The following is a 64215-nucleotide window of genomic DNA, read 5'->3' as shown; positions in this document are numbered from 1 at the left end:
CACTTTTTAAAGAAATTGAAAATAATAAGAATGAACTTTGGCCTGCTGTTGACAGTTTTAATAAACAATTAGATAAGCGAAGAAACACAAGTGCACTGTCAACAGCACTTTTCAATTTTGGAAAAAAACATGGTATAGTCTTTTTAGTTGTTCGAGGAGTTATTATTTCTGTTCAGCCATCAGCCCGTCGAACATCTGTTGGGAGCAGGCAGTGCTTGCAATGTATATACATGTATATATTTACAAGATATGTAAATAAAGGCAGTATGTGGTTTTCAATATACAACGACACAGGTAACGTTCTCAGTATTTAGAAAACATGGACTTTAGAACAGGGAGGTCTTATTTAATTTTGGGGAAAAAATAGAAATTTACAGACAACAACAACAACAAAAAAACAACAACAAACAAAGAACAAAAAACAACAACCCAAAAAAACAAAACAAAATAAAAGAAAACAATATTCATAGATCCCAGACTACAGAAGAAAGTTAACAAGCGAGCACGCGCGGGATGGGGGGAAGGAGGGTTATGACACCCATAGACTTTAATGTAGGTTGTCGACCTTTTGTTGTTGTGATGTACAGGCTCCACGTGTCGGTGACGTCCCCTGCACAGTGCGTTGCTCGGGGTTTGAACCCACCACGATCAGCAGGAAGCTGCGTCAAAGGGTCCAGCGTGAAGTGAGATGGTGAGGGGAGGAGGAGGATTACCTGTCGAAGATGAAAAGCTCCCGAGTGTTTCCAGGGACACAACCATGGTGTTAATAATCGCTGAATTCTTTTGATCTGATAAAGGCTGCACCTTTAGCTAAACACAAACACTTCTCTCTCCAAAAGTGAACCATTTATAAACAAAAATATTGCACGTTAAAATCAGTTCTCTTTTCTAACTGAAAATTCAAAACATAAACTTAGGCAGGCTTACATATTACCAATAAATGTTTGTCGTGCTCTGCCTTGGGACTGACATTCCCATCACACACTGACCTCCATTGTGGACAGTTACAGACAATCTCTCTCTCCGCAGGTAGAGAACGCTTGAGAGAGTTGCATCCCTTGCATCAGCTAGCTCTGTTTACATTGTCTAGTCCTAGTCAGTTTATTCAAATGGTTTCTGATCAGCTGGTAGCAGCTAATTACACGGAAATGCAATGTTTCTTCTCAAAACGATTTGTTTCCAGGTACTCAATGTAGTTTCTACAAGTTGCTACCACAGGTGTAGCAGGTGAGGCCAAACCTTGGGAGCGTGGACCAAGGTATACTGGTTTGTCGGATCCAGTGAGAACGTGTGATACCCAAAGATGAGGGTCTGGGTAAACCGAGCACATTTCACAAGTGGCAGGATCTCTACTTCTGCTTTGGTCAGCTGAACCTAAGTAAACAAAAAATAACAGAAAAGTGATAGTTGCAGACAAGTAGTGCATCAGAGAAAACTTATGAATCCTGCTATAGACACACACACACACACACAGAGTGAACTATTCAGAACGGTCCAGAAATCAAGGTCTCATATAATCCATGTGGAGACACTTCAGATTTCTGGAATATAATTTTTAGTTGTTTCCGCACCGTGACTGGCTGAGATGATGTGGCTACTAGTCCATCGCTTGCATTAGAACTTGTCAACTGAAGGGCGCTTTACAGACCAAACCAAATGACAATGTTTTAAATGTATTAAACTGATCTGTCTTGAGCTGCAACACTACAGTAAAGTAGGGTTAATATGGACACCAAAAACATCATGGGGCAATATTGGTTAAGTGTGGGGTTTCCTTGGAATCTTGTCGGCAATGCATGATCAGCCCAAGATTGGCCTATTTTTATATAGACTAGTCCAATATTGGGATAAGATGGGCGATACATTGTGATGCCAAGATTCAACCAAGACTTAGCCAAGTTTGAGCTAAGGATGGCCCATCTAGCATTTCTCAGCTTGGTCCTACATTGTAGCCAAGGAAGAGCCAATATTGGTACCAAGGCAGACCAATGAAGCACCAAGCTTGGGCCAATCTTGGTGTGTTTGCTGGGCTGCTCCGCTGTCAGAGCTATGACTAAAATAATTAGTAAGTATTGTTGTATTGGCATTACTGAGTAAATTATATTGACTAGTTTTATGTTGATTAATTGTTACACATAATGATTTGAAGAACTGATTGAAATCAACAAGGGACACTGCTTGGTCAGATCCTGCTAAAATGGATAAATGAGACTTGGATGAACAAAACTCTCCTAAAAAAAGATAAAGTTCTCGACAAATAAGCATTGTAATTAACTTTTGGTTACAGTTGTAAGCCAGGGGTTTAACTAATTAACTAAGACATCATAACTGCTGCGTGTTGTGACTAGTTGACGGTTACAGGACAGTGCTATTGACTCAAAGTCGATCTGCATGGTCGTCACACAAACCCTCGTGCATCCGGGTGCTCGCTGTAGACCCCAGTGTCACACAATTAAAAACGTAAGCTGTGTAGCTATTGGTCAGAGCCGAACAGGACTCCGCCCCCTCATCGCGACGGTTCAACATGATCAAAATCTCCTCCCTCCCTGGACCAATCAGAAAACATCCGGGCGACAGTCTGACGTCATTAACCTGCAGAGCACGTGGTGGTCAAGGCCAGGCGACATTGTCCAAGCAAAACATAAAAGTAGATGTGACAAGGCTACCCCGTCCGCACCGAAGGGAGGGTGGGTGGTAGAACATGGAGACGGGGAAACAAGGAGGTGCCAACAGTATGTGTCGACAGAGGGCGCTTTACGTCAACGGAAAGTGAAAAGTATTCGATGCTATCTACTTGTCTGTCTACCCGTCCATCATGCATACATTGCACTCAAACCTACTGACGGGTCTACCTACTCATCTACCATGCATACATATTCACGTGTACATGTGCGCACAGCGCATTCACACACACACACACAGACAGACATTCAACACAAAGCAAATGGAAGTGTTGTGTGACAAAACTAGTGCATGAGACGATTATTGAGAGATGAATGTTGAATGCAGCAGTGGAGGAAAAAGAAAGGTGAGATTATCTCTCCATCAACAGAAGCAGGACACTGTGGACACACAAAGAAAAGGTCGTTTCATGCAAGACTAGCGGCTGCCTTCAGCTTTGAATTTTGACTACATACATACAATGTAGATGCTAATTGCTTCTTAGGGGCCAATACATGATTGAAGGTCTTCATTACCGACCACCTAACTTTTTAAGTAACACTTGTTAATGAAATTATAGCAAGTGTATTTTCTTCTAATGTCTAACAATGTTGTCCAGCACAACATATCTGTAATCATGGACGTAATTTTTAAAGAATGTGGGAAGTGATTCATGTACAAAATAAAAAGTCATGGACTAAACATGTAGAAGAACTATTTAACATAATAATAGTAATACAAGATTTGTAAAGTGCATACTCACACTCCAAAGGAGCATGCTACAAGCGCCTAAGAACATGAACGAAACAAGGACAGTACATGAGGGACAAGAAAACAAACGAATGATATAGGAACTATGAAAGAAGAAATAACATTACTATATCTCTCGTCAATAAAAGTTATAAGCTTTTGAAGTAAACAGTCTCTAACCAAAACAAGAAACAGAGAAAACGAGGAAAGAAAAACTGAAAGCTTAGTAACTACTAAACCACTAATTACTTTTTAAAAAGCTCTCACTGAAATGTTTAAATATGTATAAAGAAAACTTCATTCAAATTTTAGGTCTGTATCACATGTCAATATAAAGTTATAGGGATTTTAAGTAAACAAACTGTAACAAAAACAAGGAACGGAAAAAGCGAGAACAAAAAGTTCAAGCTCAGTAAATTTGTTTTATTTAACACTTTCATGTAATTTACCTGTTGAATAAAAAATATAACCGTTTTACAGTGTGTTACTACATATAACTTTAACATTACTAATAAAATAAATTATTTTGTTCACTTTTAGAAAAGTCAACATGGTTGTGTTGTGTACCCAAATGTTGACTAAGCTTCAGAGAAGATGTTGTGTACTTCATACTTGCTCACCTTGCTCGTGTTTGAGCTGAGTCTTTATACACTTGTGGTGGTGGTGGTGGTGATGATGATGATGATGATGATGATGATGATGATGATGATGATGATGATGATTTGGTCCTTGAGTGCATAGATGTCTCGTGTGTGTCTGTACGTTCAGGGTGTAAAGGTGCGCGGATGTGTGCGTGTGTGTGATCGCTTGCACGTGTACGAGGAGAGTGTAGAGGAGCCGCATGTCACGTGACTTGACCTGTAATAATACATACAGAGATGAGTGTTGACAACATCAAACACAAATATCAATCTCGAGTGAGTCATCACACAGGAGGCAGAGACCTTGATGTCTCGCAGGTACTCGTGGACCTCTTGCTATGTCAGCGAGGCTCTAGTCACATGAACCAACCACACACAGGGCCGCCGAGAGCCAGCCCGGGCCCCGGGACAGACGACCTCTCCGGGCCCCTTGTACTTGTAATCGTAAATTATTTTCCCAGTATATAATGTATGTTTACAATTCTACAGACTTGAAACTCAACTTCTGCCTGTGTAATGCTTGGGTGTTCTGTCCTTAGACCTTTCTTTAAAAGAAAAAGAAAAGGAGAAGAAGAAAAAAAATCCACTGACCAAGGCTGGGCCCCCTTGACAGCCGCGGGCCCGGGTACACCAGACCCCCTGTCCCCCCCTCTCGTCAGGCCTGACCACACAGCCAGACGTGTGTCACGTGACTTATGCACTAACCCTTTCAAAACGATTCGTAATGTGGCTACAGTCAAAGGCTAAAAAAAAAATAAATAAATAAAAAATAAAATAAATAAAAATGCTGGCAATTAATCAAACTGAAATGGTTTTCCTTTTAGGGAATGACAGGTAAGGCACAGAACTATCTCCCTAAAAGGTCTGACATCTATCTTGGACTCCCCCCCACCCACCCTGTGGGTTCAGGCCGATGGGCCAATGGAGAACAGGTTTTTTGAGGCTTATATGGGACAAAACTATTGGTTCTTCTAGATTTAAATTGAAAAAGGCCATAAATGCCAATTAGGATTAGAAGTACCTTTTTCTTTACTTTATGTATGCACAAGTTAAAGATGTAATCTCATTGTGTGTACACTTAAATACACTTGCACTGATATTTTTTGGGTTTATTTTTAGGGGTCTAAATCACATATTCTGAGTTGACACCAGCAGCATCTTCAGCAGTTGCTACTGACAGTAAGGTTTTATATGAACTTCCATTGATTATATTTAGAGAATTAGAGTGCTTTTTTATCATGGGTGTGCATTAAGAGACCTACATTTATCAGCACTAAGAGACTTCGTTTTGCTTTTAGGCACCACCATCAGATGGTCTATTCCTGCATCACCATATGATAGCGACTGTAAGATTCTACTTAAACTAATTATTACATTCAGAGAATTAGAAATGCTTATTTGTTTTATTTTTGGATGTGAGATATATATATATATTTGTAACTACCTTGTACTTACAGTTATTTTAAATATCAGCATTAAGATAATCTAAATTATTATTTTTTTTTTTTTAAGTACAAATGCTTCCAAGTTATTTTAAGAAAACTTTCAAAAAGATACAAGAACTCCAGAACGGCGTAGAGATCCTGCAGCGGAAGGTGGACCAGCAAAGCAATGTGGCTGCCAGCCATACCACTTCTGCCCCTCCAGATACCTTCCTCTTTCCACTGCAGGAAGTTGATCAACTTAAACGATACTTTGGCAGAGGAGGGTACCAGACAAAGAATGGTAAGATGTAGGAAAGATTTTGTCAGTAAGGGCAATCCCAAGAGACACGAAAGAATAACCAGGAGTAAAAAGTAACCTGTTAGTGTTTACTCCTTACATATTTGTTAAACTTTGCCTTACCATATCAGCTCACCCATTGTATGTACCATCTTCAGAAGACTCACAGATGTGATTTTTATATATGTATAAGGAGACTTGTTGATCGAAACATTTTTTTGTATCTGAGCTATTTTGGTGGCCGCACACCAAAAGAGGCACTGTACAGTCTGCTAAAGCATCTGCTTGCTCCAAAACTATTTTCTCCTAAGCAAACAGTGTTAAGACTAATGTAATTGCAAAGATAATTCCTTAGTGTATATTGTACGCTTTTTTTAAAGCTAAGACCTATTTCTTTTCAAATCACATAACATTGCTTTTTTTAAAAAATTTTTGGTCCAGAGCCCATACTGAAACGATACAACGATGTCACAATGGCCACTTTGGACAAGTATGCAGGGGAATGGCTGGCCATATCAGGTGACTGATGAAGGCCGCAAGTGGAGGGAGGAAAAAAAGCAACAAAGTGTGTCGAACACTTCATCTTGATGTCATTTTGGATGGGTGCTTGTATATATTATGTGTATTGTATGAGTTTTATACTTAGGTGTTTTATGGCCTTTTGGAGGGGCATTTGTAAATAATATTGATACCGTGATATGTATTTTATGTTCATTCATTTATAGATCATCTGAGACTCATCATCAACACGGTCCATGCAGACGACGACTTTATTTTCCAGACCACGAGCAGCCCGACCATTCGTCACCCACACCACGTCACAGCGGACTGTGGCCACGTCCTCGACGATATCCTCCTTCATCACCCGCACTGGGAGACACGATCCTTCAGCGCCCTCCCCGTACCAGAGTTGTCACTGACGTGCCCCCCACACACCATCAACACGTCTCGCAGGCAGGTGGGGGGAGGGGTGGTTATTGCGCCGCCGACGGTTAGGGGGATGGTTGTTCTTGTATGGTTGTTGTTGTCGTGACATTGTTGGCATTAAAAGCGAAATCTCAAAAAATTGAGCGTACACACTGACAGACACAAGGATTAAAAGCAATGACGACTCATCGTTGTAATTAAAAGTTACATACACACGTGACTAACACACTATCACAAGACTTTCTAACGTGTTTATTTATCACACAGGTAGATAGTCGCACACACACGTAGCCCCCGTATACAAGTGACGTCATGACACCCGCTCATCACGACCGTTACACTACGTCACGCTCCGACAGGTTTCCAGGATAACAAGAAAACCTCGTGTCACATGGAGCGAACACAAGATTACAATTGCTTCGCTCGATGGTGCTGTTCATTTTCTTTCTTTCACGGGAAATAAACTTCGGACGTAGAAAGTCAGGGGCAGTAACTCCCCAGTTTCTTAAATTGTGAAATTGCCTCCCCTGAATGAACTTAGAGGTGACAGCGTTTTTCCCGCTGTCCTCTGTCATACATATCAAGACATGAAAAGGTCCATGTAGAGAAAGTATCAATATGTTTGGCTTCTTTTCATTGTACGGAATAGGAGAATAAAAATCAAGAAAAAAATCATAAACACACAAATATCCTCCATAAACAAACATACACACACACACACAAGTACTTCATGCATCGGAGCGTCGCATGTTTGGATCATGTGTATGTATTTGTGCCTGCGCGTGTGTGTGTGTTACACAGAGTTTTAATAAAATTGTTCTAGGTTTTCAGTGTGTTTGTGCGTGTGTGTGTTATTTTAGTCATTCAGTGTATCATCACTCAGTGGTTTGGAGAAGAGGATGCAATACATACAGTATCTGAGTGAATTCTTGTCACGCTGCCAGTGCACGTGGTGGTGGAGTGTCGGTGCTAATGTCTGTTGACACCTGGCTAGCTGCCTGACCTCAAAGACTTGTTGACACAGACAAATCATGCATCTGTGTGGTATGTGAGTGAATTCTTGTCACGCTGCCAATGCACTTTGACCTCACGTGGTGGTGTGATGTCGTCGTTGTTGTCTGTTGACACCTGGCTCGCTGCCTGACAAGTCATGCATCTGTGTGGTATGTGAGTGAATTCTTGTCTCGCTGCCAATGCACGTGGTGGTGGGATATCGGTCCTGTTGTCTGTTGACACCTGTCTCGCTGCCTGACCCCGAAGACTTGTTGACAGACAAGTCATGCACCTGTACACGTAACAGCAAATTCATTTAAAAAATGACAAATGAAATATGTATGGAAGGTTTGGTGTGAACGATCGAATGAATATTAATTTAACGTAGAAAAGAAGTAGGTTGTCCTGCATGTTCATTATTCTTAACATGGCTCCTACTGTGATAACAAGATAAATATAAATAAAGATTGTAAATAAGATGTGTACACAAGCAATGTCTGTAAATACCTAATAACTGTCATACTAAGATGCCGTACAGTTTGTGTTTACACCTGAGATTACCTGGCTACACAACGACACCATAATCATTGTGTAAACTAGAGAAGCAAGGATGAGCTTTCATGAGATGTTCTCTGTCCTCACCCACAGCAGCTGCCAGAGCTCTGTGTCTAAGACACTTGCACCATTGTCATCCTGAAATTGTTCCCTGTCTTTCTGTGTTTGTGTGTGTGAGTGAGAGAGAGAAACTGAGGGAGGAAATGTGTTTTTATACATTTGTGTGCGTGGTTCTATATATGTGTGTGTCTGTGTGTCCGTACCTTGCGTGTTGCGAGGGGTGTAAGATGTTCATTCAAGATCATGTTTGTGTGTCTGTGTCAAGGCTTCATGACGTGTGTTTTTGTTTGTTTCTATGTTTATTTGTTTGTTTGTTTGTTTGTTTGTTTGTTTAGTGGTCAGTACGTCGAAAACAGGGAATTCACTCCGGTATTTTCTGTAGGTAGGTTGCCCAGACCATTGCGTTCTCCGGTGATGATGTTTTCACTATCGTCCACTTCTGTTGACACCTGACCCGCTGCCTGACCTCACTGACCTGTTGACACGTGAGCATCATGGACTTGGAGCCTCCTGTACTTCATGTATGTGTGGGAGGGAGGAGCTTGTATCTTCATGTTGTGAGCATCGCTGCCTTCATTCCTGTACTTCATGTATGTGTGGGGGAGGAGCTTGCAACCTCCTGATGTGAGCATCGCTGCTGTTGTTGGTTCTTCACTCTCTCCTGCTATATATCTCCCTCTCCACACGTGCAGACTACCAGCAGTTGTCAACCTCTCCTCGTCTCAGACGCTGCTTTCCTCGGGATATACTTCCACTAACAGCTTTCTCACAAAGATCATCTGCGGGTGAGTTACTTTAATCATGGTGTGTTTGAATCTGACGCTTAATTATTTTACTCACATTGTTTTGATGTAAATGTCAGTTATTGTAGTAACTGTCTCTCGATCTCAAGGTGAATTTACTTAGTTCCCAGGTTTTATGTGAAGAGGATTTATTTTAGAGACTCTATCGTCGACCTAAAGACATTTTTGTTATTTTATGTTTGACCTATGGGTGAGATATTTAAATCACTGAGTGTTTTAAGTAAAGGAAGTTACTTCTGTCACAAAGCTTCTCTCAATATTAAGTTTGGTTAGTACATGTACACGGCATATCCCCGTCAAAGGTCGCCTGTTACCTGAGCAAATGGACATAGTTCCAAGAGGCCGCCAGGAAGTCATCCACACCTGAAGCCTCACGCTGCTCCCACATCTACCCTCACACCTTTCATTCCCCTCTCCACATTCTCCATATCCTTATTCCCCTACAGAGCTAACTCACATTAATAGGAAGACCTCTCTTCAATACTCAAAACAGCAACTTCACAAATCTCGTGTTTGTGTGTTATAATTGCACGTTTAGCTGATGATCTGACCCCACCTGGCTGTAGGGTCATGGTCATTTGAGATCAGCCACTGTGCATCATCCATTTAGTTTGTCCTCCTCTATCTACACAAACAGCTAGGGTCAGTTCCATTATAATCTATAATAAATATTAATAAATAAACATGATTGAAGAGCTCTCCGCTCCTTTCTTGCTCGTGTATGACGGGCTTTATGGACTCTACCTGTTGGACTGAGCTGCAGAAAGATAAAATGTATTTCATTTCGGTACTTGTTTTTATTCAACATTAGTATTGTTATTTATTATTTTTTAGTTCACACGTTATTCATTTGCTTTCTTGTCAGTATGCGCTTTACAAATATTTATTATTAATAAGAAGTCATCTCACTGTGCGTGCACGAGATGGTGTGCATGGACAGTGGCTGACTGAAGTAGACAGACTGTTTTGTGGAACTGATAACCACAAGAAAATATGGGAGATGATGAACTGTAAGCCAAAGGTGATATTGCAAGACAGTGAATTAAAACATTTGATTGTAGACAGCTACTTTCGTGAGAATGATGAGCATCCCTGGTGTCCTTCCCTACATTGGTTGAGTAAAAAAAATTCTAACTATTCATTTACTAGTTGTGATAATAGTTTGGAGTATTTTTGTTATTTCCAAACCCACTTGAAGCTCGTCTGTGTTGAAAGAAGGCAGGCGACTTGTCGTAAGGGCGGTTGGTGAGGATGTAGGAATCCACCAGCAGCAGGAGGCAGCAACAGTGTTGTCGTTGTTGCTGGGATACAGTGTAATTTTACATTGCAAAGAAACAAAACCAATAGAGATGGAGAGAAAACATAAGAGAATATACAAAATCAAAGAGGCACAAGAAGGCATCTTCGTCTCTTTACTATTCTTCACAAGATGATCTCCCCTCTAGTCGTTACAACGGTCACGAGCAGACAGTGCGTTGTCTGACGTGCACACGCACGGCATCACGGGACGATGACAGCAGCGAGCTGACGTCTGATGAGATCATCTCAGACGCCATCTTAGCCCGCTCCTGACGGTTTCTTAATGAAATTAGCCTTATAACTATGTCTTGATATCTTTGTGATTTTTTTTTTCGGCATCTGCTTGTCCTTAAAAAAATACCTGACACCATTTTTTCCCCAAAAATACTAATTCTAGTTTGTCAACACCTGGTCTAATAACAAATTTCACTGCACTAATTACAGGGTCCATTATTTTCTTGAATGCTTTCTGTATAATTTTATCACATACTTATCATTAATCTTACCCTTCCTTTTCTCTCTGTGGCCTGTCAGCCATGTTTGTGTTCATGGCCCCTCCCCACCCTGTCCGCCGTTTGGGCGCATAGTCTTCACGCGCTGTAGTCACGTGGGTATTGTTGGCGCTGGCCATTGGTTCCCGCCCCCTGGGGACAATGTAGTGAACCTCACATCGTAGCGTCCCTTGGGGCATCTACCCGAGACGCTGAGAGGAGCGGGTGGTTGTGAAAGGTGAGAGGTCGCCTGGGCAAGGTGCCGTGTGTACACAACAGCCAGGAGTGACCACCAGGCTAAGGGTGGACTTGTAAGGCGGGTACTGTTAGTGGACACAGCAGCCAGGAGTGACCACCAGGCTAGGGTGGACTGGGAGGCGGGTACTGTGAGTGGACACAACAGCCAGGAGTGACCACTAGGGTATGTTGAGACAGAAGTGGGCTCCCGGTTCTGTTAGTGTGAGCGGATGACCGCCGGACACTATCACAAGCCACGTGGGTCAGTGCGTGATTCTTGGCGGCTTTACAATGTTTTCTTGTACAAAGGCCTTGATTTCTGTCTCTGACACATTCCTGAATATCTTGGTACATGCTTTTTATTATCCTCTATAATTTATCTGCATACGTGGTTGTGATAATTTGGGTAGTAATAATGCTTGTTGCACATTATTGTAGGCTTTCTGACGGTCTATGATTGCTACTTAATTGCTTCATATTCTGGGATAATTGGTTGTTTACTGCCGCATATAATGTGAAAATATGATATACCGACAAAATCCTGCTTGGGTTTAATTATTCCTGTCAATGCGTCCTTCCTCTAAGAAACAGACCTTAACTTAACAACAGTTTCATGTACAAAATACTGACGGGTAAACAGTATCATAGACTCTCTTTACTATTTTCCTCCAAGATCATTAGAACTTGTCCAAAACGTACTATTTCCATTTGTCACCTGCAATCTACAGTGCCTTTCAGACGAGGAAGATAACTAAATAAAAGCGACAACAATTTAAATTTTAAAATCAATATAATTTGAAGAAAAAGAAAACACAAAGCAAATCCAAATTTCTCAATCCACAGTCCGAACACTTCCACTGTCACAAAACATCTAATGTCCCTTCCGACTATGCAGTTCCCCACAAAGTCTCCATTTCAAAATGACACAAAGTTTCCACTTCAAAGTAATGCAGTTTCCACTTGAATAGAACACAAAGATTCCACTGGCACTGACGCCTTTCCTGAAGTTAGTGTTAACTCAGCGCGGGTCGGCGAACCCCAAGTTTGATTGACTCTGGAACAGCCTCCCTCTCCATCTTGGTCAATTAAACTTCATGAACTCCTACCTAACCACATTCAAGAAAATTAGATGAGGCCTCTAGAGATACCTCCTAACTCTAGGAAATCTTGTAAACATATGTTTTTTCTTAACCACCACTTTTGTACATATTCAGCTTTCACATACCTTACCTTATTCCCATAGTACTTATAATTACTTCAGTTAGTTCTTTCCCTGTAAAGGGCGGGGGCTAAATGGAAAATGCATTTTCTTACTTATTTTACCTCTCATTAATAAGGAATTACCATTGTCATTGTCATTTAATTGGATGCTTTCTGCCCACTTGGTTAATATTTTATTTAGAGAGCATGTAAAGGCTTTACCTAAATATATTAGTAAGAGAGATACCTCGGTAGTTACCTGACTGGTTGTTGTCACCTTTGTTGTATAGTGGGATAGTAATAGATTGAGTTCATTCCTTGGGTAACAGAATTTAACAGTTTAGCAAGGGAGTAATAACCGGGGATGCAGCGTCTAATATATTATTGACAATACCATCTGGGCCTGCTGATTAACATTTTTTTAGTAACCAATTGCCTCTTTGATTTTTTCTGTTATCTGATTGTCCACAGGTTGGACATACAGGTGCATTGCACTACTGGTACTTTCACAAGGGTTATCTTGACCATCCACATCCATCACCCCTTTATTTAGTATTGTTTGGAAGTGCTTTACCTACCCTCTTCACTGATTTGGTCCACTACAGGCTGTCTTCTGTATCTCCTCATCACCTCCCAGAACTCCTTTGGTTTGTTGACTGCATTTTCTAGAGACTTGATTTTTAATTGATTGTAGTTTTGTTTCTTTACTGTTAGCAGAGTTCTATCAGCTTTTTTTTCTCTGCTATAAGCTGTTCTATCTTCCTGTATTTTCTTCTTTCTACACTTTCTTAGACACTACTAGTCACTTTTTGTCTTTACATGCTTTATGAAATAATGTATCAAAGGAAGAAGCATACCTACTGTTTTGTAACAAGTTACATTACTCACCGTTTCTCTTATTTATTATCTTCCTATCTCTTGAATAGGCTGTCTTTCCTATATACCTTTGTTGATTGCTATTTGTTGTCACCTTTGACACTGTGTCTTTGGTACTTTATGTGTTCATGCATGCCAGACACACTAACCTAGTTTTAATCTTAAGCTTTGAGTGATGGATTCCTTTTGTGTATGTTTCTACAAATGATATTTGCCAAATATTTTATTGTGAATTTTTTATTTTAAGTAGTAAATATTTTGCTGATTTAAATTAATATAATAAAGAAACATTATGCAAGAAAGACTCACGAAACTTGTCGTTGTTGCATGTGCAGGTGGATACAATGCTGCTATTCCTCTCATTTCTCCTGTGGATGTCTCCATGTGTCCTTGCGAAGGAGACAGGAAGGTAAACCGTGTTGACTCTTCTTGTCTTTTGGCTTACAATACATGCAAAAAGTTCAACAATCAGATTTTTATGTAGTCAGCAACAAACTGAAATATGTGATCGTTTGTCAGTCGTCTAAATAATGTGTAAATAATGACAAATATTAAATAAGAATTTTTGTCTGTTGTCTCACACTGCTGGCTTCACTTCCAGGAGCTCCGGTCTTTCTGTTTGTTTGTTTGTATGTATGTATGTTAACATTGAATGTCTTACTTGATGTATCATGTGATGTCTGATGTGCTATGTAATGGTAACACTGGTAGACAAACAATTTCATGAAAAGGATTAATTAAGATGTGTTGTAGTGCATGATATTGAGGGCATACATTCGCCAGCCAAATGTCTAATGAGCATCAGTACCTAAGGTGTAACAAAGTATTTCAAACTGCAGTAGTTGGGGCGCTAGTGAGGTGGTCCTGCACAGATCATCTCCTTGATGTTTGTGAGTCAGTTCTTCCTCTGGCAACATTGACATCAACCCCCTCTAAGGTACCTTGAAGGACAGATTGCGACAAAGTGTCGTGTCGGGTCACGTGGCCAGACCTCACCAGCTCACGTGACTTGACTATTGCAAGGAGAGCTTCCTGCTGTCCTACGAGTGTTGCAACCGAGCTTTGTACCAAGTCATTATTTGTATGTTCCCTGTACAAGATCACCAGTAGTCCTCTCAGCCACATGTTCTCGTATTCTCCTCTCCTTATCGGCAAGCAGAGTACATGTTGCACATCAGTAATGCAAGGTTGGCACCACAAGGGACTTGTAGAGATGTTAGTACTAAACCTAATTTTTTGAGTGCACCAGACCATGTTCAAAACAAACAACACCCCCTCCCACACACACACACACCTGATGTGTGTCACCTTTGGCGTACGTATACTGTCGTATAAAACTATTCTCTATTTTGTTATCAAACAGTACTGATTTCCTTGAGCTTGTTATTTAATGCTTGTATGACTGGAACTTAACCCTCTTTGAAGCAGTTAAGGTTATTGACTCATCGCCAAGCTCCTGTGACTCCTGACAAGCTCATAAAGAAATACAGAAGGGAAGCAGCTATGTCCTATACAATATCAATATAGCATAAGGTCTTTGAAACATTATTGTAAAAGGAACATATAGCCCTAATGAGACACTAATTTCAAAAACTCTATGGTCTTATAATTCCTAAGGTATATGTTTTACAATAATGGATCTCAGGAGGTGCGAGTTTATTGGGGGAAGTGTGGCGGGGGTGTTAAAGTAAAAACAAAAATAAATAATTGATGACATTGAATAATTAATAATTTACCAAAGTACAAATTCTAGATGCCCAGGTGAAGACATTTTGTTGAAGACGTGGCACAATGTAAGCTGCACGACGGACGACGATTGCAATCAACAACACGTCGCGTGCTATGATCACAGGTGTCGGTGTGCACCTGGCTACTTCTACACAACATACGATACATGCTCTGGCAGTGAGTAGACAATGTGACCATACACCACAAAATGAGTCTTAAGTCGGAAATTTGAGATTTGACCATTTGCATATTTTTAAAATGCACAGGTTCTGAACTTTCTTTTGATACAAAAGTTATTCTTGTAGTCCTAACATTGAGTGAGTTATGAACGTTTGAAGCGTGACAGTACGGTGGCGGCCATTTTGACAAAAAGCGGGTCTTCCGATCGGTTAATATTTTGAATTGTTCTTTAAAGAAGTTGAACATACAGACTCCGGGCTGTCTGACAAGGTATAACATGATGGGAAACAACATCGAAACAGCGTTTGAATTTCTTAGAAATCGGTAGGGATCGCAGTAGGGTCCCTCGATTAAAACGTATTTAAAGTCAATTTCTAACTTTTATTTTAACATAGCAGTGTATTTTCCTGATAGTTTAATAACCAAGGAATCCATTTTAAAAGAAAAGTCAAACTGCTCAAAACTGACCCTTGTCACCTTTCGGTGCCTCTAGCACACAGCTGCTCCGCGCGACTTGAGACACAGTTCGTCATGAATGGTCACAAATGGTTCTGTGTGGTGTGCTTGACAGCAAGAAACTCGACTTTGTTCTCGGCTTGTTACAGTTAGCGACGGAAGTGCTTTTATATGATTTTCGCATTTTTAAAGGAATAAATTGTAAAACAATATAGCCGCATTTAGATAGACTGAATAAAAGGAATAATAAAAAAAATGACTGAATACACATTGGCCGGAAAAATAATTAGAAATTGATTGACTTGATTATGGATGTTGTTCGAAATACGTCAAAATGTAGAACAATTGACTTCAACTTTTAAAAAGTCTGTAAATAATTGCTTACCACAGTTGTTTACATTAGCTTGCAGCACAGACGAGTTGCACAACACCTTTACAGAGTATCCTGACAGCGCTATACGTGCAAACCTCCTTAATATCTCGAATGGACTCTGTCTGGAAGACTGCAGGGACTGGTGCCTGGCTGACAAGCGTTGCCTTACCTTCGATTTCAAAGGTCTGTATGAGGAAAAAGCCTTGAAACATTGGTATACTAACATGATCTTAGAGATGGCAGGTGACTGTGTACTCTACAACTTCTAAAGTCTGCTTCACGTGTCTTGCGCCGTGTTCTATTAATAGCATGCTTTGTCCACAAAATCATCGGAAACCCGGGAAAAATGGGAACAATGTTGAAATATTTTATCTCTTTACACAGGATAAAACAAAGTGTGTGAAATTGCATGAATTATAAACTCGGTCGTGTGCTAATTAATATTTTATAGTTATTTGCTTCCTTTAGGAAGAAAGTGTAAAGGTAAAATCACAGTGAACCCACGACTATCTAGTTATTACTGCAGTGAGTGTGAATGTACTACACCACATATACAGAGATGACTTACTTTGACTTCTTGAGGTCACGGAATGTTTACTTAGTGTGCAGCTAAACAATACAACTCTTCTATTCTACCTCCGCACCTGTCCATCATTGAATCTGTTCACTTTGCCCTGAAGCCACACCTCACCTTGAGCAATACTGACACAGTCCACATCATGCTTGTCCTTTGTCAACCCCTTCTTTCTCCACTTTTTCCGTTTATTGCTTCTTCCCTCCTCGTCCTCCTCTGTTGATTACCGATAATCTGAGTTCTTGTTCTCTGATTTCTCCTTGCGTTTTCTACATTTCCGACATGAGTCATCAGTCGTGTTCATCATTCTGTTCCTTTGCTGTCCGTGTGTCCTTCTTCTGTCAATCGCTAAGACCACGCTGCTTAGGAGTATGAGCTATACAAATTACACATTTATTATTATTATTATTATTTATTCTTTGTTAAGCCACCTTGCAACTAACGCTTATCTATCTTGGCACTCCTTGCATACAGTTGTTCTTACATGAACAGTGAATGACAAGTGATTTAGCTAAAAAAGAAACAAGTATTGTGACTATTTTAAAGTCTTTAACTGTAATAAAACAATCTAGTAATATATAGAACTTAGACAGTGGTTATCTTGTCACACTTATCTCATATTTATAAAGAGAATGCTATCTGGGAAACTAAGTCATATGTGGGTAGATGTATTGTCATCGCTAATGATAGATAAGTGTCAGACCTCCTCACCTCCCCCTGCAGCTCTGACACTGACAACAAGACATCCAGGACTCTAGCATCAGGACCATGGACTGACAACACTGGGGGAGCACAACAGGAATGGAGAAAACATTCCACTTTATAATTATTGTACAACTAGTGTGTGACAGGCATGCTCCTAGCAAGACAACAGTAAACAATCACAAATAAACAACTACGTACCGCGCGTTTGGCTGAAAATCATCATGTTCACTTATGTTTCTCTCTCTTTCTACCTTCTGTGCCAGCCCACCGAGGTCTGTGTCTGCTTCATAATGTCACCGCTCATGACTCTCCCTCCGACTGGTCTCCTAAGACGAGTAAAGGCTGGACCCACTACCAGAGATCCTGCAAGTCCACTTTTGCCTCACACGATAACTGGTACAACCTCCTGTGTAACAGCAAGATGGACTGTGCAGACACAAACAGCGATTGTTTGTCAGGCAGATGTCTGTGCAATTTAGGCTTCAACTTCAATGAATCAGAGAAGGAGTGTGTTGTTACAAGTAAGTGAGATATAGTAGAATTATGAGTAGTACTCAGCTTGTCCCCACACGTTGTCTACCGTCAGTTTGTCTGTTTCTTACAGTAAAGATACTCTAGTAAGTTGTTTAAAGTAATTATTGTCATCAAACAACTGTCATCTCAATGTTTACATAATATTTCGGATTTACAAAGTTTAGCATTCAGTGTTTATTCATGTCCACGAGCTAACGGTTTTCTTCCTTTCTAATAATTGTAAGATGGCAATGAACCTCAGATACATTGGGTTAAGGGTTAATGCACTATAGCAGTCATGCCCAACCTTTTTCGGCCTGCGGGCCATATCCATTTCGGACAGCTGTGTCGCGGGCCACTTCACCGCAAAAATACAAAAATGAAAAAAAAATAGAGCAGATAACATTTTTTATTAGAAACAAGTTGTACTTACCATTAATTATGTAGTAATTAGTGGGATATTTGAAGTTGTTTACCCAAAACCAACTTCTGAATGTCCGGCCTCATCGTAGAGACACCAAGTCGGAGCACTGAATTGAAATGTTCGTCCATCGAAAAAAAGATTGAGAGACGCCCCTGCGTGGGGATAAATACTTCTTCTTCCCTTTTTTCGGGTTTTTTTTTTTTCGTTTTCTTTTATTACTAACATGCCGATTTCCTGCACTTTGGGCAGAAGTTTCGCGGGCCGTAGGTTGGGCATCCCTGCACTAGAGCACCACAGAGGGGAATGTATCGATGAAGAAGATTCCAGCTGCCATTCCCCCATATCTTTGTTGTCTACTCTACGTGCAAGTCGTTACTAACTGTCACTTTATTACTTTATAAAGAAACTGATTGTAAAGGTTAGAGGAGGAAGTGGCTATGAAGATGAGGAGGCAGAAGTGACATTAAGGAGGAGGAATAAGAATATGTACACGAGGCAGTCAGATACTCTAGACACAGAGCTAGAATTATGGGATGGCTAGTGTTACCAGCTGTCAGTAAGTTTGACTGTCTTGTATCAGAGCTGAGCAAGTGGCACAACACAAGCTGCACGACAGACGACGACTGCGATGAGCCCCACTCCGTGTGCTACAAACACCAGTGTCGGTGTCACCCCGGGTACTTTTACACCACACATGACACGTGTACTAGCAGTGAGTAGACAATGGTTCTGTGTGGTGTGCTTGACCGCAAGAAACTTGACTTTTATTCTCGACTTGTTACAGTTAGGGACGGAAGAGCTTTTATTTGATTTTCGCATTCTTAAAGGAATAAAGTGTAAAACAATATAGCCGCATTTAGATAAACTGAATAAAAGGAATAAAGAATGAAAGAAAACACGTGGGCCGAAAAAAAATTAGAAATTGATTCACTTGATTATGGATGTTGATCGAAATGCATGAAATATAGAACAATTGACTTCAACTTAAAAAGTCTGTAAATAATTGCTTACCACAGTTGTTTACATTAGCTTGCAGCACAAACGAGTTGCACAACACCTTTACAGAGTATCCTGACAGCGCTATACGTGCTAACAACCTTACTAGCTGGGATGGAGTCAGTCTGAAAGACTGCAAGGACTGGTGCCAGGATTACAGGCGTTGCCTCACCTTCGATTTCAAAGGTATGTATAGAGTAAAAGCCTTGAAACATTGGTATACTAACATGATCTTAGAGATGGCAGGTGACTGTGCACTCTACAACTGCTAAAGTCTGCTTCACGTGTCCTGCGCTGCGTTCTATTAATAGCACGCTTTGTCCACAAAATCAACGGACACCCGTAAACAATGGCAACACTGTTGAAATATGTTGTCTGTGTATATTTCTACCATCTGTAGTCGCCTACATAAAGACTACAAACACATTTTCACAGCAAACTTCACGCGCCATAATCTACAAACATTTTGAATACAAAAGGTGATTAATGCATTTAGTTAGGATACAACAAAGTGAGTGAAATTACATGGATTATAAAATTGCTCGTGTGAGTATTAAATTTTGATAGTTGTGTAAAGATAAAATCACACTGAACCCACGACTATCTAGTTACTACTGCACTGAGTGTGAATGTACTACACCACATATACAGAGATAAACTCCTGTGTTTACTACAGACTTCCACTTTAATTACGACTGAATACAAGTCACAAATGGAAGAATAGCTCAATCGTCCACCAATGAACTGGTTTTCTTTGGTGTACTGGCCTGAAATGATGCTCAAACAGTTGCAGGTGAACTGGCATAAAGACATAAATAACAAAAGTATGAACCGATGCTAATATCAATTGCTACCTGCACAGTCTGTGGCACTCAGCCCTCCACACAATGACTTTGACTTCTTCAGGTCCCGGAATGTTTACTTGTGTACAGCTAAGCAATACAACTCTTCTATTCTACCTCCGCACCTGTCCATCATGGAATCTGTTCACTTCTCACTGAAGCCACACCTCACCTTGAGCAATACTGACACAGTCCACATCATGCTTGTCCTTTGTCAACCACTTCTTTCTCCACTTTTTCCGTTTATTGCTTCTTCCCTCCTCGTCCTCCTCTGTTGATTACCGATAATCTGAGTTCTTGTTCTCTGATTTCTCCTTGCGTTTTCTACATTTCCGACATGAGTCATCAGTCGTGTTCATCATTCTGTTCCTTTGCTGTCCGTGTGTCCTTCTTCTGTCAATCGCTAAGACCACGCTGCTTAGGAGTATGAGCTATACAAATTACACATTTATTATTATTATTATTTATTCTTTGTTAAGCCACCTTGCAACTAACGCTTATCTATCTTGGCACTCCTTGCATACAGTTGTTCTTACATGAACAGTGAATGACAAGTGATTTAGCTAAAAAAGAAACAAGTATTGTGACTATTTTAAAGTCTTTAACTCTAATAAAACAATCTAGTAATATATAGAACTTAGATAGTGGTTATCTTGTCACACTTATCTCATATTTATAAAGAGAATGCGATCTAGGAAATTACACTGTACTTTGTGTGAAAATGTCTTCTCATCGCTAATGATAGATAAGTGCCAGACCTCCTCAGCTCGCCCTGCAGCTCTGACACTGACAACAAGACATCCAGGACTCTAGCATCAGGACCATTGACTGACAACACTGTGGGAGCACAACAGGAATGGAGAAAACATTCCACTTTATAATTATTGTACAACTAGTGTGTGACAGGCGTGCTCCTAGCAAGACAACAGTAAACAATAGCAAATATACAACTACGTACCGCGCCTTTTGATGAAAACCTTTAAGTAACAGAATAACCTTTCGGGGAATGTTCACATAACTTGCTTTCACTCTTCTTTGTTCAAAATGTTTAGCATCATGTTCACTTATGTCTCTTTCTACCTTCTGTGTCAGCCCATGGAGGTCTGTGTCGGCTTCATGAAGTTACCGGTCGTCAGTCTCCCTCCGACTGGTCTCCTAAGACGAGTAAAGGCTGGACCCACTACCAGAGATCCTGCAAGTCCACTTTTGCCTCACATCATAACTGGTACAACCTCCTGTGTCACAGCAAGATGGACTGTGCAGACCCCAACAGCGATTGTTTGTTAGGACGATGTCTGTGCCATTCAGGCTTCAACTTTAATGAAAACGAGAAAAGGTGTACTGCTCCAGGTAAGAAGCAGTAGAAGGATGAGTAGCACTCAACTTGTCCCCAAACATTGTATACCATCAGATTGTCTTTTTCTTACAGTAAAAATACTCTAGTAAGTTGTTTACATTAATTATTTTCATCAAACAACTGTCATCTTAATGTTTACATAATATTTCGGATTTAAACAGTTTATTATTCAGTGTTTATTCATGTCCACGAGCTAACGGTTTTCTTCCTTTCTAACAATTGTAAGATGGCAATTAACCAAAGACACATTGGGTTAAGGGTTAATGCACAGGAGCACCACAGATGGGAATGTATCGATGAAGAAGATTCCATCTGCCACTACCCCATATCTTTGTTGTCGACACTCTATATCAGGGGTGGGCAAATAATTTTCCCAAGGGTCTTCATGAGAAATTGGTAGGGTTTTAGAGGGCCGGACTAATATAGTTAACTTAGTTTTACCCAATACTGTATATATAGTATATATACTGGCAGGCGGGCCGGCGGGCGGTCCCGTCAGAGACAGGAGGCGGGCCGGATCCGGCTCGCGGGCCGCCCCTTGCCCAGGTCTGCTCTATATGAAAGTCGTTACTAACTGTCACTTTATTACTTTATAAAAAAGCTGATTGTAAAGGTTAAAGGAGGAAGTGGCTATGGAGATGAGGAGACAGAAGTGACATTAAGGAGGAGGAATAAGAATATGTACACATGGCAGTCAGATACTCGTAGACACAGAGCTAGAATAGAAGATGGCTAGTGTTACCGGTGGTCAGTAAGTGTGACTGTCTTGTATCAGAGCAGTGTGAACTGTGTGCTGCATGCACATATAAACAGTTTGCCCGAGGGACTCTTTTTGCTTGACTTTTATATTGAAGTTGTCATGATTATTACCGTATTTATCCTCGATTGTTTCCGTCATTGTACGAAGTTCCACTGCTCTCCCTTTATAACAATTCCTTACGAGCGGAATGATTTGTTTGTGTACAAATAGGGTCATGTGAAGACTGGCAGGGCAAAGGAGGAATTAGTGGTGTCTACACCATTCAGCTAGCATACAACAACGGACCAGTGGCAGTGTGGTGTGACATGGACACTGCGGGCGGCGGCTGGCTGGTTCGTGTGGTCGTGTTTGTCAGTGTGTATGACTCAGGTGGTCAGTGTGAACGACTCAGGTAGCATCTCTCCTGCACACTGTATCCTGCTCACAAATGTGTGACACCACTTATACCCAGGGTATCACTTACAGCTCATAGTATCAACGAATAGTTTTTCTTTGATATCTTTCGACATGTTCAACATGAAGCAGGAGAGGATGCTTGTCCACCTGTTTCCAACAGTTTGTCTTTTCGCTGGTAGACTCCGTGGGTTGAGGGTGGTTCTAGACAGACCTACATTTAGTGTGTTGGTGTGCGTGTGTTGGTTGTTTGTAGTCGCACCCTTTAACCCCTTGCATCCATTCCTGCTTCATGATCAGCGACTGTAGGTTTGATAAGGAGTTAAAAGAAAATGTTTTTTGTAATCGCGGCGTGAATCATGCATTTGTTAGGTTTAGTATGTTCCTATATAAATGATCACAGCCACTTCATGCCACACATTTACAGCCAGGGAACTGTACATTATGTTCACATGACTGTCACTATATACTATACTATATACTATTATACCAGGTTCACATAGTCTATTGTAACTGTGAAGTGTTGACATAATCATGACCACAGCTAATAAAGTCGTAAGCTGTTATATTTTGTCAATTATGACTGATCCTTAGGGAACTCATTAAACTGTGATTATTGCTGAATCCTGTCGAGCATGCTGCGCCTTGGTGCCATAGTAACGACCTGTGAACTTGTGTCATGTGCAGGTCATCCAGAGACGTCGCGACTTCACAGTTGACTTCCACCGGAACTGGACAGAATATGTAAACGGGTTTGGTAACCTCTCTGGAGATTTCTGGCTGAGTAAGATGCTGGACATAGCTCTTTCATTCTCTTGCATTATCCCTCCTCTTGCATAATTGTAACCGCAACATTTGTTTTACATTCAAAGTCAGGCTGTAATCAGGTATTCTGTTTCACTGTGTTGTTTGTGTGATGTTTACTGGTTAATACACAGGTTGCTGTTTCTGTTGTTCTATTATATTTCTGTTCGACGATGCATCTTGCTCACTATTTTGTGTACTACTTCCTTAGCATGCTTTGTTTGCTGTGATAATGATTGTACAAGTAATGGAATGAATGGAAGGCTGATGATCCTGTAGTGTCTCAGTTGCCAAAGTCTCAAAAAGAAAGAAACACGAAGGTTGCGAGGAAATGCATCCCTGCGGTGTATCATGTTATTTGTTTTTGATGTTTTGTTTTATTTTTGCTTTGTTTTTTATTTTCTGTTTCTTGTTTTGTTTTCTGTGGGATTATCTGATTGCATGCTATGGATTTGTTCAGAATTTTATTAATGTACGGTAGCTAAAACACTTCATGCAGTTGTATTGCACTCTCTAAGTTTGTTTTGTTGTAAGGATATAGGGTGTAAAAATGTCCTTCAACCAATCTGTTTATCTATATTTGTCTACATGTAGTCTGTGAAAATGGTCTTATAACCACCTGTGTATATGTGTCATAATCATAGTTTCATAACATTTTGAAGATATGTCGCTTTGTGTGTAAATACAACTCTATGTATGTGACTTTGCGCCTGTGTCTATGTACTGACACCTTACCACCTAGTCTGTGTTGCTGTCTTCTCTGTGTCCTACACTAGACCGGCAAACTCTCAGTTTCCTACTCAGGTCACACTACTCTACATGTCCTCCCTCTCCTCTCCTTGTGCCTACGTCCGAAGCCGTCAAATACTTTCTTAAAACCTTTCTCTTTCAGAAATATATTTTGTAATCAGGAGTACAGTTCTACCCACTAATTAATTCTTCTTCCAGTGCTAGTGTTATCTGTTGTACAGTTTATGTTTATGTATGCTTTCTGATGCTTATCCTAGTGTTTCGGTATGGCTGACCTTAGGTTTGTTATTGTTTATATACACCGCATTGAGCTCGTACTAACATGGAGAATACACTTTATTATTGGTAGTAATAACAACAGTGCTAAAAACTCAGTAAGTTTGTGATTTACCTTTTCATCATCTAAAGTCTAGCCATATTGTCAACATTTTTATAACATCGTTGTACAGGTAATGACCAGCGACACTTCTGTGGTTCATGAGAACTCTTGAGCAAGATCAACACAAATATTTCACTGATCGACTTATCTATTAACATGAGATCATTGCCTTGTTTTGTCTCAGGAATGTCCGCAATTAGCATACTAACAAGTAATGGAGGATATCGCTTGAGAGTGGACCTCATAGCTGAGTCCGGCAAACAGTACTGGGCTGAATACTGGTTCCGTCTGTTTGGTCCTGAGTCTGACTACTTGATTGAGTTGTTCAGCTACTCGGGTGACGCAGGTACGTACATGACCACTGAACAGTAAGAAAGTGTGAGACGCATGTTAGCTGGCAGGCTGCCTGTCTGGCTGGTAAAGAAATAAGTGGATCACTACGTTTGTCAGTGTGTAGCTTCGCGTGCATGTGTGCGTGCGCCTCCTATCGCGTGCGTTTCCTTTGATGTAAGTTGAAAAGCAAGTGTAATGATCAGGGATAAAGAGAAAAAAGAGATGTTCACGGGGTTCTTTCTTGTCTGCGATTTTTTTTTTTTATTGCGTTCTTAGGAGCTTCTGACCGTTTCTTCAGGGCTGTATTGTAAAGTCCTGATCACAATTGTTTAAAGAGTAATTTAATTATGTACAATCGTGTTTAGTGAGCTGTAGTCATTGTGTTGTTTTTAATCTGTTTTGAGTCTGTCACTGGATGCAAATTATAAATAATTATTGTGAAATGTGAGCAGCCACGACGAAATGAGTCAAGTCGGAAATCTGAGATTTCACAAATTGGATATTTTCGAAATGTACAGGGTTTAGCCTCTGTATTTGATACAAAGTTATTCTTCTTGTCCTCAAATGGAGTTAGTTATAAAGGTTTGAAGCGTGGAAGTACGGTGGCCGCCTTATTGAGAAAAGCGTGTTCAAAGATTTTCAGCAAACCCACCATGCTTTTCCTTAGCATCGGATACTTTTTATTGTTGACACTGTGCTAAATTCTGCACGATGATAAAATACGACAAGCTACATGATTTCAGGTAATACTAAGTACATATATGAATATGTGCGTGCTTTTACAGCCTTGACCTGTTAGCAAAATAAACAGAAATGGAAGACAACTGTTACTGTAATCTTCTCAGCATGCACACTCACAGAAACAGTACAATACTCAAACATTATATACTAGTGTGCTAAATATAAGCAGGGAAATGAGAACAAAATGAATAAAACTGCATGGCTGACATACCGGAATACTTGAAAAGTGACAAAACTTTCAGGAAGACTCAGACTGCACTCAGTTGACCGGAACCACCGTCCTGGGCTCTGCGCGGCCTAAGACTCATGGCAGGTGGCGACTATTTTATCAGTATTGTGAACTTCATTTGTGTGGCTTTTACATTTTAGAAAACTTATTTTGTGTCCTGAAATTTGTCCGTTTTGAGCGACTACAGGACAAGGAGAATGGCGAGTGACATGCAGTAGTTGGGTAATGACAGCTACAACAATATCTTTATTACGATGATGACCACGATGTATCTCTTTCTCTGCTATCCTCTCCACTGTAGCAGAGATTATGTCCCATGTCATCTGTTGTCTCCACAAGTCATGACCGTTGACCTGTGCCAGTCCCACAATGCTACACCAATACAGTTCTAACATTTGGAGGAAGCCTTTCATCTTGCCGCGCTGTGTTTCTCACACTTTGACCTACAGGGCAGTGTGACCTTTCGCCTTTGACTTGGGTGTTGGTGGAATTAGAAATTCTGATATCTGTCGCTCCATTCCTCAAGTTAGGTGACGGAGGGCTCGTGTTGTCACGTGATGTAAAACGTCGGGAGTGGGAGCGACAAGTTTAGACCCCCCATGGCTTCTAAGTGTGATTTAAAAATCCCCAACATCAAGATAACAACACAACACATACAAGTACATCCAAGAAATGTTTGGCATGTTGTTACAAGTTGTTTGCGCAATGGCAATAAACAATAAACACATTATTTGTCTTTAGTATCACATCATTCAGCAAAGTCATGCTGCAGACAGCACGTGTCCTTATACGGTGTATACAGACATCTTCTGTGGTTCAACACAGGTCACATCAACAACACCTTTGCTATGTATGTCGCTCTCCTTTAGTATACACTAAGTACGAGATTAGTGTGTGCACTCTATTTAGCTACTAAGTAAGAATTTAGTGTGCAGACTGTAAAGCATATTCTAAGTAAGAGATTAGTGTGGACCCTCTGGTTTGAAAGTCATTATTTGGTTGATGTCTTTGTACATTTGTTACACTTGGCAATAAATATCAGGTCCAGAAATATGAGCAATTAAAATGAAACATGAAAAGGAACAGATAAGCTAATAATCTGAAGATAATCGTCAGGGCCCATGCCGAGCCTCACTCTATGGATCTTGTTGTTGTCGGTAAACAGAACAGACACCAGACCTTGTGCTGTTCTCTTGCTGATTCCTACAGACAGCTGTTCACACGAAGACAAGCATAGTGCACTAGGAACAGGAAGGAACGATGCTCGCAGTAGTCCACCCGAGGGTAATGCTGGGAAGGAAATGACCTCAATACATTCTCCGTGACCTTAAGATCAACATGTCTACTTCTATACTTTCTCTCTTGTTTACTTTCATTCTAAAGGCTAAGATGAAGTTTTTATATCCTATTGTAAACTTTACAGTCATTTTAGAGTTAATTGCCAATCTCTCTATTCCTCTTCGTGCATCAGGTTGCACATAAGGCCTCAACCAGAGTCCGCCACCGATGTCGATCGGCTGAAACCCGCTCCAGGTGACCCCATGTCCAGCCCTTTCCTTTCATCTCCCTCTCCGCTGTTCTTCTCCAAGTTTCCTGTGGGCGGCCTCGTTTTCTCCGGCCGTCTGGAGTCCATCGTAGGGCGACTGTGGAGAGGTCTGCTGTCTGCTGGCGGAGCACATGTCCAATCCATCGCCAACGCCTTTGTTGAACCTGCGTGGTGATGGACTCGGTGTCAGTTCTTCGGTGGAGTTCTTCGTTGGTGATGGTGTTTGGCCAAAAGATGTTAAGTATGCGCCTGAGGCATCCGTTTTGGAAGACGTCAAGCTTGTTACTGATGGTTTTGGTCATCTTCCATGATTCTGATCCGTAAAGGAGGGTGCTGATCACATTTGACTTGAAGATTCTCAGCTTGATCTTCTGGCTGATGTTTGCTGCCTTCCATGTGCTCCTGAGTGAGGCGAAGGCCTGGATGGCTTTTGCCAGTCGGGCTCGAATCTCCACCTCCGCATCCCCGGTGTTTGACATTTTGGACCCAAGATAGGTGAAACTGTCAACTTCCTCAATCTCTGCTCCATTTAGTTTGATGCTGTCTTGGACTCTGGCGTTCACTCTCATACTTTTTGTTTTCTTTGTGCTGACCTTCAAGCCAAGGTTTCCAGCCGTTTCTGAGAAGGCATTTGTTTTTTCCTGCATGTCTTGGTGGCGGTGTGACAGCAGGGCAATGTCATCAGCAAAGTCCAAGTCTTCCAGCGTTGTTGTTGCTGTCACAGTCATGGTCCATCTGATCCCTCTCCTTTCACTGTCGGTGGAAGTCTTCATGATCCAGTCCATGGCCAGGATGAAGAGGAACGGCGACAGAATGCAGCCCTGCTTCACCCCAGTACTGACGTTGAAGGGGTCTGTGAGCTCCGTGTCACAGACAACCTGGGATTTGAAATCGCTGTACAGCATTGCAACGACCTGAACAAGTTTTGTAGGGACTCCATAATGCCTCAGGATCTTCCATAAGGATTCGCGGTGGATGCTGAAGATGTGTTCGGAGCAGGATCGCCCAGGGCGAAATCCTGCTTGTTGTGGTCGGAGGTCTTTCTCAAGGGTTGCCGTCAGTCTTGATAAAACAATCTTGCTGAAGACCTTGCTGGTGAGGGAAAGATGTTTTATGCCCCTCCAATTTTTGCAGTCTCCAAGATCTCTTTGTTGAGTAATTTGAAGATGAGCCCTGTCTTCCACGCATCAGGGAGTTGTTTGTTTATCTTGTACAGTGTCTTCAGGTCATTTTTCCTTGCTGTTAATTCAGCTTCATCTGCCAGTTTCTTTATGTAGTTTCTTTTGTCGGTTTTTGTCATCCTCTTTACCTCTTTCTTTAGTTTGGTATATATTTGTCTGTATTTTTACTTCAGGCGTTCAGATCTAGTGCTGTTGATTCTTTGTTTGGCTGACTTTCTTTCGTCTATCTTCTTCCATGTCTTTTCTCTTATCCACTGTTCTTTCGTTTTCTGTTGGAAGCCCAGTATTTTCTCTTCTGTTTCCTGTAATACTCGATTGAAGTCGTCTAAGGTCATCTCTTGTTGGCCTCCTAGTGTCTGGAACCAGTTCTTTACTTCTATGTCAAAAGCCCGTTTCGTGGCTGGATGTTTCAGTTAGCCGGAGTCCACTCTCTGCTTCAGGGAAACTGTGGCTATCACAAGAGTGTGGTCACTGGCAACGTCTGCTCCTCTGTAGGCTCTGACATCTTGAGTAGAGCAAATCCTTCAGAGTGCTGACCGTCTGATCTTCCTGAGAACAAGATGGTCTGCCCTTCCTGTGCCAGTCCATCTGACCTCACTGACTCCCAGGATGTCCAAGTTGTAGTTGTCAAACTCCTTGACTAGTTGGAGCATCTTGCCAGTGTAGTACAAGGTCTGGACGTTCCAGCACCCCACCCTAAACTTTTGCCTCGGCTTCAGTAAATTCACTGTCGGGGCGCCAGCTCCCTCTCGGGTTTGGCTGTTCATTAGTCCAGTCTCCTGGTGTGCTTCATTACCTTAGCCATCCGTGACGAATTCTCTGGTGTTAGTTTGGGCAACAGGCTTTCTTTACACGGTGTTAGCCCTACCACAACCTATTTTACCTCTAGGTGAGGTGTCCACCTTAGTCGCCTCTTACGACATGCCTGGCTGGATGGCAGGGACCCAATTCTTACAATGCTCGCTAGGCAAGCATACCCCGGGGTCCCACAGGGGAGAGTTAGTTATACTCATTCATTGTTACAGGTTTTAGGTGAGGCATTCTTCTGTTGAAAAACTGTTCTCTTCACTCTTATGTTCTTGATGATACGCTGGGTTATACATCATTAGAAATTAAAAAAAAAAACTCTTTTTGCATTTGTGTTGCGTGGTGTTTGGCTTTGTTATGTGAACAACACAGAAATAACACTTTTAAAAATAAAAGTATGTATAGATGTTTTGTAGTTATACTATATTAGGGCTTAGGACTTTGTGTGTCTAATAGTATACAATTGTGTGTGTTTGTGTGTTTACAGGAGATGGGATGAGAACTAATTCGAGACACTTGTTTCAAACCTATGACCGAAACCCGGACGGCTGTGTCACATCTAGTAAGGGCGCCTGGTGGTACTATCAATGGCGTGGCTGTAAGGGCAACGCTAACCTCAACAGCCCTGATAAACGTCACATGACTTGGGGGACATCGGCCGCGTGACATTCTCGGAGATGAAGATGAAGCAATGGCGATGGTAACACCACCTTGTCTCCTGTACTCACTGCTTACACCGCCAGTCTACAGTTCACTACAGTTTCCACTGATGATGTAAGCTCAGTGTACATTAATCTTTCGCAATATTCTAGCATCTGAACCTAGTACAGACTACTTACTGTACTTTAATTGTTTACTTTGAGTATATTGCCTAGCGATTCTATTATACACGTGTTGTATTATTTCTTTCAGATTTGGATTTGCTTAGATAAACTAACATGTTTACAAACGTAAAGTCTAAGTTTAATTAATTAATTCAGCATTTAATTGTGCCTAGGTTGTAGTAATCGTGTCATGAACTGTCGCTATACACCTGATAGTTTATAGTAAACGTGTCATGAACTGTCATGAACTGTCGCTATACACCTCATAGTTTATGCAATGTTGGCAGTTGACTCAGTGTGAAAAAGTTAACAATCATCCGAGAGTTTCATTTTCAAAATTATGCAAAAACACGAATACTCATTGTATCAAACAGTCCTGTTCATTATTTCCTTACTGACGATGACTGAACATGATTCAGATTGCTACATTCTCTAATTGTTTGGTATTGAAAAGGGTTTAAGTTTATTTAATTGTATTATATTGTCAATACTTTACCATATTCTTAAGTTTGCTTTACTTAAGAAAAAACTGACATTTTCACAAACCTATGAGCGAAGCATACTTTTCGTAGAAACAAATATAACTATTGCGAAGAATGAACAGATATTTTCATAAATTATAAGTAGTATTGTTGGTATTTGCCGCTTTGACTAAATGTGATGACATCACTATTACCTCCCCTTTAAACTAATGATAACGGTAGTTGTTACATCACATCTATTACTGAATTGTAGCAAACAAATAAACTATTTTAATATTTGTTCTACACTGAAGAGCTCTAATAGCAAGGCGCTAACAAAATGGTGAACCACACCTGACGACACCTGTGTATTCTCTGTGTAGAACTTCCACGAGAAACTTTCTTTTACCATATTGCAGTAAGAGCGAGGTTTCCAGCCCTCGTTGATATTCTTTAGTAACTGCTATAATTTGGCTTCTGCGGTTCAATATCGCCATTTTTTTTGCTTGTGTAGTCTTTTAAATTATTTTGTACCCACTCAACTTTGGAGTGACTATTTCCTGCACTGCCTTGCTGCAGACTGTTGTATTGGAAAATGTCACTTGATGCTTTGCTTAATAAGTATTTGTCCTAAACTAAAGCGATCTCATGTTGTTTAGTTGAAAGAGTGCGCATGTCTGCGGGAAGTTCGTGACACTCTGTCTGTCTCTCTCTCTGTGCTTACTCACTTTTTCCATCTTTCGATTCCTTTATATCTTTTTCTTCACTCGTCACACACTCAAGAAAATAATATTTCTATAACCTGTACAACTCAACCCGTCCTTGCTGAAGTTTAATGAGGTGTGCAGTTGTTGTACTGGTCTTTATGTTTATCTGACTTCTACTTGTTTCCTCTACAAACACGTGACTTCGATACACGGGAAGAAAGAAACTCAGAGGTTCGTTAGTCAGTTCTTCCTCTGGCCACCGGGATGCCGGCCATCCTCCAAGGTGCCTGGAAGGACAGTTTTCGACAGGGTGTCGTGCCGTGTACACACGCTTCCCTTACACACTGATCACAGTTCATTAAACATGTTTGTAAACATTCACTGATATTATAGGGGAGTTAAATAAACAAATCTGTCATCACTTAACATCACTGTGGATTTCTAGGGCACAAGAACATTCTCTAATGTTCTAAAGCAGGGAGGACTAGTGTTTAGTTGAAGGAAAGTATTTCAAACATCAGTGAAGTTGTCCAGCGTGCACTTCATGTTCGAGCTTGGTATATCGCCTTGGTTTATCAATCGCAGTTTTGAAGTGTGGCCCTCAGAGATAACCTTTGACCTGGTTGATAATATGCACTGTGTGTCGTCCTACTGCCAATCGCAAGAGGGAAGAGGCCTTGGCATGTTACAGAGAATATAATTGTGCTGCTATAGCAACTCAGATGGTGAAGACCACCACAGCCTCACTGTAAACAAGAATTTATATTTAACAAGGTGATTCACATCCTTACAAATCTCCTTTATAGTGAGAAATCACCGCTGGCTAGAAGCACTTTCTCTAGAAACGAGCCACATGACAACAAATTGTGAAAACAAAATGGCATTCTAAAGACACAGTACTAGCCACAGCGACACTCGGGTGGACAATAAAAATATATTTCTAAAGCACAAAGAGAGTGAGAATGAAGCTGTAATACTCTGAGTAGGCCAGATAAGCAATGTATGAGCACACACACACACACAAACATACAAACACACCGATAACATAATAATAATTGTGTACACACCAAGACAATCAAATGAACAAATGTACCATAAACTACATACTATTTTTTAAATATCAAGACAGAGAGAGAAACATATTTTCTTGCTGATCAAACAAATAATTATAACTACTATCCATCTTAGTAGGCCGTCTTTAAATTTCTTCAATTTACAAAAGCAACTTAAAAGTATGAAGCTATTGCAGACAATACTAATTATCTTTCAATTTTTATGGACAGGGGCGTTCTTTCATAAGAGAAAATGGAAAGTTTTTACTAGAGAATGCACAACCAAAACAAACAGAAATCCTTTAACATATCTGCCTTACGAATTTTTTTAAATGTAAGAATTTCCTGTTATAATAGGGTGGTGGCATAATGATTAAAAAGCGAGTACCGTGCACTATTAAGGCATATGTTCAAGTAGGAACAGCCTGGCAAAAAACAAATGCAAACTGTTCACTTTGACGATGTGGATGGTTGAACACTGCAGCTTGTGAGAGACTGAAAGTAATGAGCTTGAAGGGTTTGCAGTCCTTGTTGTGTTCCCTGCTACTCTCAATGGGACAACCTTCCTACAGACATTGTGTCGTTGATCAGAATGAGACAAGATAAACGAGGTGGCGCCCTACCAATACAAATGGCGGCAACATGTTGCTTACAACAACAAATACAATAACCAACCACAAACATACTCTTGATCAAATAAATCTTACCTGAATGCATGTATTGGACACTTTACAAAGTCAATTTCTACAAATTAAGAGGCTAAACTTCTTCAACTGTCCTTTGCTTTCAAATAAAATGAACTGCTTTAGTTATCTGAAACAGCGAACGAGCCAGGAGACAGGAAACACAATTTCTTCTCCCTTTTCAGGAAACTGCAATATTTATAGCCTATATGATTAGGCAAATAACAAATCTTTATTGATGAGGGCAACAGAAAAAGCAAGAGTCATGCTTTTTGATATCTAGCTCTCGGACTACGTAGCAGAAATTTCAAAAAATACATAAATTTGAAACAAGACGATAAAAGGCAGACAGAGACATTACAATATGTACAAACATGGTGATTGGTATGTGAACTGCCAGGTTTGTTTAATTGGCTAGAAAACTGGCAACATGTGCTACATATTTGCTCTGTCGGTGTGAGTAATAAAATGAAGCGTCTACAGGTAAATTAATCACCTTTTATGAGAGCACAGGTAGGCCGCTCATACTGCAGTTCCAATTCTAAAGTTTCATCCTCAGTTAATTGTTGTACTCTTTGCTGTAGTGACTAAGTATTGAAATGTGAACAGTTTTTACTGTCCTTGTAAAAAACATCTGTAGAAGTATATCTTAGTTTGGGTTTTTAAAACGACAGAGCCTTTTAATTAAAATTTTTTAAACAGCAACGACGAGCCGCTTATGGTCGGGCTTAAATACCCACCCCAGTCATACTAGACCAGTTCATTTGGTTTATTCCTTACATCTTCACCCATTTCACCCACGCACTTAGTTCATGTTTTTCGGAGTGTCATCAGTTTGTGAAGCTTATGATTCAAGAATCTTTGTTTTTTTCACCCTTTCAAGGGTCTATAGAGATATTCAAATTATACATATATTCACACCATTACTATATATCTTATATGCAATATCCCTCACACACACACATTCACTGGTCAGTTTGTAACAGTTAATACATTAAAAGCTAATTTTTTGTCTCACTCACTTGTTCTTTCCTTCTTCTAGCCCTTTAATGCAAATTGCATCACTGCATGTGTAATCAAATAAATCAAAGTATATAAACACATGTACACAAGCAAAAAGTTTTGGAGGGGATGTTTCTGCCCCTCCATTTCATTCTTACTTAAACACAGATATATACACATACATTCTTACTTATATCTGCATACATATATATAATCCCCCCCTTACACACATACTCATCATACTCATTGATGTTTATATATACACAAGCCACATGCACACACACATATATATATCTATAAACCTGCCCTAAAGACACATACACCTACTCATATCAGCATATATATAAAATCTCCCCTCACACACACACACAAATCTGTTTATGCATACCTGTGTAACCCCCACTCACACAGCCTTATTTCTGCTTATATACATATATGTAAACCTACCCATGCACATACACCCATCTTTGCTTTTTTATATATACATGTAACCTCCCTTACACACATACTCATATCTGCACATATATATTTATCTAATACCTCCTGACACACATACCTACTTACTTATATGTGGATAGATATTTTTATAAATAATCCTCCTACACACAGTCTCATATCTGCTTATGTATATATACGTAAACATCCACAAGCACACATCTGCTTAGATATATATATATCCCCAACACACACACAAACTCATGTCTGCCTATATACATGCCTACATATGTATATAATCCACAGACACATGTATCTGCATATGCATAAAATATCCCCCCGACACACTCCCCGTACTCACTTATATTTGCATTTATAAATATAATTCCCCTCCACTCATGCACACTTGTATCTGCTTATGTACACGTGTACTCCCACCACCACCACAGACACTCATATCTATATATGTATTTAATGCCCCCCAACACACACACATCTCTGCTTATATATGTAAATCTCCCCACATACATATATTTACTTATAGATATACTACCCACATCCACACACGCATATACTCATATTTACTTATATATATCTATGTAAACCTTCCCCCTCCACACACATATTCTCTTAATTCTTCTAGATGACCGTCCTAAGTAAACAAACTGAGCTCATCTAATAAGGGTCTGTTTTTGTTGAATAAAGAATGGAACTTTTAGGCATTGAGATTGTGAGTAAATTAAAGTGATAAATTATTTCCACATTGGTCAGCAAATTTTTGTAGAGTTGAATAGATAATGAAATTACAAAGTATGTAGAGCCTTTCATTTCTAGGGTTTCATTTTGTCTACATGTTTCTTGTATACATGTTTTGTACTGTAGGTTTGTTTTGCAATACTTCACGTGTGGTGCATTCAACAAACATTTACAAGCGCCTTACAAATTCAAGTATTAATATTATGGATAAGTTTACTTTATTTTTCATTGGAGTCTGAAATCAAGTTGCTGTCGATAAATCCAAGTACTTAAGGAAATTCACAGGCCCGATGTGTCTGCATGTCTTTGTCTTTTCAACACAACCTTGATCCGGCAATGAAATTCCTTTAGATGCTCGCCGATGCAAACCATCGGTGATTCTCGCCACAGTCCGACTAACAGTCGATTTGTCTACATCAGTGAATTCTCCACACACTTCTTGAAAGTTTGATGTGAAATAATATCGTCAAGAGATGAGCACTTGTAGTGAAGATGTTAGTGTACCTTGCCGACTGGTGACAGCGATCTCGCATGATACTTCAGCGGTCAGCGCTAGAATGTTCTCTCGTCTAAAATGAAGTTTGCAATACAGTTTAATTCCTCCAACACTTCAAACGTGTGCGATCTGTCACCAAACACCCGATTTCGTCTCGACAATCGACGTTGTTGCCAGTAAACACAGTGAAGGCCCTTCCCGAGTAGCGAGTTACTCAGCCCCGGGACCACCGAGAACTTTATACGCGAGAAGCCAGACCGGACAGCTTCTCCGGGCTCCCGTGCAATAAATACATATCAAGACATAAGAAGGTCCATGTAGAGTAAGCATCAATATGTTTGGCTTCTTTTCATTGCACAGAATAGCAGAAAAAAATCAAGAAAAAAAATCATAAACACATAAATATCCTCAATAAACCCACACACAAACACACACACACACAAGTACTTCATGCATCGGAGCTTCGTGTTTGGATCATGTGTATGTACAGTGGAACCTCGGTTAGCGAACGCCTCGGATAGCGAATTTTCGGTTAACGAACAAAAATTTCGTCAAAAATTTGTCTCGGATAGCGAACAAAATTTCGGATAACGAACAGCCACGTGAACCACACGTGACCGACAGCATGTCATCATTCGCGCTCGAGACACAGTTACGATCAGTCGTTCCTTATCTGTGCGCATCCTTCTTATTTAGTGACTGTTATGCTTTATTTTAATAAGATAATCCCCAATAATGGCTCCAAAGATTAAGAGCAATTAATAGTAGTGAGGTAATGACAAGGAAGCGGCCAACAAATGAATTGAAAAAGGAAATGAGTTCAAAGTATGAAGGTGGCATGCGTCTGTCGTAATGTGATGTCGTATTACCGAAGAGTTTTACAAAAAGGCAGAAGGAACAGACACTGGACAAGTTTTTTCCTTTAACCTCAAAGCGACAGAAAAAGGAAGTTATCCCCGATTTTATAATGTCACGTGTGCTCATGGAGGGGGAATCCAACAGTAATTCCACCCCTTCCTCCCCACACCTCCATCCACTCACGTCGTCAAAACGGCGAGTTTTATGATGTTTAAATGCTTTCGTTAATGTTTTTATGTTTATTTAACTCCATTTATATTGTATTATAACTGTTCTCATTAAAACAAATACCTATATAGCCTGTAACTTTCATATATTAGCGAGTCAACAGGGGCTGGGAACCAATTAAATCTATTTCCTTTATTTCTTATGGAAAATAATGTTTCGGATAACGAACATTTCGGATAACGAACAGCTTTCCAGAACGGATTAAGTTCGTTAACCGAGGTTCCACTGTATTTGTACCTGCGCGCGAGGGCAGCACGTGTGTGTGTTACACAGTTTGAATTAAATTTTCTAGGTTTTCAGTGTGTTTGTGTGTGTGTGTGTGTGTTATTTTAGTCATTCAGTGTCTATCATCACTCAGTGGTTTGGAGAAGACGATGCTCAACATACAGTATGTGTGTGAATTCTTGTCACGCTGCCCCGGGATGCACTTTGACCTCACGTTTTCGTGTGATGTCGGTCCTGTTGTCTGTTGACACTTGACTCGCTGCCTGACCTCAAAGACTTGTTGACAGACAAGTTAAGCACCTGTACATGTACCAGCAAGTTCATTTTAAAAAAATGACTAATGAAGTATTTATGTAAGGTTTGGTGTAAACCAGGGATGCACAACCTACAGCCCGCGGGCCATATCCGGCCCGCGACGCGGTGCCATCCCGCCCGCGAAACTTCTGCCCACAGTGCAGGAAATCGGCATGTTAGTAATAAAAAAAATATTAAAAAAACGAAAAAAAAGGAAGAAGAAGTATTTATCCCCACATAGGGGCGTCTCTCAATCTTTTTTTCGATGGACGAACATTTCGATTCAGTGCTCCGACTTGGTGTCTCTACGATGAGGCCGGACATTCAGAAGTTCGTTTCGGGAAAACAACTTCAAATATCCCACTAATTACTACATAATTAATGGTAAGTACAACTTGTTTCTAATAAAAAATGGTATCTGCTCTATTTTTTTTTTCTTTTTGTATTTTTGCGGTGAAGTGGCCCGCGACACGGCTGTCCGAAATGGATATGGCCCGCAGGCCGAAAAAGGTTGGGCATCACTGGTGTAAACCATCGAATGAATATTAATTTAACGTCCAAAAAAAAAAAAACGTTGTCCTGTATGTTCATTATTCTCAACATGGCTCCTACTATGATAACAATATAAATATAAATAAAGAGAGTAAATAACATGTGTACACAAGCAATGTCTGTAAATACCTAATAAATGTCATACTAAGCTGCCGTTTGTTTTTTACACCTGAGATACCTGGCTACACAACAACACCACAACCATTGTGTCAACTAGAGAAGGATGAGTTTCATGAGATGTTCTCTGTCCTCATTCACAGCTTGCTGCCAGAGCTCTGTGTCTCAGACACTTAAACACCATTCTCATATACTGAAATTGTTCCCTGTCTTTCTGTATTTGTGTGTGAGAGAGAAAGAGAGTCTGAGGGAGGAAATGTGTTTTTATACATTTGTGTGCGTGCTTGTCTATATATGTGTGTCTGTGTGTCCGTACCTTGCGTGTTGCTGGGATGTAAGATGTGTATTCAAGATCATGTTTGTTTGTCTGTGTCAAGGCTTCATGACGTGTTTGTTTGTTTGTTTGTTTGTTTGTTTGTTTGTTTGTTTGTTTGTTTGTTTGTTTGTTTATGTGATTTAGTGGTCAGTACGTGGAAAACAGGGAATTCACTCCGGTATTTTCTGTAGGTAGGTTGCCCAGTCCATTGTATTCTCCGGTGATGATGATTTCACTGTCGTCAATGTCTGTTGACACCTGACCTGCTGCCTGACCTCAGTGACCTGTTGACATGTGAACATCATGGACTGGAGCCTCCTGTACTTCATGTATGTGTGGGGGGAGGAGCTTGTATCCTCATGTTGTGAGCATCGCTGCCTTCATTCCTGTACTTCATGTACGTGTAGGGGAGGGGTTTGCATGCTGATGTTCTGAGCATCGCTGCTGTAGTTGGTTCTTCACTCTCTCCTGCTATATATTTCCCTCTCCACACGTGCAGACTACCAGCAGTTGTCAACCTCTCCTCGTCTCAGACGCTGCTTTCCTCGGGACATCCTGCCACTAACAGCTTTCTCACAAAGACCATCTCCGGGTGAGTTATTGTAATCATGTTGTGTTTAATCTGCAGCTTAATTATTTTACTCACATTGTTTTGAACTGTCAGGATAAGATGGCGTCTGAGATAACCGATTATTTTATCTAGCTTTGATTAGTACAATGTGAATGATGCTGACATTATTACTCTTTTATTTCGTGGTTTTTTTTACGGTTCCTTTCACTATGTTATTTTACTGTGAGAAAAGAGATTTGTGTAGTTGTTATTTTGAATACTGAAGAGAGGTCTTCCTAGTCTATAGATAACACATGCCATCGCACAGCATGGCAAGGACAATCGGTTGCCCTACATTTGTAACGATAATTTTCTTCCACTTAAAGTGGTGTACTTCCGTTGAAACCAAAAGACATTGAAGATCAGCATACTGTAATTTGTCATTAGCCTCGTTTTAAATAGGTTCTTTTTCTGTCTGTCTCGCAGGTTGAAACAACCGGTGGGTAACTAAACAGTTATTAGCTTCGCTGGAAGGCGGAACAAATCACCAAGAAAACAAAAAAAAAAAAACCACCCAAAAATGTTCCTGCAACATCGGTCATACTTCCTTGTGGGAGGGTTCATGGTGTGCGTTCTCTGCCTCCTCCTCTTCACCTACCTCCTGCCAACCTACCGACACCGGCATCAGCATCTGTCTTCAGACGTGGAGTCTCAGCCGAGTAACAACGAGTCCAGAATGTTCCATGCCTTAGCAGACCCGCTGGGATGCCCAGAATGCACTTCAGCATCGCATGTGAGGGAACAGCGCAACACCTTATCCAAAATGCTGAACGATTTAAAACGACAGCTGGGACAACTAGAGTGCGACAAGGCGAAACTACAAAACAAAAAAGATGTAAGGTGCTCGCTTTCTCTCCCTGTTTCTTCTTTCTTCTTTCCTGCTCTCTTTCTCTTTCACACACACACTCTCTCTCTCTCACCTGATCAATTAGCTGTATACCTTTCTATAACCTCTCGTGCGCATTTCTCATATCTAAAGAATTTTTGTTGTTTACCTTTTGCCTGCTCTCATCTGTATTTATCGATATACCTATCTCCTACAGCTGACTCGTACTTGAGAGCACATCCGTTGTGGTGCATAGCCATGGTTGTTTGAAGTTAGTAGTGTTCACGATATTACATTTAAAATAATATGAAAAACGTGTGTGTGGTGTGTTTGTGTCGTTTATCCTGTCAGGTGTCCAGCAGCGGTGGATGGTGCAAAGAAGAAAGTGACCCTAAGGAATCTAAAGCTCACAAGTTTGACCAGAAAATGGCGGCTTCTCTCGGTCAGTTCCTGTCCGGCCAGCGTGTTGGAAGCTTTGGTGACGGTCCCGGAAAATACAAGGAGTATCTCCTCCAACAGGGCTGGTCGCCTCCTACGACGCCTACGACGGGGCCCCCTTCTGCGAACACGTCACATCCGGGGCCGTCAAGTTCATGGACCTGACGCTTCCTCAGTTCGGACTTCCGGTGTACGACTGGATCGTCAGTCTGGAGGTGGCGGAGCACGTGCCTGCACGCTTCGAGGTCGTGCTGGTCGACAACCTCGCGCGCCACGCGCGGAAGGGCATCGTCCTGAGCTGGGCACATCCGGGTCAAGACGGGTTTCATCACGTGAACAACAAGAGCCCTGAAGATGTTAAACGCCTGCTGGACGAAGCTGGTTTCTATTTACATGACAACGACAGCTTGTCATTAAAGAAAAGCTCAACATTCTCTTGGTTTCGAGAAAATATCTTCGTGTTTAGAAGAAACTCGGATGCCAGTCTAAAAGAAGACGATGCATAGTCAGGGAGTCAGGGACTCATACTACATTTATTGGAAAAGTTTAAAGTCTCGTTATGTCAACATGAAGGATGTACCTATATATACTGATGACCATCATTTTTGAGACAGGACATTTAAAGACCTAGCGAGCTACATTTTTTTTTTTTTATTCTGTGATTGGGTACAAGCTTAGTACAAAGTCTCACATCACAAACTCTGGTTTTAATTGCTCCTTTGTTCTTGAGATACCATGATGCCTACAATCAACACTATGCACAGGTGGAAGTAAAATTTGTGGAGACACGTGCATGCACAGACAGGTCATTATAATTTTATAGTCCCAGCTTATAGTTTATAGTTTATATAGCTTATAGCTTATAGTCCCTGGCTGTAGCCTTGACTAATTCAAGGTATCCATAGACATTAAAAGGCCCACATAAACTCAGAAATATATAACACGTATCCTGTGAAGCCATCTGTTTTCTTTTTTTTTTTTTTTCTTTTTTCAGTGTCGATTTTGAGCCGCATTTATGAATCGTAGCTCCTGAGTTCACATCTCATCTTGGGACATGTTGATTGTCATAATTTTAAGTTTACACGTGGCTGCTGTTTATTTTTTTTTCTTCTTCTTTTTCTTCTCAAAGACTTTCCGTTTTGATGATTATTAGACATTACTGTGAATATTTTTATTGTGATGTGGTCTGTAATACTGGGTGTTTTGCCAAAACCAAATTTTTGCCTTAAATTCTGAGGGACAAATAAAAATATCAGAAATTTTATCCAGTTTCTCTATACTTTTTTTTCAAAACTTTGATTTTATATCATTTGTTTTCTAGATAGTTTAGTGACTTTTAGTGTGATAAAAAGTATTTTTGTATTTTATGTTCTGGAGAAAGATTTCGGGTGCTTGGATGCATTATGCATTTTAACAAAAGTTTCTTCGACACCAAATTTATCATTCAATACATTAGAGTATCATAATCCCTTAAAAAGTTTCGCGAAAAGCTAAAGAAAATAAAACAAAAACAACAAATAGTTACCCTGACATGAATCTGACTGAAACAAATTAGCTGCTTTGTCTTTTTTTTTAATTAATTACTATAATTATTTTCCTCTTTATATTTTTTTTTTTAAGCAACAGAGAGTCTGTCGGTATGTGTATGTAAGCGAGGAATACACAGTAAATAATAAAAAATGCCAAGTAGGGAAATTCCAAGGAAATATTTTAAACATTTTTTTTTTTAGCTGTGCATACCACTACTGTGAGTTTCCATTAAAACTAGAAGTATGTGCTGCGGCTAGTATATAGAAATTCTTGTCAGACAGCACCCTTTTTGCTCTTTAATTGAGCAGAACACAGACTTGCTAATGCAAAAGGAATATGTTATATCTGTTCTATGTTCTTCCTTTTTCTTTTTTGTTAAATCAGTGCAGGTTACACTTTAGACATTCAAGAATCAGTCAACATCTATGGATACTACAGAGTTTCGGCAATAAACTAGCAGGCTTCAGAATACAAAATACAAAATATCTCCCATTGAACACCAAATGACCAAACTATGGACCTACATCAGTGATCTTACAGAGTGGATCATGAAGAGACTAACATCTACCTTTGTTTAAAAATCAAATAAAGGATTTAATGACAACAACAATTAATGACAACAACAACAAATGACAACACACTACAACGTTGAGAAAATCACAAACAGGAAATATCAAACAACGAGACAATATCACTATGTGGTCCAGTTTTACAGCTAATCGGCTTCGAACACAAGCCACCAGCATCCATCCATTAGTTTGAGATCAGTATTTCAAACCGATCAACTACAGGAAATATTTTATTTCTGAGTATTTCTTATTGTAGGGTAATCGTATTCTGTATCTGCACAATTAATTTGTTAGAATGACTGATTTCCGTTTATATATATATTTATTGTGGATTTTTCAAAATGTGTAACCTGAGAGGTTCATATTTGACATCCATCCACTTCGGATGTCTGGTTAGAGTTGAGCTTTGGTTTAGGTCTTAGGTCAGGGTGAGGTAAACAGTTTAGGTTACGATAGGTCAGGGTTAGGGTTTGGGTTAAAGTATCTGCTGGGTGAGGTGACCGCATACAAGCTGCATCATCAACTGAACAGAAAACTCGTGTTGTCTTGAATGTGCGTACGACAACATATTGCAGAACACATTATTCTTCAGGACTTGAACCCATTCTACGCAAAGTGTATTGCATGAGTGGAGATGACTTAGAAACCACAAAATTGAAACCTAACCATAACCCTAACCCTAACACACTAACCCTAACCAAACCCACTGAGCAACTCATTCAAACTGGCAGAGGAGAAACTAATCAAAGGGACGTAAGACACATCAAAAAGGTTTCGCTTGTTATCTCCCATTCTTCAGTCTTTTGTTTGTTGCCTGATCCGCACTGAAAAAAAATGTTTTCTCAACATATATATATATAATCAAGTCTTTAAAAGAAGATAGAAGAAATCAATGTTTACTCTGTTACTGAAATTGTTTATTTTAATCGGTCTGTTTTTGTTGTCTTTAGCAAGATAACCGCTACGCTACGGAGACGGTGCTCGCGAGGTTCACTACTGTAACCTACTTGTAGTTTGACATCGTCTGTGTTGTGTTGGGACCTCATCTATTTTACCTTTACCTGTCATCAGTTCTAGGCCTTGAGTTAGTTTGCCTGTCACAATAAACTTTATGCGGCCCTTCATAGTGTTTAACAGATGTTGAATTAGCACCAGAACAAGTTTCATGGCAAAGTTTGAATTAAGGGTTCGTCTGAATGCAGACTGTCAAGGTTGCTGACGTCACGCTTCCGAAGGGTCCAGAAGTTTTTCCCTTCACTGAGACGTTCACAAAAAAAAAAAAAAATCAGCGGGCCGGACAGGGGGGACACCAAGGTGACGTCACTGGGGTTACTCATTATTTCTGACTAGCACGACTGCTGACCCCGGAGAAAGCCTTGTATTGATTGAGTATTGATAAAGCTTTTGCCCAAAGAAAGATAACATGTGCTCGATCAGCTAGCGCAACACTGGTTGGACATTAATATTAATACATTAATATTACAGCAACACGAATATTAATGAACAGCAATGTTCATCTGGGTGTCATTAGAGATTTCCGACACAGAGATGCAGAGAAGAAAAACTGGAAAAGTAGCCGGCGCCAGTCAGCTTTTGTCATTAGATGCCCTCTTCTCGCCTGTTAACCCTTTACACGAATGCTAAAAAGACTGATTCGCCAGTTAACCTGTGAATCCTAAAAGAATGAGTCTCCTATTAACCCGTACTGTGACAAATGTAACACATCTATTAGCATATTAAATGAACACTACTCGTCTGTTCTCCCTTGTTCTTAACAATGAGTGAATATTTCCGTACACCGTGATTATAATTAGCTAATCGTGTTCATTACATCAACCATGTCAATGTGCCTTAAGCATGTACCTCCACGAGTGAGTGTCATACAGGTGTTTTTATGGACCACTTGGCTTTAATTTGGTTGACACGAAATCAGGAAATATCAGTAGTGTTCTTGGGATTCCGAGAAGAGCCGAAAAGAAAAGAAGACAACCACTCCAGCTCCTGTTTCAGGATCCCTATATACTCAGGAGAAGGGGTGAGGAGTGTCTCGCTGTCAACCTGAGCATGGCACTGATTGGAGCAGAAATTAATGAGGTCGCACACTGTGTCTGGTGGCGAGAGAAAACCCACGACCTTAGGGCACCATGAATGGGCAGATTAACAGGGAGACCATTCTGTTCTATTTCCCATGAACAGTTATCTCCCACCCACCTCAAAAAAGCTCAACCACGAGCAAGTCTACCCGTTTCTCCACCTACACTCGCTGGTATTGTCGTAAGATTTTCAAGGTATAGTTGGTAAATTCAATGGCTGCCATGTCTGTGTGTGTGTGTGGAAGGGATAAGGAGCTGACAGTGAGTGTAATTCATCATCACGCCGCAGCAGATGGCACTACAACAGACAACAAGAGGCAAGGCCAGTAAGCGGGACAATCGTCCTCCTCCACCCTCCCTCTCTCGACAAGAACTCTTGACACTTGTTTACTGATTCTGATTCACGTTTATCCGGCCATGTCTTGCACCTGCACTTTAACCCAACGTGACTACGTCGCCACCGCCGACAACGACGATGATGATAATGAATGAAGACGATAATAGAGATGTTATATATATATAGGTAGGTACTTGAATGTCAGCATGTTGTGTGTGTGTCACTGATGCTTCACTTTGAATCAAGCTTTTTTTTTTTTAAAGTGGTAAAGTACAGGTAGCATGTCAGACAATACCTTAGCCGATACCCTGTCTGGAAGAACTAATGGCTAGAACGGATAGTACTCTTGGCTCCTATAGCCTAGCGGATAGTCGACATAGCCCTGGCTAAGGTTGTTGGAAGCCTGAAGCTCCAGGGAGTTCTCTTGTGTTGGTCACCAAACTTTTTGGCTCCTGAGCATTATATACATATAATTATATATATATATAATAATAACCTTCTTACATAATTGCTTATCTCACCTAGTTTGACTAGCGATCACCTAACTTCAACCAGGTTAGCCATTAGAACCCTCGACTAACCCAGTCTGCTATGATCTTTTGCACAGTAACGGGAGATTCCGTGTCACACGCAATGTCACTCATTGTTCACCGATGGGAGAAGATCCAGTTTGCGGGAAGCCTCTCGAACAATCAGCAGGAGACGACAGGAAAGCAGTAAAAATGAAGAAAGCCCGTCCCGTAGATTTATTGGTAATACAATTTGACGGTTTCAAACATTTATGGTCCCGCCATTACTGCCGTGGTTCACAGGCTGACCTACAGATACGGGGCTTGAAGGGTCCTTAGGGGTGTACTTTAGGGTTTCACAATTACACCTTGGATGACCGTGAACGCATAAAGTACCCTGCTTTTTTTTTAAACATAGAAGACAGTTCCGTTACAACGCCATAGAAAAAGTCAGTTAGACACCCGGCCACTTATTCGCATGTGTGTGTGTGTGAGCAAATGTTACAGGTAATCATTCAATCGTCCCTTCTCTTCACCCACACTTCTTCACGTGGACACAGGATACTATTTATCCTGTCCTCAGGACCACGCGCACCTAGTCACCTGTTCGTCTGCTGGAAGATGTGACTGTGTGACCTCAATGAAGGTCCGTGGTGCAAAGACGAAGCAGACGGCTTAGGCACTGTTGGTGGGGCCTGCGGCTGTTTGGACTCTGGCTGGACTATTGGAGACCCTGTGGACCTGTAGACACCAAAGGGTCTTATCGAACAACGGGCAAAGCTGAATGTCATTCTGGTGGTAGATTGTTGCAATCACAGCTCTATTCAAGTGGTGCGGAGGCCATGACACTTAAGATGGCTTCAGGTTAAAGGTTAGGCTACGCAGCTGGTGAGTGGCCGAGCATCGGGACCCAACTAAGCTAGTTTGACCTTTTCCTTCGTTTTTCTTACATCTCCGCCTGTCACATTCCTGATCGATGAAGGGTGACCGATGGGGACACAGGCCAAGAACAGTCCGTAGCAGGATTAGAAGGATTACACAAATCACCATACACAACGAAGACTAAACTCCTGAAGTCGCCATTGTTAAGTTTTGTCTAATGAGCGTAGTGTCCAAACTCTTCCATAGCTACGCCCTTGACAACGCAGACAAATCCTTGTACAATCATGACGTCAGCCTTGTTGACCTTGACCTATCCTTGATGAAGAGTGTCAGAAGAAAGGGGTGAATCACCTGGTTTTTCACATTCGAATACACGACAAAAGCAACTAATGAAAAATAATAATACCAATGAGCAAGCAAAGGTAGTTCGCGCTGCCCCACTACAATCACCTGTCTACCTACTCCCCTTACCTGTGGATCATCAAGAGACAAAAAAAAAACCAACAACCGAAAAAAAAGTCCTGGCATGCTCACGCTTCGCTAGAAAAAAAAAAAAAAAAGAAAAAAGTGGATCGATAAATATTGTGTATGTGAACATGCGACATGTTTTCATGTGCTCCATTGGGTGCCTTAGTGACGTCACAAGTGGTGACTCACCTGCGAGGAGTACCTTGTGTTTGACAGCAAGGTGAGGTGTTGAGTACACATCGAAATAACTCACCGCTACAAATTACCTCCACAAAATAATCTCAAAGACATGGACACAGGTATCATTTGAGATTTATCAGGTTTCTTACCAATCAAACAATCAGTCAGCCAATCAAGCAGCGCAGTTCTGTTTAAAAAAAAATTTTTTTTCTCCCTGTCACCAGCTTCTATTCTAGATCAGTCATTTCCAGTTAGATAATATTACATAATTTATAATTACTTCAGGAATCGTTTAGCCATAACATTCTGATGATTGTTATTGTTAGTAAGTATCCATGAAGGAGGTCACAACAAATATTGTGTTCGTTACGAGAGTGAAGCGTTCCAGCCCTCGGGGCTATCTTTTTCTGATGTCCATCTCCCTTCCCCTCTCTGCTTCACCTTCCCTAACCTCCCGATGTCAAGCACCGTTCAACAGATAAGTGAGTGAGGTGAGGAAATCATGCTGACCTACAGGTGTCACGACGCCATTTTTCTCATCAGCAGGATTATTGGTTTCCTCTCTGTTATCGGTCAGTGTGATGCTCTATGTGTATAAGAGATGTAAGAAAATGTAGCCAGAAAAAAATATTGCTGTTTGTTTGTCTTGGGACTCGACGCCGTCACTAAGCCATGATTAGAGACGTCACGTGACCGGGATCAGATATCTCTCTCACACATACAAAAAACATGTCGAAAGTGTGTGAATAATTCAATCACTCAGCAGACCCAGTAGTGGGAAAGTCGGTGATACAGGTGTGAAACACTACTGTGACCGGGTAATCACTGGAGCCAACAAGGGGCTCACAGCAGGCGCTCGTGTTCCGTCGGCAGGGTAGAAGTGATCCGTTGGAGTTTACTTACATACACGTCAGTAAGTGGATTAAAGTGGATTTTTGACTTTACATGCATTGAAAAAGGATCTGGAGAAACTGAAACCCGTACTTCAACCTGTACAGCTTCTCAAACTGTCATTTTCTTGCTGACTGAGCTCAGTTTTGCAAGGTCAAGCGAGGTTGATAACTTATCTAATCTGCGATGTGCATGCAAGTGATTAATTGCCAGGACAACTCGACAGTTCAAGTCTCCAGATAGAAATAGTTCGTGTTCGCACAAAGAGAATGTGGGGAGGAAAGTTAATTAACAGCTTTTTTCAGTGGCCGCAATTTCTTCCATCTTCCTTGAAGTTTCTTTCCACGAGCGACCTTTGCACTCGCACGGTGCACGTGCCCTCAGCTGCAGACCTTACCCTCCGACCCCTGGCCTGTGACGTCAGCTGACCTAGATGTGCTGTGGCAAGCGGTGCGATCAGCTGATGGGCTGGCAGTCGTACAACCTGCAAACTGCGAGGACACATCGCACACACCTTCGTGTCCTGGCTGTGTCTCGCGCCTGCTAGTGTCAAAGTGTCGGAGGAGCTGGTGGAGGAGTCGTCTGCACGAGAGGAACGTGAAAGCCAGTGGAATTGTCGTCTGCTCTTCCTTAACGCCGAGCGGTCGTCTGCTTTTTTTGTGCACCGAGCCATCGTCTGCTTCAGTGAGTGCAGTGGCCGCGTGTAGTGTGTTGTGTCTGTGCTGTGCTGACATCACACAGAGAACCGTGTGTGTATGCTGCCAAGAACCGTCCAGGTGCTGACCCTCGAGGAAACAGCAGCGAACTGAATGCACGAGTGGATGCGTGCAGGAGCCTGGTAAGTCACGTGATCGCAGTTTGAAAGTCAAGAGTTCGGGAGTTCAACCCATGGCTGTTGTTGTGCGCGTGCAGCAATTGCTTTCCTGGTTTCTCTTTTATCTCATCACCCCCTGGTGCAGGTTTTGTTCCATTTCCAGTGCAGGAACTCAATCTCGAGAGCATTGACACACACACACACAGAGCAACCTCATTACTGTCATCACGTATCTCATCTTGCTCCTCCTCTCTTGACGTTTGTTTCTCCTTCGAGCATGCTTCCTTCGTCTGTTCGTCTCTCTGTCCGCTTAGTGTGAACTGTCTGTCCTCCATCTCTTGTCCTTCTACAATGACATTCTCTGCCTTACTTTTAAGTCTTGGTTCTTTTTTTTTTTCTGTCTTTCTGACCACAACACCCTGGGAGTCTTACTTTTCACTTTAATGTCATATAACCTCGATATCACTGTGATATAACTTTGCTGACACGGGGTGAAACTCTAACAAAGACCATATAATATTTTTCCTTTCGTTTTCAGTGATGTATATATGTTTCTTACAACATGTGTCTGTAATAGAACACTCACCTGTTGGTGACTACCACCGTGGTAAACCTATAATGTTTGTTATATCGGGGGTAAAGGCGGATGAGAAAAAGAGTTCTAGTCATTGGAAGTAGACGAGAAATACCTGGCAGTAAATAAAACACAGGACCTACTAATGTCTGGTGTCACCACGGTGTCGTCTAACAGTTTCTGGCGGCGCCCCCAGCGGTGTGTCCCTACCCCCCATCTGGGACTGACCGAGTTTAGGACCTCATGGTGTCTTTCACAAGGTGACAGAGAGAGAGAACTTGTGTTCACAGTGTCTTGTTCTGTTCCAGGGGTGGGGGAGTGAGGCAGGGGGAGTGTGTGTGTGTGTGGGAGGGGGAGAAGAGGTTTAAGGGGCGGGTGTTCAGTCTCGTGCACTTTATTACGAAGTTCAACGCCCGATTGTCCCATATTTTTTCAGACTTCTTGTCTGTCTGTCTGTCTCCCGGTCCTTCTGTCAGTCTGTTGGTTTGTGATAACCAGCCATTTTGCAATCAACGAATATATTTATATATACGAATATATTTCATATACAGAATCGCCTCGTACAAAATTAAATGGTAGATTGCTTTGTAACTGTACTCCTTCTCTTAATATTAGTTCTAAACATTCGAGTACAGATTTGGACACTCCTTTTATCATTTTAGCGAGCTCCCCTTCCTAAATGCATCTTTATAATCGAGTCGAAAAGGAAAATAGCGGAGGGTTAGTGGGAGGGAGAGAGGAAGAGGAAAGTCTCATCTGGTTTTTTTTTTTTCCATGTACAATGTGATGACATTAACTCTAGTTTGTGTACTAAACTACTGCTTGCTATCATCCCAACTGGTTGAAGGAGAGAGGAGAGAGACAGAGACAGCAGTTTGGCCCCAGCGTCAACAATAGGCGATTGACTAGCGAGGTCAAGGGTCGTGGATAGGAGCGGAGCGCGTGCTTGCCCTCGCTGACCTTGAAACGGTGGGCGTGGCGTGCATCTGCCGGAAGATGACGACCAGACGCTGAGTCTGAGAACTCTTTATTCTTATGCACACACTCACACACAGTCTCTCTCTCACACACACATTCAGATATCGCGAGAGACCGTTTGTGTGTGTGTACGCGCGCGTATGCATGTGTAAATGTGTCCAAGTGTGTGTATGTCTACTCGCGTGCGTGTGTGAGAGAGAGAGACTCTGAGAAAGCTTGCTACAAGGGAGAATCATACGCGCATACCGTCTAACGGCTGTGTGTCAGTCAGTCTGGTTGACTGCCCGGCATCACGAACTCACGTGCAAGCTAAAACACTCGCCAACCCTCCGCCTCCCCGCATCCCAGTCTCTGTCTCTCCCACGCGCATCTCTGCGCACACAATATCCATCTTTGTCCGTTTGAGATCCTTGACCAGCCCCAGCTACTGCCCTTCAGAAGTTCAATTGTTTACATGACTCAGTTTCCATGCCATCATCATCATTTAGCGAGGGCAGCGACTTTCCTAGAAAAAACACTCCGCGCGACTCACTGGCGTCAGTGCAAGAGTGCACACAGGCGCGTGCGAGTGTAAATAGTGCATGATGCTCCCTCCAGCCCACGACAGGCCGCTGATACTGGTTGGTAGAAAGTGGGTGGATCGGAGAATGAGATGTAAACCTCACGCCCTTGACTTACTTTAGGGTTAGATGAGAGCATCTCACAGCCGCAAATCTCAAACTGTTTATTACGAATGTCTGAATGAAGTCGTGGTAGCGGTTGCTGCTGCCTTTCCAGTTCTGTCGCGTGCTGGTCAGTGATAAAAAGTATTACCATCAGTGCTACTACGACTACAACACCCACGTCACCATAAAGATCACCACCATACTTGATTTGTGACTGTGCACCTGTATCCAGCTGCTGCAACGGTTGCTTCCACAAAATGTGTTCGCGGAGATTTTAGGGAGAAATAAAAAAAGAAAAAAACAAGCGGAAGATATTAATAAGCACGAGGGCGACAACCTGAGGTCACTGGCAGCTTGTTCAGCTTCCTGCTGTGCATCTCGTTGCGCTGCGCTATCACGGGTTTCGATCAGTTTTTCTCTCCCTTCCCCTTCTCCCTCCCCCCTCATCCACCATCTGCGCACCCCGCGACCATAAACCGCCATGTGTTGACTCCTTTGTTTACAGGATGTGACCTCGTTAACAGTTACTGCGTCACGATGGTGTGCTGACCAAAGACGAAGCTGCTTGTCGTCAACTTGTGATTGTCGTTGTTAACAAGCAAAGGGAGGGTGGAGCTGGCGAGGGAGGGAAGCAGGTGTCTGATGAGTAGGTGAACGTGAGTGCTCGAGAGTCAGCGAGGGCATGGTCAAGACACTAACCGACTGACCATGGAATAAGTGGAAATAACATCGGTACATGCAGAGATAACCTAACTGATGTTTGTTCACACTCACACACACACTAGCATAGTTGAAGAAACACGACACAGGTAAGAACATACTCCAGAACACTCATATCCACAAACACCCGTGTGTTTGTGTGTCCGCGCGCGCGTCTGTTTACGTGTGCTGGTTACTAATTGAATACCAACAGGTAGGAATGTAGGGATCATGGTGAAGGTCGGGACTGGTTATCGACTGACCTTTGTGCTGTAGTTAAAAGTCAGGGGTCACATTCCCCTGGCTTTACTCCATCTAAATCGGGAGACGTTTACCATTTGATAATGAATGGTTGATGCTTCGCATGTGCGTGATCGTGCGCGTGCGCATGCACATATGGGAATCTGGAATCACCATCATTGATGAATATGCAAACCTGTTGAGCTTTGCGTCCAGAAATCGAGTTTTCTAAACACTGCTAATAAACACTACAATCAGGGACAGAAAACATCGACCAGTCTTTATAAATGATCTCCCTTCTCTTTGTTTCTCCTCCTGCCTCACTCACACTTTTTGCCATCATGTCTCCTACCTGTCTTGTGTTCTCTCCTGCCTCTAGCTGCTCCACACCTGCCATGAACTCCACGCCATTGTTTACCTGTACTATGTTGTCCGTCACAGGTGTTAGTGAAGTATCACAATAAGGCACAGGTGATAGTTACAATATTCACATTTGAAATTCTCATGAAGTTTTGAGGCGGAACTGTGGTTTTTTATTTGTCAACCTATGGAAGACATGAAGGTAGCACAAGGTGACTTCAAGGACAATCAAGAGAGACATTGAAACAGTTGCTGATGAGGTTGATGAGGATGTTTGATTATCGCTTGTTTCTGCTGTTGCAAGCTTTGACACATCTGTGTCACATACCACAGTCCACAGATCCGACGCAAACATACCCAACATACGCACAAATACACAAAATATCAACACAAACACACTCACGCGCAGGCGTGCACATACGCATGCATGAACTTACAGACATACACAGGGACACACACACAGAGATTCAGCATGCGTTGATTTACCGATGAACAGACATACTCGTCTAACTGGTGTATGTATAATTATATATAGGCTTTATAAATACCGGCCCACAACTCTTGGCAATGTCTCGACCCTGCTATTACTTACACCACCCGACACCTACTTCTAGTGTTACGGGTGGCCTGTAAGTGTGCTTCAGATGACGCAATGTTGTGGCAACGACTCGCGCACCAACACACACAGACACCAACAGACACACACACCACACACACACCCCACAACAGATACACACACACCCCCAACAGATACACACACACACACACACACACACAGACACACACACCTGGCTAACTGACTGACACCTGCAGGCTAGTCCAGGTAGCGGGATTAGCTCAAGCGTCACATCACTGCTTCGTGTTTTGACAGTTTTCCAGATAACAAAGACAGAGCTCACCTGGACACGATGTTGTTGCTGTAGCTTTTATTTGATTATTGTTTACGAGGTGTGCATGTGAGACTGAACAGTAGCCACCTGCCAGGCATTATGACAACCGCGTGGAGTCGTCAAAACTTTTTCTGAATAATTGATAAGTAAAGGTTAATATTATCTGATTTTTTTTTATCAAGCGCTTGAAAAACTCAAGTGTTTGTAGACTAAAAGCGACACGTGACCACAGACCTGTTGGTGCTGCAGCCGGTGTCAGGTTGAGAGGGAGGAGGCGAGTGTGTATGAGGGGAGGAGGAATTGACTCTGTGGAGCATGACGTAGGCTGCAGATATAAATAAGCAACACCTATACTTACCTGGCCTCGTGCCCTCACCCACGTGATCACATGTTTCCTGCGACATAAAGTAGTGCAGATGGTGTAGAGCAGGACGGGACCACAAGAACCTGGCAGACTTCTCCGCACATTCGTTAGGAGGTGTAGAGTGCAATAGTGTTAGCACACCTGCAGCACACAGGTAGGACACGACTTCCATGACACACTCACTCCTTATACTCTCTTTCTTCACCGCATTCACCCACAATGCCAACCCAACATAGGGTCCTTGATAAATACAACTTCAACTCGACTGCTCAAACTCAACATAGATACAAATATATTTTCGGGTCAACGTGAGATATTTGTTATCTGTCGTCCTGTATGTTACATTCCAACACAACCTCGGTGACAGTTCAAGTTAACCCTGCGCCGATGTTCATACACCGAAAGTTTTTATGTTTGTTTGTTGTTGTTTTTGGGGTGTGTGTGTGGGGGGGGTAGTGGTGTACATGACAGATTCACTTGACATTCTAGAGCAGTCAGCTTCATTTTTTTTTCTTTATTTAGTTGCAACGAACCGCATCATTTTTTTTTTCAGGGTGGCGTGACAAGGATCGGGTGCAGACGAGGCGATGACAGGTGTAAAGTCTATCTGGTCACCAAACGACAAGAAGAGCAGCATGAGATTAAACATTGTCTCTTCGTAATCTTGAAGACGATAGATTGGTAGTGAGTGTCGATGACCAAAGGTCCTGCCAGCACTGTCACCTAGCGAAGGACACAGTTCGTGTAGCTGATAATGCTGCTCGACAGATTGCTCCAAGTGTAAGCCACGAGGACAAGAAGGAAAATAACTAGGAACAATTTTTTGTGATAATACGAAAAGTAACTCCCCTGCCTCGGTTGAATGTGAAGGGACAGGTAGTGTCATCTAAATAAATAACATCAGCACTAGCTGCTCCAACGACAGGTCACGGCAGACATCATGGTGAGTAAGAAGGACGGAACTGTCGAGAGAAATATCCTGGACAGGGATATAAGAGAGATCACTCTCGACACCAAAGAGCTGGATGAGGATGATGGAGAGTCGGTGTTGGAGGTCATCCTGCCCCCCGCGCCGGATGGAGGTTGGGGGTGGATGATCGTGCTGGCATCGCTGGTGGCCAACATCATCGTGGACGGCATCACCTACACCTTCGGCATCTTTCTTCCTCGTTTCGAGGAGGCTTTTCAGCAGCCCAAGAGCACCATTGCGCTGGCCGGCTCGCTGCAGGTGGGGACATACCTGTGTGCAGGTGAGTAACTGTTGCTTCGCGTCACGGTTTGTTTACCGACGCAGAGAGACAGTTAAAGATGAAGTAGATGCCGCTTCAGGCGTTAGTCTTACCTCAATGCAGGTGCATTTCTGGGGAAATTAATATCGTAGCCGATGGGTCGTATCCTGTTAAAGCTGTGGTTCTAAGTATGTCACAAGGATGTAGATTAACGGTCGGAAAGGTCACGTGCAACAGAATTAACTGATTAACCTGTCGTATGATCTTCCTTTTTCTCTCTCTCATTGTATTTCCGTCTTTGCATAGTTGTGGATGCGTACGACAGTGTTTGTGTGTGTGTGAGTGTCTGTGTATGTGTACGAGTGTGTGTTTATACTCGTATTTCTGTCTTTATACCGTTTTGTGTGTGTGTGAGAGAGAGAGAGAGCATGCGTGTGACAATGAGTGTTTGGCTCTGTGCATGAGTGAGCATGTGTATGTCTACTTGTTTTAACGGCCATGCCAGTCTGTTTAAACCTCCTTGCGCGCGCGTGTGTGTTTGTGTGATGCATTTATGTGTGTGAACGAGAGCCTGAGTAAGCGTATGAATATTGTATTGCAATATATTTTTATGCAAAGCACACATCTCCAGGAGGAAAGAAAACAAACGAATAAAGGACTTAACTGTGTTTTGTCTGACCAGGTCCAATCGTCAGCGCTTTGACCAACCGGTTCGGGTGCAAGCGGGTGACGATAGCCGGAAGTATCATCGCCAGCTTTGCTTTTATCATCAGTATGTTCTCGCCCTCCGCTGACATCCTCATACTCACATATGGAATAATTGGAGGTACGGCATGTCTGTCCATCTGTCCACCTCTCCGTCCATTATGATTGTCAGTTTTGTCTCTTCTGTCTTCCCCTTAAATTTGCTGATTTATCCGCCTTATCTTTTTCTCATCCATTCTTCTATCTGTCTCGACTCCTCTCTTCTTATTTAAAAAAAAATTCTTAATTTTACTTGACATTCTCTGGGTTCATCGCTATTAATAAATGATTGCACAGGGGAAACAAGCCGCTAATCTCTGTCAGAGAGACAGCAGGATTACTCTCCCTGCATTACCAGCCCCAACATGACTCGCTAATTAAAATTATTGTGTTTTTCTTCTGGTCACAAGTAGCCCTGTAAACTGTTTTGAACAATTAACTTCTACGAACGGCTATTTCAAGAAACTTCTCACACCAGGTTAAGATGTTTGAAGGATATATTTGCTGGCAACATGAGAACTTTGACCTAGCGGCAATAGAATGGTGTAAAGTAGGGGACGATTTTCCAGCTGCAGTCATATTTTTAGACTAACTGTCAGTGAAGCAGAGTTATAGGGCTGGAGTCAAAGGTCAATGCCTTCACGTAGGGCAAGCTCGCTGTTTCTGACCTCGGAGGCTTTGTCGGTCTCGGTCAAAGTACACGTAACTATTGCACTCAGATCATTCTTGAGAGGCCATTGTCTGTCTGTCCGTGCCTGTCCGTGTGTATGTGTGTCTGTTTGTCTGTCCACTTGTCTGTCAAACCATTTCTTGCCATCTACAGGTCTGGGGTTTGGCATGATGTACCTGCCAGCCATCGTTATTGTCGGGTATTACTTCGAGAAGAAGCGTGCCCTGGCCACAGGTATTGCCGTGTGCGGGTCTGGGGTGGGCATGTTCCTGATGGCACCACTGTCCGACTACCTGCTGAGCGAGTTCGGTCTGCGAGGAGCACTGCTGGTGCAGGCAGGCCTCATCCTCAACGGCGTCGTGTGCGGCATGCTCATGCGACCTTTGGCCTTCATGGAGGTGAGAGTGCACGAAGAATTCGAGCTAACGCCACATTGTTCATTCTCACTTGTTAAACACACTCACATACTCGTCAAGATGTGTCCTGTTAGGAAGTGCCTTAATTTACTGCAGTTGGTCATTCATTGGAGAAGGTTGACAATGGAATCATCTGTGCACCTAGCATAATAAGAAGATGAATATTTCATCAGTATCTCTCTTTCATTCTAATTATTCATTGTTTTGTATCTTATTTCTTTATTCAGTCTTTCAATCTATTGATCTAGTAGTCTTTCTATCTGTCTTTCCAGTTAATTAACCTGTAGAATGTAACCATAATTACCATAATGACTAACAATCATGCAGGCGCCATCAGAAGGGGAAGCAGACAGGCAACGGTCCAATCGTGGAGGTGGAGCCCTTAATGATGAACAGTGAGAACGGGCATGAAGACAGGTCCGCAGCCAAGAGCCCTATATACAAACCACCCAAGTCACCCGAAAGACAACCCGTGACCGCAGCAGGGCAGCAATTTAGCTTTTCATCCGTCCCAAACATCGTCTTCTCGTCCACTCGAACTTCAGATAAAGGAGGATCTATGCGGCACACACCCATCAAACGAGCCACCTCTCACAATTTTACAACTGACAAAATCCTCCTGCGCCACGTCGGGAAGGAGGTCACGCCGGAAGTCAAGCAGCCGGCCCAGAAGCCCATCGGTCTCAGCTTCATCGGCCTGTCCGACTTCAGTTTGAACAAAGTTCGCGAGAGGACACACTTGCCCCTTTCGCGCAGGGATATCACCATCAGCGGCGGAAGCGTCCTGCACATCCCGGAGCACAGTGTCCAGGAGTCCTACATCCGCAGCCTGACCAGCATCAAGAGCCAGGGGGCGATGTCCATCAAGTCGGAGGCGGAGCGCATCTTGTGTTCTTGCTTGCCAGAGTCTGTCCGCGAGACCTTGCTGCAGATGCTGGACTTCTCCATCATGAAGAACAAGGCCTACGTTTTCATCCTCATCGGCAACATCTGTGCTATGCTCGGCTTCTATGTGCCCTTCGTGTTTATCCCGGAGAGAGCCATGAAACTGGGCTTTTCCGAAGATAAAGCCGCTTTTCTACTCTCTATCATCGGTATGTTTAATATTTTTATCTTATCTTTCCCTAATTTTCCTCCTCTTGTTGTGCTTTGGCTATTAGTGGTAGAGACCCACATAGATAGTGGCCGTGTGAGCAGTTGAGCGTGTCTAATGTACTAGCATATCGAAAACGAAACCTGCTCTTCTCTTCCACTGTCTCATCTTCCCTGGTCTTCGTTTTCCCAGAAAAAAATTGTTGATAAAAAGACTTTCTGAGGGTTGTTGTTGTTGTTGTTCTTGTTGTTTTAAAGGGTGCACATTTTTTTTCAAACGTTTTTAGTTTGAAGGACTTTTGTTATGAAAGTTTTATTTTTGGTTTGAAGACTTTGCTGCCTTTAGTTTACACATTATGTATGAATTTTAGAGAAATTTGAGGTTAGAGAAGTTGTAGGCTCCTAGATGTCTCCATGTTGTTTGCCTCTTGTTCGGACAGGCATCACCAACACCGTAGGTCGAGTCCTGACCGGAGTACTTGCTAACCTCAACAAGATCGACTCTCTAGTCATCAACAACATCGCCATGCTGCTGTGCGGGGTGACGACCTTCATCTATCCTTTCTGCCAGAGCTATGAACTGCTCTGTTTCATCGCCGCTGTCTTCGGACTGAGCGTAGGTCAGTACTGGGATCGAACAACTTTCAGATGATTCTTGTATACCACTTGTCGATATTCGTAGATGTTTACCGTTGAGTATAAACAATTATTTCTAGCGTCTAAATTTATACTAACTGCTACTAAACAAAGCTGTTTTTCTTTTTATAGACCATCAGGCTGTTGCAGAATTGTCTAATACTGACATCTGTTACTTTTCATCCCACTCTTCCTACAGCTGCCTACATTTCTCTGAGCTCCATTTTGTTGTGCGACATGTTGGGAGTCGAACAGCTGACCAACGCCTTCGGGTTCCTGACGTTGGCCCGTGGCGTGTCCTCCTGTGCAGGTTCGCCTCTTGCAGGTGAGAAGTACTTTCACATACATAGAAACATTTCCAGATGTAAGCCACCTACATATGAATAATATTATACATAAATAACTAACAAATATGGCAAAATAATACAATGAAGGCAAACGTTTCATTACAAATAATACCGTTATCTAAGAAGTCACATGACTAAATGGTAGCCACTGTTTCCAAAAGTATATCTGTGTGCTATTAATAGACGCGTTTCATTCATACCATGTTTGTTGTTTAAAATATTATTCCACAATTTGTTTTTTCTTTTCTTTTTTGTGATAAAGCAAAATCTTGCAGCCTTCTGAATTATGTCTAGAGTTTGCATTTAGGTAAAGGGGTCTGAGCTTTCTTTTCTTTAAATTTTCCAGTAAAAGAATGATTTCTGTGCATGTTTGTGTCCGTACTCGTGCACATGATGTGTGCGTGCTTTGTGTTGCCAGGAGCGATAATCGACAAGACAGGGGACATAGGTCTGGCGTTTTACGTGGGCGGCGGAATGATCGCGCTAGGCGGACTATTTCACTGCATGCTTCACACCCTTGCGTCCGCCAAAAGAAACCGTACATCACAACCACCATTGAGATGGAGGATATCACACCTTGAAACACACGGTGACCTGTTCGTCCTCGTCCGACATGTCCAACGGTTTCTGACAGCCCTGCCGCTGAGGATGACGGACGCTTTTATTGCCGCCGTCGTCAGCGAATGGTGGGAAGAGGGGTTAGGGGGGTGTGTCTACCTGAGACGACACGTGGGTCGCAAGGTGACTCAGTAGGGTGGTCGTGCCAAGTGAAGAAGTACGATCATATCAGTTCTCGAAAATGATTGCTAAATTTGGCGACCGGATCATGCCCATTGATTCATTTTATTATTTCATATTTTGCTGTATTTTTAAAACTTTTTTTTCATTAATTTTATTATGTGGTAAGACATATCTTAAATCTAGTAGACATGCCTCCTTCACTAAAACTAGTGAAATGGAAGGAAAATAATGAAAATATAAAAAAATGGAACCTCTCTCCCTCACTTAGTTTTTAGTACTTTATAAATAATGTAGAAAGAAACAAGATAAACTAATATGGGAAAGAACTAACATATTTAGTTTTTGTGCGGTCTTATTTGTTTCCTGCTTTTCTTGCCCGATAGAGCAAAAAAAAAAAAAAAAAGATTAGGACATCGATTGCATTTGGAAAAGGAAATAACTACATTGAAGCTCTGATACATTTTAAGAATGACTATGGATATAATATTAATTCCTTTACAACAATAATGTTGGGTTTGGCTGAGGTTCATTTACAGATCATTTTGATAATTAGTAATCTCGTAATCACTGTCCGCGTGACCGGATTGATATTGGGGTCAAGGCCAGTGAAGAGACGAAGAGAGTAGTTTGTGAAGGGGAAAAGCAACATTATGGGCTGAGAATAGAAGTGTGTTGCCTGTGTTTAATGGGTCTTATATAATTTTGTTCCATGTGTAAAGTGGTTATCAGGGAAATTCCGTGATTTTTGATGAAAGGAAAACCAAGCAACAAGAGAGGAGGAGAAAGAGAGAGAAGAGAAAGGCATAAAAAAGATGAAGTGGGGAGCATAAGGAGACGGATGTAGTGGAATGTCTGTCAGAGGTCAAGAAATGTTGCTTTGTGCTAGCCTCCTCAAATATTTTCATCTATCAAAAGCTGCTACAAAAGTAGCTCTGCATCTCTACACTTGTTCGACTGAATGTTGCCGTAAATGATGGAAACACTTGTACATATTTTATTTTCCATTATCCATGTCTGTGTTTGTACTTCAAGGGCGGTCATTCACTTTCCGTTTGCTCATGAATCCGTATGGACACATGTAACTGGATGATGATGAAGATGATAATAATAATGATGTAAAAAAAATGGGACAAGGAGATGCCAAACATTTATTTATCTAAGAGCAGGGTGTTGACTGCATTTTAGCAGCATTTTGCTTAGAAGGTGAGTTTGCTTGGGTCCCAACATCACTGTTTACAAGCTTTTTGTGATTCTAGTGTGTGTGCGCGCGCGCTTGCGGGGCATAGCTTGAAAGTTATCAGTTGTACGAGAGGACTAAGTCACGTGAAGTCATTTTAAGTCATCTCTGTTCGTGTGAGAGGATGAACACGCTCAACAAAGAATAGACCGAAGATGTAAATGTTGGAACAATCCACCAGGGTTGGGTCGTATTCGTGCTGCTGTCTGCTTCCAAATAATCTGCTTCACTTTGCTCATTTCCATAATAGCGAAAGTCGATCCATTCCGAAGTCCATTTTATTCTTAATCGACCTCAGCATAATGGTTGTAGACATGTCTTTCAATGAAGTGCCAATGTCGGATAAGAGTGCATGAAGTTCAAACGACCGTAAGAGACAGTGTGGATGGATGAGAGAGAGACAGAGAGAAAAAGAAAGGTGGGAAGACAACTAAAGTGATGTTTTTACAAAATTTTTCAAATATTTTGAAATATTATAAAAATAGGATTTGTATAGCGCATTTCACCACACAGAGCGATGCGCTTCACAAGAGACCAGGGCAGTGGGGAAAGACTCCCTGGGATGTAGTCGTCATAGTAATATAAAACAACCCCAAACCCCACAAAGACCAACATTTTTACTCACACATTTGCATAAATACACGCAAGTTTCTCCGCACATACATTGTAAGTACGACACAATGTGTTGTTCAGTCAAAGCCATCTGTAATAAATAAACAGATGTAAACCAGACTCATCCACATACAAATAAGGTCATTGTAACCTTTGAATTTTGGTTTCTTTTCGTGTAATCTTGATCACCCAGTCATGTTAATATGGTGATGAAAAAAGAAATCCTAATTTAGAGTAAGAAAGAGAAAGATGAAAGAGAGATGTTGCACTTCACGCAAACTTTTGGATGTCCATTAACTTCAAGACAGTGCAGTGATGTTAGTGTGTTTACCTGCAGTCTTTCATGCAACTTGTCTTCTTGCACGGTGAAAGGACTATTCATCCATGATAAGAGTAAAGCGACAAATGCGAAATAATTCAGCAAAAGATGAGCTACACAGCCATCATCAGTGTTTATATATCAGACTTTAATGTCCAAAGCTGAAGTATACTTTCAGCATACAAATCTTGATGAATATATTTGTATATAATTTTATCATGCATGGAAGAAAAAGACTGCAAGAGAAAGAGAGAGAAGCAGATGTATAAGTTGGACCCTTTTCGACACCTACTCTTAAGTTCAGTTTATAAATTTGTATTTTTAAATGCTCTTAATCAATCGTGTTATAAGGTTACTTCCAAAAGTTTTATCGTTTAAATATAATATTTCATTAAAATCATGAAGATCTTTTTAAAGAAGCCCTCGTTCTATTGTGATTAAATTAAGCATAATGTCTTTTTTGAGTAATTAATTCTTAACTTCTTATATTATTGATACCATCATAGTTTTCACCACTTAATATGTGATTCTATGGTCATTATATCATGTTAAGAAATATAGTTTTGTTTGTTGGAGTTTTTTTTTTTTTTTTGATAAACTGAACTTTTATTGTCGCTGTTTATAGAAGCTACTCTTGTTTATGTTGTCAAATTTTTACAGTTTATGAGTTGACATCATTTAATTTACTTTCTTTCGCATTCACATCATAGCTTAAAATTTACGAGGAGTATTTTAATCGCATTTTTACAAAGACATGCATCCTTCTAAAGTCATCAGTCTTCACTGAAAGTTGACCTGCGGGTCAGTGCCTTGAGCCTTTCTTGCTTGTTCACAAATGCCTTGTCAAATCCAGTGTGAAATCTTGCCTTAAAGTCTGTGTGCAAAGTTTATACTCCGCGTGAGACTTGCATGCGATTGTATCGAATGTTTGTCACACCAAAACTCAATAATAAAAAGTCTTACTAATAATGAGTGACTATTTTGTGTTTTTATTGTCATGTAGGATGTAATCACAGCTTTCTTGATGTTCTTCGTGAACTTTGACCTGGTTCAGAAGTTTGGAGAGTGAGAGCACATTTAGTTTTCTTTATGTGTTTCGTGCATTCTCGCATACGGGAATAGATTGATGTCTTCATCAATCGTTTTCTAAAAATAGTTTAATAATTTTTTTTCACAGATTTCGTTGTCTCGAACTCTCTTTCTTAAAAAGGGAGACAACTGCAATTGTGCAGGCGAATGCTTAAGGGACGTGCCATTCGTCACTCGAGCTCTTGATAACTGATGTGTCAGGCACTTGAACTCGACCAGGACTGATAAGAGACGACAACGATTCGATAATCAAGGGCTCTTCACCGTTACACACCTTTCAGCACCTGTTCTCGTCTTCTGGTGGCTCAGCTTCTTGATAAGATTATTGGCGAGATTAAAAAGGAGACTTCGTTAGTGCCATTAACTTGTTAGGCTAATTCAGACTGCGAGGACATTAAAATTACGAACATAGACTATAATTGTCTTTGTTTTTGTTGGATGATTTCTTTCTTTTTCTCACATCCTTTTATAGTCAGCGCAAGACAATGAGATTCATTTTTCCTGAATCAATAAAAAATGTGTTTAAAAGCGAGTGCCACTCACCTGAGACATCACATTAATTTGTTAAAAACATTTTGGATAAAATTAATTGATTTCACACATCGAGCAGACGACTGTACATACAGGATATGACGCGAAGGAATCTTAAGATGACATCACAGCGCTATGACGTGTGTCGCTGACGTTAGTTGAAAGCTGAGTGACGTCACCTGACATTCCACCATCTTTGATGTTAGTTGCAAGATGAGGATGTCGCTTGATGTTCGTACATCGTTCAAACACAGGGATCTGCGTGGCAGGCGGGCCTAGAGGCTTGACTTGGAGTTTAGAGGAGCCGAGCATTTCCTGCAGGACATTTGCTGATATACACAATGCTTGCGTTTCCTTGGCAACTAATTTCGAACAATAGAGTGCAGCTGTCTGTGTGGTAAGTGTGTTTATTGTTTACACAAGTCACATTTAATGATCTATTTAAAGTAAATTTTCTCAGGACTATTATTTTAAGCTCTAAGAGCCTCATCCTTACGAGTGAGTAGGCCCTATACCAATCTTTATTTTATTATCATCATACTACATTGAAGTTCTTCCCCGATGAAAGAAAAGGAAAGAAATATATAATATTCTATAATTAAATTCAGCCTGCTATTATATCTCGTCTATTGTAGTACCAGACCGGAACTGTGCCGGGCGTTAGAATAATTAGCAATGATGTCGACACTTCAGGTGCACAGGTGAAGTGACAGTCCACAGTCCGATGTCCTTTCCTGCCGGTATTAGAGGAATGCTTTGATCACACCTTCAGCCAGCTTACAGGTAAGTCCGAGAGCACACTTTGAAATAAATATTTAATAATTTTTTTTGCTGATTTTTCTTCTCTCTCTCTCACACACTATCTTCATTATTCCCTCTCCGTCCTGAGTTTTTCTTTTGGCGCCAGAAACAGACAGCTGGAGAGTTTTCAGAGTAAAATATTGGCAAAGTACGGGGGAGGGGAGGAAATTAGTGTAGACGCCGAGCCAACCAGTCATGTAAACAGATGTCACATGCACAGAGAAAATAGACACAGGGAGAATGGATAATATTTAGTGTAAGTGTTTCGGAAACCGTTATATTTTTATCTAGCATTTTGAAGACATCCTCGTGTTTCGTTATTATATTTTGCAGGAAATGATTGTGCAAACTTGTTATCCTAGCTGCCTTTCTCTTGTTTCCTGTTATATTGCACGATACGTTTTATTTAATTTCTGTATTCTTCACGGCAACAGCTTCCAACAATATTTACTAAAATAGTCGCATGACGCCATAGACCAAAGTTTTTCATAGAAATTCTCTAAACCTTTTTTGTCCCTTCCCTCCCACCATCCCCCTCTGAT

General features: G+C 41.4%; 4 protein-coding genes across 4 annotated transcripts; all 4 read left to right on the top strand.

Moving 5' to 3' along the window:
* Positions 1–5171: 5171 nt before the first annotated feature.
* LOC112569084 lies at positions 5172–7781 on the top strand. Its single transcript, XM_025246751.1, has 4 exons — positions 5172–5231; positions 5565–5777; positions 6216–6293; positions 6500–7781. Exons 2-4 carry the CDS (start codon positions 5570–5572, stop codon positions 6805–6807), a joined length of 594 nt encoding a protein of 197 aa, XP_025102536.1. The 5' UTR covers positions 5172–5231; positions 5565–5569; the 3' UTR covers positions 6808–7781.
* Positions 7782–8648: 867 nt separating this feature from the next.
* LOC112569082 (tenascin-like) lies at positions 8649–31205 on the top strand. The gene is made up of 13 exons (XM_025246749.1): positions 8649–9094; positions 12811–12986; positions 13551–13624; positions 14969–15120; positions 15983–16135; positions 17495–17752; positions 18749–18880; positions 19198–19350; positions 21099–21356; positions 22334–22455; positions 23204–23300; positions 24634–24795; positions 29774–31205. Exons 3-13 carry the CDS (start codon positions 13560–13562, stop codon positions 29950–29952), a joined length of 1731 nt encoding a protein of 576 aa, XP_025102534.1. The 5' UTR covers positions 8649–9094; positions 12811–12986; positions 13551–13559; the 3' UTR covers positions 29953–31205.
* Positions 31206–38730: 7525 nt separating this feature from the next.
* LOC112569085 lies at positions 38731–41430 on the top strand. Its single transcript, XM_025246752.1, has 3 exons — positions 38731–38884; positions 39329–39737; positions 40080–41430. The coding sequence occupies exons 2-3, from the start codon at positions 39423–39425 to the stop codon at positions 40329–40331; spliced, it is 567 nt and encodes a 188-aa protein (XP_025102537.1). The 5' UTR covers positions 38731–38884; positions 39329–39422; the 3' UTR covers positions 40332–41430.
* Positions 41431–47565: 6135 nt separating this feature from the next.
* LOC112567492 (monocarboxylate transporter 14-like) lies at positions 47566–62224 on the top strand. The gene is made up of 8 exons (XM_025244185.1): positions 47566–48463; positions 53763–54459; positions 55121–55264; positions 56006–56250; positions 56606–57362; positions 57801–57980; positions 58196–58321; positions 58762–62224. The coding sequence occupies exons 2-8, from the start codon at positions 54150–54152 to the stop codon at positions 59094–59096; spliced, it is 2097 nt and encodes a 698-aa protein (XP_025099970.1). The 5' UTR covers positions 47566–48463; positions 53763–54149; the 3' UTR covers positions 59097–62224.
* Positions 62225–64215: the final 1991 nt, after the last annotated feature.

Source organism: Pomacea canaliculata, linkage group LG7 (assembly GCF_003073045.1).
Source record: "Pomacea canaliculata isolate SZHN2017 linkage group LG7, ASM307304v1, whole genome shotgun sequence".
NCBI classification, from domain to species: Eukaryota; Metazoa; Mollusca; class Gastropoda; order Architaenioglossa; family Ampullariidae; genus Pomacea; species Pomacea canaliculata.
Note: the sequence above shows the minus strand (reverse complement) of the source record. Positions and strands in the feature narration are given on the sequence as shown.

Excerpts from the sequence above, each read along its gene's own strand:
- LOC112569082 (XM_025246749.1), top strand. The coding sequence starts at position 13,560 with ATGCTGCTATTCCTCTCATTTCTCCTGTGGATGTCTCCATGTGTCCTT. Across the intron at positions 16,136-17,494 it reads CCTTACCTTCGATTTCAAAG|CCCACCGAGGTCTGTGTCTG; the intron begins GTCTGTATGAGG and ends CTTCTGTGCCAG. Across the intron at positions 21,357-22,333 it reads GAAAAGGTGTACTGCTCCAG|GGTCATGTGAAGACTGGCAG; the intron begins GTAAGAAGCAGT and ends GTGTACAAATAG.
- LOC112569084 (XM_025246751.1), top strand. The coding sequence starts at position 5,570 with ATGCTTCCAAGTTATTTTAAGAAAACTTTCAAAAAGATACAAGAACTC. Across the intron at positions 5,778-6,215 it reads AGGGTACCAGACAAAGAATG|AGCCCATACTGAAACGATAC; the intron begins GTAAGATGTAGG and ends TTTTTGGTCCAG. Across the intron at positions 6,294-6,499 it reads GGAATGGCTGGCCATATCAG|ATCATCTGAGACTCATCATC; the intron begins GTGACTGATGAA and ends ATTCATTTATAG.
- LOC112569085 (XM_025246752.1), top strand. The coding sequence starts at position 39,423 with ATGTTCCTGCAACATCGGTCATACTTCCTTGTGGGAGGGTTCATGGTG. Across the intron at positions 39,738-40,079 it reads AACTACAAAACAAAAAAGAT|GTGTCCAGCAGCGGTGGATG; the intron begins GTAAGGTGCTCG and ends TTATCCTGTCAG.
- LOC112567492 (XM_025244185.1), top strand. The coding sequence starts at position 54,150 with ATGGTGAGTAAGAAGGACGGAACTGTCGAGAGAAATATCCTGGACAGG. Across the intron at positions 56,251-56,605 it reads GACCTTTGGCCTTCATGGAG|AAGGGGAAGCAGACAGGCAA; the intron begins GTGAGAGTGCAC and ends AGGCGCCATCAG. Across the intron at positions 57,363-57,800 it reads TTTTCTACTCTCTATCATCG|GCATCACCAACACCGTAGGT; the intron begins GTATGTTTAATA and ends TTGTTCGGACAG.